At 32.9% G+C, this 72089-nt stretch overlaps 1 protein-coding gene across 1 annotated transcript; it reads left to right on the top strand.

The window, feature by feature from the left end:
- Positions 1–16431: 16431 nt before the first annotated feature.
- On the top strand, positions 16432–66011 carry LOC108908459 (5-hydroxytryptamine receptor 2C-like). Its single transcript, XM_018712499.1, has 6 exons — positions 16432–16555; positions 22982–23206; positions 23265–23547; positions 25306–25509; positions 51065–51361; positions 65804–66011. Exons 1-6 carry the CDS (start codon positions 16432–16434, stop codon positions 66009–66011), a joined length of 1341 nt encoding a protein of 446 aa, XP_018568015.1.
- Positions 66012–72089: the final 6078 nt, after the last annotated feature.

Genomic DNA, 72089 nt, shown 5'->3' with positions numbered 1-72089 from the left:
CTCACCCTGTATGTAGGAGGGCTAATTAGTGTATCAAAGTTAGGCCAGGAAAATAAGCTGGAAAATGACCATTTCGCGACTTTTTGTTTCGGCAAGCTGAATTTATCACTATAGATGCTAAATATTATGTACATATTAGTTTCCACAGTCATAAAAATGGGGGGAAGATTGTTTACAAGGTGGTTAATTGTATAATTTTTACGTAAATTCACGTTTTTCGTTTATAATTTTTTTCCGTTCATTTCCACGAGAAAACAGTAAAGTACTTTTCTTTTCGTCTTCAAAAGACCTATAAAACTAGTCCTCGAACGTCAAAAAATATTGATTAGATCAAAAGTTATAAATAGAAGAAGTTTATTTATGACTTTTGGATTAAACATTTATAAACTGAGTTACCATGAAAAAATCAGTGCGATTGTGGAAGATCCTCGGGATCATCCAGACTAATAATCAGTTAATTTGTTTATAATTCCATAACTTGTAAACTATTCAACTTACCGATTCCAGATTTCGTGTGAGTTATTAGACAGTGATAAGGAATGAGAGAATGCGATGCCAAAACATTCTGGTAATAATAACGCAGTTTATAAATGTTTAATTCAAAAGTCATAAATACACCTCTTCTGTTTATAACTTTTGATCTAATCAATATTTTTTTACGCTTGAGAGCTAGTTTTGTAGGTCTTTTGAAGACGAAAAAAAACAAATACTTTTCTGTTTTCTCGTGAAATGAATGGATAAAAGTTATAAGCGAAAATCGTGAATTTACGTAAAAATTATACAATTAACCACTCTGTAAACAATCTTCCCCCCATTTTTATGACTGGAAACTAATATGTTATAGTACATAATATTTAGCATCTATAGTGATAAATTCAGCCTGCCGAAACAAAAAGTCGCGTCCAACTCTTTGTTTGGCCTATATACTACTATAGATAGGTCGATTTAGTATTTATAACATTACTACAGTTCTAGTCCACATCTCCGTAGCTCTGAAGAAGAAAACAAAGTTTAAAGAATCGTCAGCTTTAGTGTAGGTATAATAATATCTTCTATTAAATGCGGTACTAATATTTTACACTAATGTAGTAGTACGATTTATATCTCTGGAAATCTACGGGGCATTATTTTTATTAGGAATATAAAAATGCCCCTTTAATTGACAGAGGTCGTAGTAAATATATATTTTACGGCGCCTTAATATTAAATTGCCGTCGTAAATTTCTCTGACGACCCTAATGGACAATGAGGGCCAGCACCGTTACGATTTTAATTGGTATATCTTGGTGATTAACGGTTTTAAGTTTATTGCAATGTTTTCGAAGAAGATTATATTTTCTTTACTGGCTATTAGAACTTTTATTGTTTCTGTAAGGTGTAATCAGCATTCGAGCAGTATTGTAAAATGTAAACCTACGTTAAGGGTTCTCCAGCAACCTGTATGTGTCTTTATTAATTATAAGTATCCTTCTCTGAAGTGTAGCCTGCCGCCGCCTGCTTGAATAAAATATTTTAAGGACTCGTATCCTCCAGGTGCGCCAGCTGAGAAGTAGAAGGTTTCAGTTAAAACTTGAAACAATGAGATATAGAGACCTATTTGGTACTAAAATTATGTTTACTGTAATGTGCTGGAAATAGACAGGAATAATATACAAGGCGATCTTCTATAGCCTTGCTATAAACTTTGGAATGCAAAGTGGATATTTTATTTGATAGAAAAAAGTATTATACTAAGCAAGTGCAGAAAATCCAGAGACGTATTCTATGGCTAACTTCCTGTATGTTTTGTTGCAGCTAATTTTTTACCAGAAACCTTTAAAATCTAACAAAACAGTTTTAAGAATGCAAAAATATAAATGTGTATTAATTTTTCCTGGAAAAGTTATTCCATTTGACAGCATGTACAACGTGAAGCTTATGGCGAGAGGATATTTTTAAATCAAAGCGAGCGGAAAGTAAGCATAGAATGTGAAAGAAATCAATTACTAGGCTGGCGTATATTTATAGAATTCATTCATTCAGAGCAATCATTGATAAGTTCTCTTTGAAGTGGGGGACAGACTAGAAATATCTATTAGGAAAACTCGTTATCGTCTTTTCAAAAGTGGAAATAACTCTAGTCACAATAAAGCTCAAATGGATTATACAAACGTCAGGAAATCATTACTAGAACTAATTTTCTTGTTATAATAAATTTACTAGTCAATTGTCACGTTTAGTCACAGGACTAACAGTACCAAGAATATGACAGTGAAATAAATGACAGATCTCTGAACTGCCCGTATTAGAATTAACTTTATTAAGATGATCTTTCACCTAACCTTTATTAAAAAAATAAATAACAAATCTTTAATTTTTCTTAGGTATTATAGCACTGGGAAATAGACCGCTCTCAACAAATTTTCATTATCTGTAAAATAGGTTAGAGTATGGCCCTAGATCTGATCCTTGGGACATTAACTAACCTATTAAGAAAAATTATGAAACTTTTCAGATCAAACGGAGATTGCAGCCAAGCTGCTGCAATGCTTGGGGGTTTATGCTTGCCAAAAACGAAATTTGTTGTCTTGACCGCAACCACCTAAACTTTAATTGTTCGTTAAAAAAAAAACAAAAACAAAACGGCTAATAAAAACTTCCAATAATAATTTCATATGGCATAGAAATTTCACTCTATGATTCACAGCCAACTATGGGCGTAAACCTTTTTAGTCCACGAAACGAATTTATTTAGTTGCACAATAAAAAATTGGTATTAAATTTTGCACAGAAAGTGAGTGATATATACTGAATGGTTTTTAAATACGTTTCTATGATACAGACGATGATTCTTCAGTCAATTCCAAGAAAAAAGTTCGTATAAACTTAAAGCAACCTGATTTCCAGGTGTTAAATTTTAAAAAATAAATTTGATGTCCTATAAAAAACTTTATTTCTGACTTATCAAATAATAATTTTTTATATCGCCTTTTAATGGCCACAATATTAAATGAAATACCTATTTTTATGCCAGCAGCTGATAGAGTATGAAAATGAAGTCAGAAATCTTTTTGGTATATCCTTATTAAATCCTAAATATTTTTCTGAATAAATATATTTTCTTTAATGTATGAAAATTTTAAAGATATTGAAAAAAAGTCATTGTAAGAAATACAATGAGACAAACAAAAGTATAGAAAAATTTTTGATAAAGCATGTCTTGCCGCATCCTAATCGTAAATAACAATGTCTTCTAATATTTTCCAATTTTAAAAATCTATTCGCATTCAAATTGCCGTCAAAAAAGAAAGGACAATTATTCTATTATTTAGCATTCCAGCTGACCAATGACGACAATTTTGGAACGAAACTACCCCATTTTTAGTAAATGTGGTCTCGTCACTAAATAAAATTTCACTTAAAAATTTAGGATTATTTAAATATTCTCCCTGTTTCATTGAAAACTTTATTAATACACTGTACTCTGCTTCAACTTACTCGTCTGTCTGGGTGTCTAGTATTAAATCTTCATCAGTATTTCATGCCAAACGCACATTATAGTTCAGTCACTGAAAGCAAAAATAAAGTAAAAGCTCCCAATTTTTTCGGATAGCATGGATTTTCCTGAAAATTTTCATACAAGCTCATCTGACCCCCCCGCATTTTAAAAGTTATATTGTCTAGATGTGTGCTTTTTTCTATTTGGGGGTGAAAACTACCCTTGTACGAAAAAATGCGAAAATCGCTGATTTACGTATTTTAAAGATTCAACTCATGTTCAAATATGTTGGATAAAGTTCCTTTCATGTTTTTTAATATAATTTATGAAATTTAATTACTTTTCAACCCTTAAAAATCCTTAAAAACTAACCTTCCATGGCCAAAAAAATTGAAAAAACAAGTTTTTTACAGTTTAAAATATTCTTTTGGTGCATTCACAATGTATTGCATTTCTTTTGTTATTCATTAGAAAGCTTACGACTCATTACAAAGTTGCAACCCTTAAAACCCATTCCTTATAATAAAATAAACAAAAAAATATTATTGAAAGCTTGAGATGTTTTAATGGTATGCATATGTTGAATTATAAACTTTTTATTAGTTTTCAAATGATCTATGATATATTGCAACTTATCAGCCACTCAAAAAACCCTATGGAAGAACTACCCCTCATAAAAAACCTTACCCCTTATAAAAAAATTTCCTAATAATTATATGTGAGTATAATAATATAATAATTTTTAATTTTATTGAATTTATTTTTCATATTTTTTTATTAAATTTATATTAAATAAAAAAAAATTATATACATTATAAATGGATACGTGTGTGTATGTATATTATTAAAATACTTACTCAAATTAGTTCACAAGTGCTCCAAAATACACAAAGATGATGGTAATTTACCCGCACCGAAAATTTTACCAAAAAAATGCGATTAATTTTTTTACCATAACTTGTAACTTTAGTTATAAATTTCCTCAAAAACCCATTTTGTAGGGAATTTACAGCACTTTGAATTCTGTGATTTGCAGTATTTTTGAGCTCTTCGTTTTTTAGATTTGTAAGCTGAAAGGGCTCAGGAACGGCAGTCTTGGGGCTTAGTTTTGAGCTTCTAACGGTCATAAGTCAGTCAAATTTTGTCTTACAAAAATTTAAAAAAAGCGAATTGTTCAGTAAGAAAAAACCTACAATTTCTTATTCTATTATTTTTTTATAACTTTGTTAGTTTTTGAAATATTTTGAAAAAAGGCGATTTTTTAAAAAAATTAAAAATTTTATTCAAAAGTAAAAGAAATGATTTTTTTTTTAAATTTAGGCTTCTAAAATCGTTCAAATTCCCAGAATCTACTGTTAATACATAAATAAAGTAAATTGCAGAAGGAATAAGTTTAATTTTTTTTCCGTCAAATCATTGATTTTAATACCGATTTTTTTTCTCAAAAATCAAAGCAATCATTTTATTTTGATTGTAACTTCATTAGTTTCATGCTACCGACTTCTACCACTACTCAATTTAAAGGCCTTTTCAAGAACTTTAATAGGTGTTATATAAGTTTTCCTCGAAAAACCTTAAATTTTTCCTCTACAGGACGTTGAACGTTTCGATCTAGCTATCTTCGAAATTGACTTCAACTTGTAGCAGTCATAACTCGGGTTCTATACCATCTACAAAAATAAAAAAGCAATCTTGTTGCAATTTAATTACCTTCATTTTTGCTCATTATCATTTTTTTGATAAAACTTGTAGTTTTTGAGATATTCGCGAAAAATGGCTCAAAAACATTCATTTTTTGGACTAAAAACGAACATGTTTAGGCGTAAATAACTCAAAAAGTATAATAATTTGGCTACAAAATACTTATTATTTAAAATTTTTTGTTAAAATTTGGTATTGGCTCGTTTTAGAGAGTCGTGAATTCAGTGGCGTAGATATATTTTTTATCAAAAAATCCCTAATATAAAATATTAGAATTCTACTCCTAAAAACGGTCGTAGTACCTACGCCTTGGATTTTGTGGGATCACGCTCATTTTCCTTCACAAATCACACTTCATCAAGATTTACATCGTAAAAAAAATCCTGTTAAAATCGTACAATAAACAAAGATTTTACAGGGTGACATAAAAAACAAATGAGTCACACTGTAAATCGTATATCCACGGTGATTTTTGGCTTTTTGGCTTTCAAATATCACAAGAAATGAAAATTTTTCTATGCGCAAAAAAAACGTGGACTTAACTTTTGCAGCACAATATGTTAAAAAAATTCGAAAAATATCATATTTTTCTTCCTATTTAATTATGTATCTTTTCAAGAGTTGATTTTAGGCGAAAAGGGAAGAGGAAAAAAATGTTTGTAAATAAATTTTACAAAATATGACTAGTTACAAATCGAATGAATCATGATTATTATTGTAAAAATCGAAAGAATCGCCAAATATGGGGTTAAAAAACATTACTCTTTAGGGAATCGTTCTGAGGTTTTTAAATTGGGTTGGGACTTTCATACTTGGCTCAAGAAAACACACCAAATTTCACCAAAATCGGTTAGATAGATTTTGCATAATAATTTTGCAATCCAGATTTTGGAAAAAAATTTGCAAATTTTCAAAATTTTGCACAGCAAAATCCAAGGCCCTTAGATACTTGAAAATTCAATCGCTTATAGAAGGGCTCTCAAGCTTTCAAACGTTTTTTGAACAATTCGAATCCGTCAATTAGGAGAGTATAGAAAAATTTTAATTTCTAGTGATATTTGAAAGCCAAAAAGCCAAAAATCTCCGTGGATATACGATTCACCAAACCAAAACAGAAGTCGACTAATCTAATACTATTACTGGTGCATTGTACCGATGTGTGAAAATACATCAGTAAAAACTCCAGAAAAAAATGTATTTTAAAATAAATTTATGTAGATATCTATAAATCACATTTTCATACCTGTTTGCTTTTATTCCCCTTATTTCTGCCGAATAAAATAAAATGCTTTTCGAAAAAACTCCGCAATCATCATGGAATTCGGTAAATTGTCTGATTGGGCTTTAGCATAACCTTGTTCGGTCATGTTACAAATATTCTTAAGAATTTTTAAAAAACTAAAAACTAATTATGATTATTTAAAATAACAAATTTAGATTCAAAATATTATTTAGGTAGTAAATAATATTATGCTACCCGCGGAAAGCTCACTTGAACTAAACGTCGAAAAATTTAAATATTATACCTACACAGACATAATTAGTTTGCATATTTAGGTATACCTACATAATAGAATGGAAACCAGTTAGTAAATATAACAGCACATCAGTATCGTTATCGTATCGTATGTAAACTAAAAATAATAAATGTTTTTAAGAAGTAATAGGACCGACATCGTTTTCTAATGTGAAGCGGCCAGTTTACTTACCGACGACGCTCATCTCCAAATTTCAACGTACGATTTAGTCAATTTTCGGGTAGAATTTTTCACAAAAGATTTTATAATTAATAATTTTAAATAAGGTTTTAAAGGGGCTTAAAAAGTTCCCGTACGAAGTTCTCTACGCAGTTGCGTGGCGTGACAAACGACGGGCGCATGAAAACTTGCAATTTGCGCCGACAAGGGCACATTTTTCGCCTGTCGATGGGTGATGTATTCGCCCCTCTCATCTGTCGGGGCGCATTTTTGTTTTTATAGGCCCGACCAGACATCGCGCCCGACATAATTTATTGTCGCCCCCGCCCGGCGTTTCGCACCATCTTAAACGCCACAGTCCTCGTACGCCAGGCCCGCTTAAAAGTTCCGCCGAGATTGACACCTCGACGATGCCCTGATGGCGTCTATAAACGAAAATCCGAGATAAGAAGCTGTACGTTAAGATGTAGGGTACTTACGACAGATAGGGATGGTTCTTTGATCAACGGATTTAGCTTACGTGTGTAGAATGGCCCGACAGAAACATCGATGCGTCGTAAGATTATATTGGTGCATTGAATTTGACAAGGATGGGTAGATCACTATCTCACATACATTTTTTTTTTCAAAACGCACGCTATTATACAGGATGTCCCGGGATAGAAGGCTAATTCGGTGACCACAGACTCCTGGTAGTTCAATTAAATAAGCCTATAAATCGAAATTTTGGTCAACTTGCCTGAATTTTTGATATGAGTTAGTTTGAGAAATGTTATAACAATAAGTGACAGTCATTTTTTGTTGAACCCCCCGGTCAAGGGCGAAAGAAGATAAAACAAGGGAGTTTTTCGAGATAACGGGGTAAGGGGTAAAGGCTAGAAAAAAAAATCTTATAAAAGTTGTAAACTAGGTATACAATTCTACATAAAAATGGCCGTTTGACTTTTTCTTGTACTAGTAAAATTAACAAAGTTAGGGAGGCTAGAAGTTAAGGGAAGATACCAGAAATTTAAAAAAATCATAACAAGCAGGAAAATGAATGAATTTTTTAACTTTTCTTTTCAGAGAAATAGATATATTTTTTAATTTTTAATAAGAAAGTTATTACAATTTCAAAGTTGTTGTTTACCCCCCTAAACAGAGATTTTAACGAAAACCCCGAAACAAGTCAATTTAATTTTGTCAATTTGTTTATATAAATCATATATTATTATTAATATTATTACTTAACCACGCACAAGGCAATGCCTTCTGTGGACTAGTATTTGTTTGCCTTGTTTCATGTATATATTGGTATATTGATGTGTTTCTTATTTCCTATGTATTATTGTTAAGAATTTGTACTTATTGTTGTATGTTGTGAGTTATTGTGGCAAATAAATTATTATTAAAAAACAAACGTAAAAAATATTTCGAAGGTAACTTTTCATTAGTTTAAATAATCAATCGAATGGCATAGAAAAATATTGTTTAAGTGTTAAATCATTAAAATTAACGATAAAAAATTTGAAATTTTTATAAATTTCTTATTAAAAATTAAAAGATATATCTATTTCTCAGAAAAGCAAGGGTACATTTTTTAGAGTAGATTGAAAAAAAAATTACAAAATTCATTCATTTTTCTTCCCTTAACTTCTAGCGTCCCTAACTCTGTTAATTTTAATAGTATAAGAAAAAGTCAAGAGGCCATGTAGAATTACATGCTGTACAACTTTTATAAGAAACATTTTCTTCTAGTCCTAACCTCTTTTGAGTTATCTTGAAAAACCTCTTTGTTTTATCTTTTTTCACCCTTGGCCGGGGGTTGAACGAAAAATTACTGTTACTTTTTGTTATAATATACCACAAACTAACTTATATCAAAAATTCAGGAAAGTTGACCAAAATTTCGATTTAAAGGCTTATTTAATTGGTCTATGAGATCAAAATAAAATTACTTACAATTAGACAAATTAATCTATACATAAAATTCTTGCTTTAAAATATACAGGGCGGTAAAATATAATTTTCAAAATCGTTCTTTCTTAATATGTTTGATGATTTTCACGAAATTAACCTCAAATTAATCAGAGGTTACAGTCCGCACTATATTTGTTGAGATAGAATTCCAAAAAGACCCCTGCGACACATTTTTTTAATTAATCGCATTCGAATGCCGAGGTTGAAATACGAATTTTGTAAATCTGATCTCGTATTCGTAATCAGCGACCTCGGAAGTCTCCGTAAACCAAATTTGGAGCGAATGTGTTATTTTATGGTTATATTTTTGGTTGGCCATCCTGGATCCGCCATCTTGAATTTTGCAAAATTGACCTCGGATCCGTGATCAGCGACCCCGAAAACCCCCGTATACTAAAGAGTGACTGGAAAAAAGCAATTTTTCCGCATATTTTTGAGACTTTAACAGAGGCAACAAGGAAAATCCTAAAAATATTCTAAAAATATCACTTCCAGATTTTCGAAAATTTTCGAAGACCACCCTTATTTAGGGGTTGAAAAGACAAAAAAGTGAACAAATTAAGAATCATCAACAGTTGTAAAACCCCAAATATTTATGTTGTTATCAAAATAATATTATTAACGTGAAAATATCTAATTTCGTATTTGATACGGTCTTGTCCGGATTGAAAATCAACCCATAATAATCCTAAAGGGGTGAAATCATCCCCTAAACGCCTAAAAATGCAAAANTTAACATATTGTGCCGCCAAAAGTTAAGCCCACGTTTTTTTTATGCGCATAGAAAAATTTTCATTTCTAGTGATATTTGAAAGCCAAAAAGCCAAAAATCTCCGTGGATATATGTTGTTATCAAAATAATATTATGAACGTGAAAATATCTAATTTCGTATTTGATACAGTATTGTCCGGATTGAAAATCAACCCATAATATCCCTAAAGGGGTGAAATCATCCCCTAAACGCCTAAAAATGCAAAAAATATATTCAAAAGTTACAATTTCTTTATGTGGTTGAACTTAGAGGTGGTTTTACCCTTATTTATGTGTATTTTTCTTCGGATTTAGTGATTCTGGGTTATTAACGGTTCACTTATCACGTATAAAAGAAAAAGAAAAAAATTGTCTTTTAATATATTTTTTGCATTTTTAGACGATGATTTCACCCCTTTAGGGATATTAAGGGTTGATCTTCAATCCGGACAATACCAAATCAAATACGAAATTAGATATGTTCACGTTCATAGTATTATTTTGATAACAACATATAAATATTTAGAGTTTTACAACTGCTGATGATTCTTAATTTGATCACTGTTTTTGTCTTTTCAACCCCTAAATAAGGGTGATTTTCGAAAATATTTGAAAAACTGAAGGTTATGCTCATTTTCATTTTTCATGACGAGTTTTTGGATATTTTTAGAATATTTTTAGGATTTTTCCTGTCGCCTCTGTCAAAGTCTCAAAAACAGGCGGATTTTGCGGTCACTCTTTGGCGCGAGTCTGTTATTTTTTGAAAATTTGGTCGGCCATCTTTTATCCGCCATCTTGAATTATGCAAAATTGACCTTGGATCCGTTATCAGCGACCCCGAAAACCCCCGTATACCAAATTTGGCGCGAGTCTTGTTATTTTTTGAAAATTCGTGATTGACCCGTTTTTTTTGAGGTTAAAAAAAGAACCATAAATTCTAACCGCGAAATCTCGTTTGGCTGCATCTTAACCATATAAATGACCATTTGAATATAGAAAAAAAAATGTTTGGTATTTTTCCTAGCACCTTTTCGTGAATTTTTGCTATTTTTGACCTGTTTTTTGAGGTTAGGAAATTCCTGTGATGTGATAGCTTAATTCTGAGACCGGATTCGTGATCAGGAGGCAAAAATACTACAGATAACATATGTCGCATGAAAAATACTGACTTTTTTTTGTGTGGCTCTGTTATTATTAAGACAATTCTTCCCAAATGAAATGTTTCAAGGCACGCCCCTGCCTCGGCAAATTGTTACAGTAATTCCGATAAACAGAACTTTATTGGCTTATTCTTTTCTTCGAATTCTGTCTCAACAAGTATTGTACTTAAGTTTTTTCTTTCGTTTAACCAGCTCAAATACTAAGTGCCGACTTATTTAATTTTTTGGCCATACAACTTAGTATTACATGGTTACAAAACGAATTTTCTTTGTTATTTATTATATTCATTTGAATGGAAGTTGGTTTTTTACCCATATTACTCGATAATTAGATTTTATCGCGTCTAAACAGCATTTTTCATCAGTGGAAATTACTTGTAGCATAATTAAAAATCACTTAGAAAGTGACAAAGTACGGGCAGAATTATATCCTCTCGAGATTTTTAATTAAAATTTGAAACAACCTTTAATAATTACGTAATGCTAATGAGCAAAATAATATAAAAGGTGTTCTTTCAGACAGAAATTCTCAATCAAATTTTAGAAGCCCTTAATATTATCTTGCAAAATAGTTTTAATTAGAATGCATCTTAAGTTTCCTTTTACATGAAATGTAGCTACTTTGGAAAGATTTTGAAGACATTTATTTGACACAAAATTGCTTTAAGAAAGACAGTTAAATTATAAGAAACCGTAGACATGTACAAAGAAGTCTTATAACCAATCTATTTATTTTTTTTTGCAGTAATCCTTTCTTTGACTTATTTTTTAACATCTGACATTCTTCAATTATTCGCCGACGAAGTTCCTCAAGTGAGTTCCGTCGCGTTGCGTACATTTCCGACTTTAAGCGTCCCCATAGAAAAAAGTCTAAGGGCGTTAGATCTGGCGATCTGGGAGGCATCTCCAATGTACATCTGCGTCCTATCCAGTGATTTGGAAAGTTCTGATTGAGAAAATCACGCACAGGTACGGCATAATGTGGTGGAACACAATCCTGCTGAAACTACACATCCTCTTCAGGCAAAGCGTTGTTATTTTCCAATAATTCCACAATTCGGGTAGATGTTCGTTTCCAGTAGATTCAGATACATGTTTGTTTATGCCCCTGCCTAAGGGGTAGCTTCCAAGACACCTGTTTTATGCCATCGTGTCCCCCCTTGAAAAGAAAATCGACTGCCTCACTTTTTTTCTGTTTCTTTTTAATTCCCGATGTTTTCCAGGTGGGAAGTTTTAATTTAAACACCCTGTATAAATGCGTAATTTTTTTATACAAATTTCTTTCCGTGAGTTCCTTCAGATTTACGCTTGTACTTGTTGAGACATTTTCTCGCTTTAAAGCGGCAATTCTCCTTCCACGCAGCAAGTCCCGATACCGAATAAAAATTCCCTTCACGTTGGCTGGCGAGGCTATGAAGGATTGAAGAAACGATCGCCCCGTAGCCAGCGACGCATTATTGGCCAGAATTGGGTTCCCGATAAAGACCCACTTTAGCCCAAAGGAATGGGATTTGCAGCCGCGATAGAATAGCGAATTAATCTAAATGTAAATTAAAATTTTTTAATTAATTACCCGCCCAGTGAAGGCTTGTTAATTTGGAAATTCAATTATTGGGGCGGGCTCCTCGGGAGGCGGGTGCTTTCTTTAAGGAGGTCATCGAGGTCGATATGTTGGCGTATTTTGAATAAGTTGATGGATAGTCGGGGGTACGGAGGTTTGTTTTATTTCCTTTGGATTTAATTGCCGAAATTAACGCAATTGGCGGGGATGTAGTCGCGTGTTTCAACGTTTAATGCGGGAAATTACAGTGGTAAAAATTTTATGTAAAATTATACACTGGATCATTGGTTATTTTGACGCCACAAGTAAAGTTACATTAGGCATATAATTTTACGGTTTTTGTGTAATTGACCCAAAATGCAAAATTACATTATCGATATACAGAGTGTCCCATTAATATTGCGAAAAAAGGGGGAGTTTCCTTCACCAAAAATAAGAAAGCCTAAATAAACCAATGTAATAAAAATAGTGCCCAAGCAGAACGTCTGTATGCAAATCGGTTTCCAATCAGGGATGTTCCACAGCGACGAAAATTTAAAAGACTTGAAGACAGTCTTAGAATGTATGGTGCTTTTAAAAAGCCTAAAAATTCTTCGTAACGAATTTTTAATGGCCCTGTAGAATTAAAAGATTTGCTAGTACTGAGGAAAATCCACAAGCTTCTACTCGAGAAATCGCAAGTAATATTAATTCTTCAAAAGACACGGTACACAAAAACTTAAAAAAAAACACAAATTTAAATCATACATACCACATAAAGTGCAAGTGTTAGAAGATCGTGTCCGAAGGGGACATTTTGCCATTTATTTAAATATGATACAAGACGCAGGATTTTGGAGAAAAATTACATGGTACTTTTAGTAATAATAATGGTATTTTTAACCGAAATATCCATCGATATTGGAGTCAAGAAAATCCCAGAATAACTGTTGAAACCAATTACCAATGGAGATTCAATGTCAATGTTTGGTGCGGTAGGTAATCGATTAATTGGACCATTTTTCATCGATGGAACTCTAACTCAAGACAAATATCATAGACTTTTGTCAGAAAATCTTGCAAACTTTTTGGTTAACTTACCGCTTGCAGAAGTGTATAGGATTTATTTTCAACAAGAAGAAACACTAATTGGTTAAATGCTAATTTTGATGAAAGGTAGATTGGCATGACTGGTCCTCTTCGATGGCCCGCCCGTTCTCCTGACCTCAACCCCGCAGATTTTTGGTTTTGGGGATATCTTAAAGATCAAATATTTTTGACACATCCGGAAAATGTAGATATTTTAAGAGCGAGGATTATAAACGTTTGCCGTAAAATACCTCCAAACTTAATATCAAATGTTAGGTACGAGGTAGCCAGAAGATGTCAATTATGTATTCAACAAGATGGAAAACAGTTCGAACAAATTTTATAAGGTTTTTTATTGTTACATTTTTGTTTTGTTGTTGATCTGGTATCTATTTGTTTTGCTTTGTTGTTGTTACTTTAGACATGGCATTTCTCTAATAAATTTTATAAAAAATATTTTTTCCATATAATATTTAATAAATATCAAGTTGTAATATATCGTTGACTGCAGAAAAAAATACTTTATCGAACAGGCCAAAAAAAATTATAACTTGACATTTACGAAAAAACAATTGAAAATCGCCTAACGTTCTGATGATGTCAAAAAAATTAAAATCAGTGCTCGATTGTAGTAACGAGCGTTCAAATAAAAACGTGGTCGAAGTTGGCTCTGACACATTGGACGTAGGAAGTAGCTTATAGCGACCAACTTAACCTCATTTCTCAACGAGCTGTATAGCAGCTGTCAGTTTCAATAACGACTATATAACTTTATTTTAAAGAATAATCGTGATAACAATAACAAACAATTAAAGGAGCTGCGGAAAGTGTCCCCCTCCTTGTTATAACAATAAATTAAAGCAGCTGCTGAAAGTGTCCCCCTCCTTGTTCCAAGCACTTTTCACACCTGTTCCTCAAAGAATTAAAGACATTTTCTAAGATGCTCGGGTATTGTTAATTTCACGAATCTTGTCTATAAGTCGAGCGTGCAGATGGTTTAAATCAGGAATAGGCAGTTCAAAAATAGTGTTTTTAAGGTAAGGCCACAAAAAGAAATCACACGGCGTAATATCACATGACCTCGGTGGAAATTCATGTTCAGCATTGAGACTTATTAGTCGATTTTGGAAAACTTCCCTCAACATATTCATTGTCTCGCCTGCCGTATGTGCCCTTGCGCCATCTTGTTGAAAGTAAAAGTTTGTAATTTCGTTTTCTTCCAGCTGGTTAACAAAAGGAGCGATAATTTCTTCTCTATACCTTTGCGCAGTAAGAGTACCATTAAAAAAAATAGGTCCATAAATCCTTCTTCGATTGAGAGCATACCAAACTCCAATTTTTTGAGCGTGTAGAGGGCCCTCGACAAAAAAGTTATCTGGTTTTTCAGAAGACCACATTCTCATATTCTATGAGTTTACGTAACCACTTAAATGAAACCAGGCTTCATCAGAAAAAAAGGTGATATTATGAAGTTCACCGTAGTTGTTTAAAAACCATTCACAAAATACAGCCCGTCGCGGAAAATCAACTTCATGAAGTTCTTACTGACAAGTTAAACGATAGGAGAACAAACGCAAATCTTTTTTTAACACTGTGTGGCAGGTACCGACTGATACTCCCACCATTTGTGATAAAACACGTACAGAAGTTCTTGGCGCATTTTCCATTATTTGTTGGACATTTTCTTTTAATTCTTCAGTCCGCTTTTTAGGTCGGCCGCTTCCTTCTTTTCTTGTTACACTGCCCGTTTCACGAAAAACATTAACACAACGCTGAACTGCACTTTGAAAAATTTTGTACTCAACAACGCCGGGAAATTGATTTTGAAATTCTTTGAAACATTCCTCAATAGAATACTTCCATATTCCATCAATCTTGCGTCCATTTCTAAAGTAGGACTCTATGATAAACACTTTTTGTTCTTGAGAAAACACCATTTTAAACGCTTTTTAAAACGAAAATATTCAAATTGATAGCGGCGAATGACGTTTAAGTTCATTTGCTATACGCTACGCCCTACGTCCAAATTTTCAGAACCAACTTGACCACGTTTTTATTTGAACGCTCGTTATTTGTCAAGCCATTAACAAGAGTCTTTTGTTTTTTTAAATAGAACAATTATTAATAGTGTTACAGTTTGGGGCGTTTTTTATAAGACAGTCTGTAGGTTTATAGGAACTTTCTTTCTTATATTTGGTCAAGGAAACTCCCCTTGAATATTTTCACAATATTAATGGGACACCCTGTATACTCTTTATTGTCCATTGACACGAACGAGTGTCTCAGTCTAACTGCGTGTAATAGATCGGGAGTTCAAACTCACAGACGGCATTTTTTTAATAACAGTTTTACAAAAAATATTGTATGATACATTTGTTAAAACTGATTTTATAATAATAAAACAATAAATAACATGTCACTTTTAACACTTGTATCATAAATAACTATTTTGAACTTTGGTGATTAAGAAAATATATGTTTTTTTTTCGTGAAAATTATCAAATACTGGGTAATTAATTCATTATTGTACAAGTAAAATTTGCTGCTGTTGTCCATGTTGTCCCCATTTTTTTAAATTCCCACGCATCCAGGACACTGAAACGAATAAACCCCATTATATCCCCAACGACCCCATTAAAATCCCCGAAGCCATCCATCCACATCGCGCCATTTCCCTACCAATTCCGAGGTCTGCGGGCTAACAAGACGACCTGACGCGTACATATTGCTTTATTTACGTTTTCCCATTTTTTCGCGCCTTTGTTTTTCGGCTACATCCATCCACGTTTGCTTAATAGCCGCCCGCATTGTTCCCCTAATGAAATCATTATCGTTTTAGATTCGGGCGACGGCCGGAGGGCCTTAATTAACAGTACCTGCCTTTCGAACGGGCCCCATTGTACGGCGCGCGGGGCTTTGTTGGCGACGCCTGCTTCGGCGGGGTTCGAGAGATGGGGCGAGTGCTCTCCTGACGGTTGTGTTTGTGTTTTGTTTCGGAACGCGGCCGCTTCGCTTTTGTTTAAACATCGGCACGCATCGATTGATCGGGGTTAATGATGCGGGAGATTAACCCAGATCGGGCTGTGACAGATTTGGCCGTCTCCCTGCACAGGGTGATCGGTAGTTCAAGGCCAACTGTGAAGGATTTGAACCCACTCAAATTAGCAGCAAGGCAACTACGTATTAATTACTACAACGCTATCGATTAAAAATTTTTGTGACTGAAATACTGTATTTTACTTTCGCTTTAATTTTGCAATGTAGGTATGTATGTTCAATTTTGCAATTTTGTTAAAAGATGCGCAGAACTCCAATAAAAAATATTATTAAAATCGTAAAATCTAATAAACTAATACAAAAAAATTAAAGGGTCAAATGAATTGCCCGAAATTTTTCCGTGATTTTTGACAGACTGTATTTAGGTAAAAAATGGTCGTATAGGGAATTTAAAAAAAGCATTTTGAAGCTCTAGGATTCTCGTTTTTAGATCTTTCGGTAGACATTTTTTAGGAGCTACGGTTATCATGCAACTGTAAGCAATAGCGCGACAAAAAAATTTAACAAATTTTTTTTTTGGAAATTTTTTTTTTAGCTTAACATGGACCAAATATAGTCTGTTTAGAAATGAAAGAGAGTTATAAAAGCTTATTATGTATGCAAATCGTAAATAAATGTAGTACTGGTGCTTATATTCAATATTTTTATATTATGTATTATCGGTATAGGATGAGGTGTACTTTTAAAAAAACTTTGTGCGATCGGACTGTACTAAATTGTAGCAGGTAGCTAAAATTTAATCCCCGACAATCCGTCTTTGTCTATGCCGCTTCAATTTCTCGGTCCATTTCTCTTATAAGTAAACAATATAAAAACAGCATTTCAAAACATGAGGCTACTTTAAGCATCATAACCGGGTTAAGAGGGTTTTTAGTAATTCAAATAAAATTATTCAATATTATTATCAAAATATTTATTTAAATTTAATGAATAGACTTTTATTCCACACAAAAATATATGTATTTTGAAAATTCAAATTATGGTGAGTAAATGTAGTGTTGTATAAATGTACAATAAAGAAAATAAAAAAGTAGGTATATTAAAATTCATCCTCTGAATATTCTGATGAATTATCTTCGTCTCCTAGATTGATAACGATAGGTTCCACAGTAACGTCAATTAAATTATCGAGTTCCCACATTTTCTCCTCTTCTTTTTGTACATGATGTATACATCTTTGCCAGTTATCTGCAGTTACTCGTTCCAAGGAATTTTTTAACAAAATTTTCACGTCACTTAATTTAAACGTCGTATTATTTCGCGCTACATCTCCTTTTACCTGCGCCCAGACTAATTCGATTGGGTTAAGTTCACAGTGATAAGGTGGTAACCGTAGTACCGTTATTTGGCGATTTGTTGCCATTTCATCGATAACATATTTTTTCTGATCTTTATTAAGATTGACAAGTGTCAAAAGTTCCTTTTTCACCATATTTGTTTCAAAAGAAATGTTTTTTCCGGATAACCATTGAATTATATCGGCTTTCCTCCAAGCAGTCGTAGGCGTCCGCTCGGTCTGCCGTGAATGGTAACTGGCATTATCCATGACAATTACAGACCCCGGAGGAATAAGATCCAACATCTGTGTAAAATACTCTTCGAAAACATCTGCGTTCATGTCTTCGTGATAGTCACCTGTATTTTTAGATTCAAATAAAAGTAAACCGCCATCTACAAAACCACTGGCACTACCTATATGTGTCACTATTAATCTTCGCCCTTTACCTGAAGGTGCCTTGAACCCTGTTGAAAGTCCATCCAAAAATGCTTGTCGAAAACTTTTTACATTTTTATCTTGCCATACTTTTGTTACAGTATATCCCTCGTTGACCCAAGTTTCGTCTAGATAATAAATATTCCTCCCTTCGTCACGGAATTTTCTAATTGATCTTAAGTAGGATCTTCGCCAACAAATAATTTCATCTTTATCGATAAGAACTGACTTCCTGTTCTGCTTTTCCCAGCAAAAATTCAACTCTCGTAAGACGGCCCATAATTTGCTTCTACTGATTTTTGGCAAATCGTTGTCCTCTGAAAGTTCACTTAAAATTTTGTTTAGCGTTGGTATTTCTTTTTTAAAATAAAATGAGTGTACTTTTCTGCGAATGACATTTTTGAAGAAATCATCTATAACGACTTTTGACCTCCCTGTAGATGATTTTGGGGGATTTACAGTATCTTGTTCATTTTTTGTTTCCTTTAAAAGTCTGTAGATAGTCGATTTTCCAATCCCTGTAATTTTTGTTAGCATTAGTGTTACCCGATAATTACCTGAAACGAAATATTACCACGCCCATGGCCGGTTCTTATCTCGGGGTTTTATTACTCTCTTTCATTTCCAAACAGACTATAGCTTGTTTATTCAGCTTCAATTTCCTTTTTTTTTAAAGTTCGATAGTTCCCTTTTTCATCGAAATATCGGACTTTTAATGGAAAAGGATCCTTTTGTCTTCAATCATCGATATCTTGGCGACAAATGGTTGTACAGAGAATTGAAGGGAATTGAAAACTGAAATAAATCTCCTATAATATGCTGCCGCAACTTTTCGGATTTTTTTTTTTTCTTTTTTTCCCGGATTTCCGGGAAAAAAGGGTAATTTATGTTTTTTTAGAGAATTGACGGCTAAATTAGAAATATTCACGAAGTGACTAATTTTAAGCATGACTTTTACAGTTCGATATACCCAGGAGAACCCTGTGAAGTTTCATCTCGATCTAGCGAATCGTTTCTATGCTTTAAACAGTCAAACTTTTGAAAAAATTAAAGGGTCGCGTTTTTGATCTTAAACACTTCATAATCATGTTTTTTTGAGATTTTCTCACATTTTTACCGCAGATAACGTTTAAATTGATATTTTTTTTTTTCAGGGAAGAAAAAGGGTAGATTTGAAAAAAACTGTTTTTCAGCGATTACAGACTGGACAAAAATTAATTAGAAATTTGTCTCTAAAAACGGTATGAATCGAGGTCGAAATCAGATTTGGGTCATCGACTTTAATTTTAATTTAATTATTGAGTTGATGAACAGAAGCATAAGACGAAAAAGCCGAATCGTGCTGGAAGCAATTGCATTTTGTTTTCTTCACTGTCCGGAAGGTTTTCCAAAAAAAAAAACACGAAAAAAAACTTCAAACATTTTTTTTTCTTCATTTTAATTGTTTTTTTTTTTGGGATTTTGGGAAACCTTCAAACCATTGTTGTTTTGGATTTTAAAAAAAAAGGAATTGAAGCTGAATAAACAAGCATCTGGTCCACGCAATGGCTTTGCTGAAAAAAATATTTGCAAGTCTATGGACTTCTAAAAAATTTCGACAGAAAGATCTAAAAACTAGAATCATAGACCTTCAAAATGCTTTTTTTAATTCTCGATACGACCATTTTTCACCTAAATATAGTCTGTCAAAAATCACGGAAACATTTCGAAAATTCTTTTGATCCTTTAATTTTTTGCATTAGTTTAGTTTTACTTTTTTTTATCAGTTTCCAATATAGCTTGTAAACACTACCTTTTTAAAATAGTTTTGTCCGAGAATTGCAGTCTTTTAAGGGTTTCACAGGTTTTTTAGTGACTAAAATCAAATATCAATCACTAGTGACTAAACTGTTTTAGTATCTAGTGAATTGAATTAATTATAATTTAAATAAAGCAAGCATTAAACAATTAATTAGTAATCATATTAAAATGAAATTTAATTCCACTGTCAAAATTAATGTTTTTTGAAAGTACTGGTAAAAATTTTAAACAAAACGTGTACACTGAGTGTTTCCCAAAATGTGGTGATTTATTATGAGGAAGTTGATTCTAAAACATTTCTTCCTCTTGATAGTTTTCAAAAAACGTCGTTTTCAACAAAATCAATTATACGTATTGTAGCTATTATTTAAAATAATTCAGGAAAAAATCATTTAATTTTAGTAATTATTTTCTCAGTGTTTTGAAAATGGTCAAAAAATTTTCATTCAGCGAACAGGTTGATATGTAATTAGTATTAGGTTTCTGTGAAGGAAACTATAGAAGTGTTGAAGAATATCGGCAAAGATTCCAAAATCGTGTAATCTCCCATAGAAAAACTTTTTCCAATGTTGAGAGAAGGGCTCGAGAAACAGGCAAGTTTTTCAGTAGCACTCGAGAACGTGCTATTGCAATCAGGGCACAAGACGAAGAACTTAGTTTGAATACAATTGAAGATGACCCACATATTAATACTAGAAATCTATCTCGACAAACTGATATATCGCAAACTTCTGTGCATCGAGTAATCAAAAGTAATCTACTACACCCAATCATATCCAAAAAGTGCAAGAATTGTTACCGAATGATATGATTAAAGAGTGAATTTCTGTCAGTTTATTTTAAATCAAGGCATTAATTTTCAAAAGAAAATTCTCTTTACTGGTGATGCTTATTTCACCCTCAAAGGTATTACAAATATACACAACTATAATGAGTATTCCGATATAAATCCTCATTCAGTAAACTTCTCGACATTTCCAGCGCGAGTTTAAAATAAATCTTTGGATCGGTATTATTGATTGGTATTTAATTGCTCCAGTTATTTTACACAATCGACTAAATGGCGAAACTTATTTAGAATTTCTCCAAAGCACTCTCACGGATCTGCTTGACGAGGTGCCGCTACAACTCAGATTGGAACATTGGTTTATGGATGATGGAGTAATTTTAGTAATGTTATTAGAGACTTTTTAAATCACCAATATCCAAATAAATGGATGGGAAGAGGAAGATCACCAGACCTCAACAAATGTGACTTCTTCCTTTGGGGAACGATTAAAGAATTTGTGTATTCCTCGCCATTTGCTTTTCGAGCATAATTGTGGAATCGCATTACGGATAAATGTACATTCATTAGATACAATCAGCAATTATTGGATAGAGTAGACTTAAATTTTCGTCGAGGAATAAATTTATGCCTGAGAGCAAACGGTGATCATTTTGAACAATTTCTATAGTGCAAATTATTTCTGTTGTTTAAGTTGTTTGTTTTTCTATAAAATTATTCTTATTACAACTTTTTTTCCTGATCGTCAAGTTTGAGTCAACTTTTAAATTTTCGATGATTTTAAATGACAGCTATAATACGTTTTATTAGTTATTCGTATTTTTGTTGAAAACGACAAAGTTTTTTGAAAATAATAATTTTTTAAGCCCTGCTCTGTGTCGGTTCTTATGCGAAACACCCTGTATATTACGTAGTCTTGTAAATACTTACACAGTTATAAGACGTATTTTCTGTTGATAGATATAAATTAATTGNGTGCCGCTACAACTCAGATTGGAACATTGGTTTATGGATGATGGAGTAATTTTAGTAATGTTATTAGAGACTTTTTAAATCACCAATATCCAAATAAATGGATGGGAAGAGGAAGATCACCAGACCTCAACAAATGTGACTTCTTCCTTTGGGGAACGATAAAAGAATTTGTGTATTCCTCGCCATTTGCTTTTCGAGCAGAATTGTGGAATCGCATTACGGATAAATGTACATTCATTAGAAACAATCAGCAATTATTGGATAGAGTAGACTTAAATTTTCGTCGAAGAATAAATTTATGCCTGAGAGCAAACGGTGATCATTTTGAATAATTTCTATAGTGCAAATTATTTCTATTGTTTAAGTTGTTTGTTTTTCTATAAAATTATTCTTATTCCAACTTTTCTCTGATCGTCAAGTTTGAGACAACTTTTGAATTTTCGATGATTTTAAATGACAGCTATAATACGTTTTATTAGTTATTCGTGTTTTTGTTGAAAACGACAAAGTTTTTTGAAAATAATAATTTTTTAAGCCCTGCTCTGTGTCGGTTCTTATGCGAATCACCCTGTATATTACGTAGTCTTGTAAATACTTACACAGTTATAAGACGTATTTTCTATTGATAGATATAAATTAATTGTACAATTTAATATTATAAAATTGGAAGCAACAAAAGTAATAAAAATATGTACATATTACATCTTATATTAATTTTTTAAATATTTGTCACATACCACAATATACTAAGTTTTTATAAAGTATTTTCCATGTACATTTTATAGTAGTCAACTACTTTTCAAGATCTACCCAGAAACGATAGTTCATTTTCGTCTCTTCTACTTTTTGTGATATAAAATCTGAAGCACACCTAAAATCACCATCAGATAATGCTAGGTATCCATTTGTTTATGATTTAATTAAACTTCATTGCGTCAAGTTACATTTTCATTTGCGTTGTCTCCAGTGCAGGTTATTATGACATATGAAGTTCCACAGCCAACGTGTTCATACGAGCATGAGTTATGTAGCCCCTAACTATATTTTAGCACAATATTGATAATGTTATGGGTATACTCTAGCGAGGTAATTAATTCTGCCAAGGCAACCTTGACATATCTATAACGATTTAAAGCTTAGGAGAACAGCATCTGTAATTTGATATTGGTTGAGTTGTCATGTAAATATTTGTGCTCCTTCCATTGAACATTGAACTTACGTGTATATATTTTATTCCAAGACATAATGTACTGAAAAGTATCTCTTGTTTCAGGAAACTGGCCCTTTGGAGTAATCTGGTGTAATGTATACGTCACGTGTGACGTTCTAGCTTGCTCAGCTTCTATAATGCACATGTGCTTCATCAGCTTGGGTCGGTACCTGGGGATCAGGAACCCGCTGAAGACGAGGCACAGCACCACCACGAGAACGGTAGTTCTCAGGATAGCCCTAGTCTGGCTGTTGTCCATGCTAGTATCCAGCTCAATCACAGTATTAGGTATCCTCCATTAGTTTAACCACCACCTCTTCTTGCCTAATGTAGTTTTTTCCCGCAGGTATAATAAACCACGAAAATATAATGCCCAAACCGGGGTCGTGCGTCATAAACAACAGGGCATTCTTCGTTTTTGGTTCCCTCATAGCCTTCTACATGCCAATGGTGATCATGGTTGTCACCTATGCCCTCACAGTCCAGTTGCTTAGGAAAAAGGCCAGATTCGCAGCTGAACATCCGGAAAATGACCAGTTCCGTAGGTTAGGGGGGAGGTTTGCTCAAAAGCAGGAGAGGACACCTGCCATATCCGCCAGTATGTGGAGGACCGTAGGAAGTGGAGAAAGGTTAGCATATCGATTAGTAAATGGTATTTTAACAGTTTATAATATCTAAAAAATTAGTTATAGTTGCAAAACTTTTGTAACATTACTAAAATAGAGATTAAAAACACGAACAGTGAATAATAATGTAATTTCTATCACAGAACCTTTAAAATTGCATCCAACATTTTCTTCGACTTGGACGAGAGATGGGCGCGAGTGACACTTCATTTCTTTAGAACTAAATTAACATAATTCTTGTTGTTTTACCAGTTCACATGATTTACGGATTTTAAATAAAGGACACAAATCTTCGCGAGGATAATACGATATATTTTCTATATATAATAATTATATCGTACATAGTTTACACACAATACATTTTTGAATGATTACACATCTTTACCCGAATTTGACGCGCAATATCTCCGATGTCCGAGGTCTGTAGGTTCGCAGTGTGTACAACTGCTAGTCAATTATTAGCGCTGTTGCCACATCTACATAGTCTTTATGCGTTCATTAAATATAATTTAAAACCACTTAAATATGATATTTTTATGTTGTTAATTAGTCAGTATGTACGCTATGTGCATATGAGTAGATTTCTTTGCTATATAGATAATGCTTATCGCAAATAATTTCAATAGAATTTAATTTTTTCAAATTGGCAGCGGGCTTTAGTCTCATAAGAAAATCATAGGACACCCCTTGCGCTCCTCACTTCCCTCGGACCCCGATATACCTCCTTAAGTCACGACAAAAACGGTATTGCCTTGAACATTTGAAAATGCTTTGTATCTATTTTGCGTAACATCGAACCTGGTGCAGTGATTGTCATAGATCATGCGCCTCACCATAGTCGATGAATAGTAAAATTGCAACATCCGCATGGAGAAAAGGAGTAATTATGGAATGGTTGAGTGTAAGTTAGATTGGATATAAAGTCGCAATGTTAAAAGTACAAATATTAGCAATTGCACAGAAAGAAAAAGCCAAATACAAGAAATACGTGGTACATTTATTCGATTGCCATCAAATCAGTGTTGATTTTTGCTAGCCAGTTCATTAATTGTGGCAGTCCCAAACAAGTTTTAAACACACTTCATTTTAGTTTAAGACCCTCTCCTCTGGTAATTCTCCATCAGAGACACATTTTTATTGAAAATTTCCTGGTCATAGTACTGTAAGTTTTCATTCTATAGCTTCTTTACTATCTGGGCCTCAATCCTACTGTTAGAACTCCTGTCTGCTTTGGGTCCATTCTTAACCACACCAGGACAGCACAATCACTTTCCCTCAGAATAAAAATATTCTTTCCGACCCATAAATACAGCTCTAATAACGTTAATAGTCCTTGAATGGATTTTGAATCCTTCCGGTTGACGTTTGAAGTGCCTAAACGAAAGATATGATCCGGATCTTAACCGCGTGATTTACCGAACTCGTGGGAGACGTGGAGAAAAACTTTATTCGCCGATTTATAGGTGACAGGCCACACAATAAAAGTACAAGAGCGGGCGAATGTACGAGTTTTTCCCCGCTCGAGTTTATGTTGTACTTTCCCAAGTTAAACATAAATAATTTTATCGCGATTCCGCTGTTTTCTTTTTGTAGAGTGGCTTTATGAAAAGATATTTATACGCGGGAAAAATAAGGCTCTGTCACGCCAAGACGTCGTTACGACGTACATACGTCAGCATTTAGTCGATAATTGGTATATTTAATTATGTCTTCTGAGTAAAAAGGTTTTCCGTTAGAATTTACCAAAATTACTGTTTTTAGGTCGACTAGTAGTATGAGGATAAGCGCTTCCCACACCCAATTGCCGTACGTCAACGGGGGAAGCGGAGCCAACCAAGTAACAGGAGGTAGAAGAGACCAAAGCACTCAAACTCCCGAAAACATAGCCAGGGAGACTAGGAACTGCAAGCTGCGGTCGTTGAAGCTACAGCTGAATCACACAACGTCCAATTTGACTAATTTCAGGTAAGTCTGCAGGCCGGTAAGGTCAATATGTACAAAGTCCGTTGAACATGCTGGCTATATCTTTCTGGATTATAAATTTTCTTACTGAAGTCTAATAAAATAAGGCTAATAAAATGTAATCTAGCGCAGAAATGATAAATTTCTTTGTGCAATTTCGATATTTTCCGTGCAGGTGGGCTAAAATGTCAGGGCATTATATATAATGAAAAACTTAACCGAGTTTTATTTTCTTGTTTTTCATACTCTCTTCGGTGATCAGATTAGGGATTAAGACCCCCCAACTTTTATCGGAAGTACTTCCGTATTCTTAAGCCGAAAGCTTTTTATACCTACCCCCGGATACAACCCCATTTTCTGTCATTAAAAATAGACCAGGGTCTGTTTCTCGAGTATATAACATCGTTATGTATTCGTATATTCTTAATTCTTAACCTGATGTCTTATAGACGTCGGTAGTTCCACTGTAAAAATATCACACGGTGTAAGTTAAAAAAAAAATGTAATTTCTTATTTTTAGAGCTGAGTAGTGTTAATGTTTTTACAGAAAATTTCTATGAAATTTTAAACAGTATTTTCAATTTCAACGAACATGAAAAAATGTTTTAATAAAAAATATTATCGTTTGTGTTTTACATATAAAACTAATCTGCTCATATATCTGATATACAGGGGTTAGAATTTTGACTGCCTTAATTTTAACAGACGGTAGAATACATACAATTTAAAAGTACAATGCCGTTGAGTTTGCTCAAATATCTTTTTTTTTTCGTTGAGATATAATATGTTGAAATTTTTAAGTTTATCAGTTTCTTAATATGCGAAAATCTACTCAGGATCCCTTAGACGTCAAACAGTTGATTGCAGTTCAGAAACTTCATACTCAGAAACCTTCAATACATACGAACTCAAACTCACAAACTCCAAATCCACAAACCCACAAACCCCAAACCCACAATCCCTAAACCCACAAACCCCAATCCCACAAAACCCGAACCTACAAACTCCAAGCTTACAAACCCCAAGCCCACCAACTCCAAACCCACAAACCGTATGGATATGAAGTTTCTGAATTGCAATCGACTGCTTGATGTCTAGAAGTAGATTTTCGCATATTAAGAAACTGAGAAACTTAAAAATTTCAACATGTGATCTCGACGAAAAAAAAAGATATTTGAGCAAACTCAACGGCATTCGAAGGAGGGAGCCTTGTACTTTTAGATTCAATGCATTAGTTTTTTGAAAAAAAAATATAGATGACATTACTATATAACCTCAAATATGACGAAAAACAGTTTCAAAAATCTCAAAAACCTGACGTGATAGGGCAGTTCTGCTGCCAGATTCGGATTCAGCGCACCTAAATCCTTCGGAAATATATATTCAAATTTCTGCTTCCAAAAAAAAGTTAAATTTTGTTGGTCTGTGTAATTGTTTACATTTTTTCCGTAGGACAAGTCTTCCGCGTGCACACGTGGTGTGCATCAGCTGTGTAGCGCTGTTGTCACGTTGTGATGAAACTCCCCAATATTAATACTCGCTGTATTTTGAAAATTGTTAATCTTACGCCCTTATAATATACAACTTTTGTTGTTCATTTATGATTACTCTATATCATGTTGCAGTTATGGCAGTAATACTTCTTACACGCTGTATAGAAATCGTTAAATAATGCAATTATTCAAAAACGTATCCTGTATCCTTGCTGTTCTGTTGTCACCTTTGACAAAGACTAATCAGTAAAAAACAGCTACTACAAAAAGATCTCTTTTTGTCATTTGAAAATGTCCAGCTACTTCATGAAACAATGCCAATCAAAATGTAAAGAAAGTATTTGAATAATAATACCTTTCCTTATTTAATGCTTGATTTGACAATAATTCTGGGATAAACTACATCCCTTCAAGGGTGCCGGGCTACCCACACTGTGAATCATCACACTCCGGCCCATGTGGCAAAATTAAAGTCCTAACGAAAATTTAATTGCAACTCGGATTTTCAATGACTATCTAATAGGTCCAGGATTTAAATGGTTTAACTAGATTCACTAATTAATCGCTTCCGACGATTCTGCAGAAGTAATTATTACGAGTTACATCCAGATTTTCTCGAACAAATTTAAATTTATGGAAGGACGAGCCCCAACTGTTTTAATTGCCTTATCATTGTTCCGGACACGGAGAAATTCGAATCTAGCGCGATAAATGGAAGAACTGTGCCAATTAGTGCATGAAATTTAAAAATAATTATGGGAATATCGAGGGACCTTATTACTTGAACCGAAAAAACTAACAGAAATGTAGAATGGTGCATCCAACTGCTTTTACTTTATTTCAAAGCTGTTAAGCTGATTCAAATAGATTCAAAAAAGATTTTCCTAAAAATCCTGTCAAATGAAACTAAACAGTGCTCTTTGATATCAAAAATCTAGGCATGCAAAATAAATCTAATTAGTAAAGTTAAAATTAAAAATGATATACAGGAGATATACAGGAGTTGGGGCAATCGCACCAAACTCCAGAATGGATTCTACAGGTCAAAATAATAAAAAACTCAAATGTTTTGCGATTTTCATTTGTTTTCAAGCTCTGACTTAGCATAATCTTCAGGTTCTAAGTGTTGGACTCTCTGTATATGGTACGGCCTGTAAGCCTTGCTCATAGAGGGTTTAGAAGGTCTAAAATAATCCAAAATATCACTTTTTTGCCTACCAGAAAAAACGATAATTTTTATTATAATGTGAAAGTAACCAACTTGTACGGAATAAAATAATCTTTAAAATGGCTATTTTTAAAATCCGATACGATAATTTATTGCTCGGGAAATTGCAAAAAACTGTCAAAATTCTATTATTACTGAATAAACAATAAGTTTTGCAAAAATCAACTTACGACTTTGATATTGCATAAATAGTTGGCTTTTATAGTCCTTAATATGAGATTAAAATTTCAGTTTAAACAAATTATTCAATTATTTAAATGTTAATTTATTAATAAGAAAAAAATTGAACCTATGTCTATAACTTTTTCCGTCAAAATAAATACATATGTTGATACTTTAGAATTTTTTTTTTTGGTAAAAGTTTAAACAAAATACGTTAATTGCAATATTAATTTATTAAAAAATGATATTTAATCATTCCTATAATGTTCCATTACAAAAAATTACAAAAGATGTTGATATTTTGCAAAAAAATTTTTTGTTAATGTTTAAACAAATTACTAGATTAATTTAAATTTTTATTTATTAACAAAATGCATATTTGTGATGTACGCAAAATCGGTCAACAAGTTCCAATGATATAACTTGCAACAACAATTTGAAATTGCTATTTCAAATTTTGAGCTCGTGGATTTGTAGGTTTCCCTCCACTGACTTAACAGTCATCTTGTATCGAAGTCATTATTTGGAGCATTCTCAGAGATGCTGTTACAAAGCTATCGTTCTCAAAAATTTCACATATAAACTTTAGCTCTTTATCTTTGAAATGGCACTTATTAGAAATCTTAATTGTTATAAACAAAGTAGCTGTGATTTAAAAAAAAGTGTCTAACTTTGCCCCAAATTAAGTTAGAGCAACTTTTTTTTTAATTTTTGTAAAAATACCAGCTTTACGAATATGGAAAAATAATCTCTCTAAATATAATAGCAACAAATTTACTTTATTTGTTTATAAGACAAAAATGAGATTGTTTTTGTGATACGTGTTTGCAGTGGTAAAAAATAATTTTTTTGCAAAAAAATAATTTCTTCCAATAAAAGAAGTCTTTCTCTTTCATATGACACTCGCAGAATTAAAATATCTTGGTAATTTTGCATGTCAAGTTATTGCAAAAATAATGCCTTTGGGATAAACATTTAGAATTTTGCAAAAACTATTGGATGAATCGGTCTGAAATTTTAATCACATATTAAGGACTATAAAAGCCAACTATTTATGCAATATCAAAGTCGTAGGTTGACTTTTGCCAAACTTATTGTTTATTTAGTAATAATCGAATTTTGACAGTTTTTTGCAATTTCCCGGGCAACAAATTATCGCATCGGATTTTAAAAACCGCCATTTTGAAGGTTTTTTATTCCCTACAAGTTGGCTATTTTCACATTATAATAAAAATTATCGTTTTTTTTTCTGGTAGGCCAAAAAGTTATATTTTGGGTTATTTTAGTCCTTTTATTGTTAATTATTAAAAAACCTCACCTGATGGTGTGCGAGTTTTGCACATATTATACTAAAATTCACCCAAATTTTATGAAAACTTTCCTTGGCTACTCAACGGGTACCACCAGGTCATTTATTTTCCTTAACAAACAGCATATTTGCATACTCTAAGTTTGAGTAAGTTGGAGTCTTGATACAGGACCTACTCTGCCTATACATTTTACTTACAATGTGATAATTGTACTGACAGTTATTTATTTGTGAGTTACTAACAACTACTGACCACGAAACAAGTCCATCTTTGCTAGATCTATCTGAATCAACTAAAATTTTGTGTAAATTTTTGTGCACTAAGATAGTTTCACAATAACAATTTCACAAGAACAGTTTTTCGTCTAAAATTGATCAGCGATTTGAAAAATGTCATGAAATTTCAAAAGAATTCATAGGCGTAGAAATTCTGTTTAAAAAAGTTGTAGTTAATAGTTTTCAAAGAACATTATATCGTCACAAGACACCAAATTCGGTTTTGTTGTTACTTGCTGTAAAAACAAGTAAATTCGACACCTTCTATAAACTGTTAGAGTAGTTACGCTTAAAAAGGGAACACTCATTACATCTTCAAAAATCAATTTAACTACGTTTTAAACCTTTTCGTGGCTTACCTTGTACTTCCTTCTTCAGCCCGAGTTAAAAATGGGGCGAGGATAAAATTACGAGGTCCTCGGGGGCACCCAGAGGTCCTAAATAATTACAGCTTGAGCTAATAAAGGTGCGGAAAGGAATTTCTGAGCGAATTGCGGCGACTTGTTGATCTTATTTCGAGAAACAGAAACTAAATATTTCAATTACTCTAAGAAGATGACGCCAGACTTCTTGGTTAATGGGGAACCGCTACCTTCATATAAATGGCCTCCGTGTGTATTCCGTCAGAAAATTAATTTTCGGTGCGGCAGTTTCCCGAAATTGAAGGATAAGTTTCGTTTAAGTTGTAATGAAGGGAAGGTGTAATCATCTGACATGAATAGGGGGCTCGTCAGATACAGTACAGACTTTCAATGAACATATACGAACATTTTTTGATATAACGCAACGAAGCAAAGTAGGGGTAGTTTCCGCAGGGTACAGTTGATTATTTGAATAGCTTTAGGGACCTTAATAATTGACTAGTAAGTGAAAACAGTCGAAATGCTCTTTACAGTCCATTCAGACCGCGGCATATCCTTTCCGAAAACATAAATAAATCATTGCACCGATGAAAGGGGCCGTTATTCCGGCCTGCGATTGCCCGAAAACAACACGCTGACGAAAAAGAATCAACAACAGGTTAGCATTTTTAATTAAAATTCAAATTTACTCGGCAGCGCAGTCCTGCGAGATCCTGCGAGGGCAAAACAAAAGAAATGGAAATGACACGGACAGGACGGGCTTACACAATGCACTGTTATTCAAATGAATGAGTACGACGTTAAAGCGTTATGTATTATTGTTATTCAAATCGTCGCCTGTCAGTTCCATCACGGCTAACTTCTTAGCGGGAAAAAGTTGCTCGCCATTGCCGCTTTGTTTTGCTGAGGGGCGATGATAATTTTTTAATTACATGACGGGCGGGGACGGAACTAAAAAGGATTAAATGTTTGTCGTACACAGGACTCGAGATTAGTGTAGCAGAAAGTGAAAAACGAAACGTTGTGGTCCTTAATACAACTAGAAAGAAGTAATTAAGGCGAAAAAATAAAAAGATGGGGGTCTATACTCTGTTTGGAAATGAAAGAGAGTAATAAAACCCCGAGATAAGAACCGGCCATGGGCGTGGTAATATTTCGTTTCAGGTAATTATCGGGTAACACTAATGCTAACAAAAATGACAGGGATTGGAAAATCGACTATCTACAGACTTTTAAAGGAAACAAAAAATGAACAAGATACTGTAAATCCCCCAAAATCATCTACAGGGAGGTCAAAAGTCGTTATAGATGATTTCTTCAAAAATGTCATTCGCAGAAAAGTACACTCATTTTATTTTAAAAAAGAAATACCAACGCTAAACAAAATTTTAAGTGAACTTTCAGAGGACAACGATTTGCCAAAAATCAGTAGAAGCAAATTATGGGCCGTCTTACGAGAGTTGAATTTTTGCTGGGAAAAGCAGAACAGGAAGTCAGTTCTTATCGATAAAGATGAAATTATTTGTTGGCGAAGATCCTACTTAAGATCAATTAGAAAATTCCGTGACGAAGGGAGGAATATTTATTATCTAGACGAAACTTGGGTCAACGAGGGATATACTGTAACAAAAGTATGGCAAGATAAAAATGTAAAAAGTTTTCGACAAGCATTTTTGGATGGACTTTCAACAGGGTTCAAGGCACCTTCAGGTAAAGGGCGAAGATTAATAGTGACACATATAGGTAGTGCCAGTGGTTTTGTAGATGGCGGTTTACTTTTATTTGAATCTAAAAATACAGGTGACTATCACGAAGACATGAACGCAGATGTTTTCGAAGAGTATTTTACACAGATGTTGGATCTTATTCCTCCGGGGTCTGTAATTGTCATGGATAATGCCAGTTACCATTCACGGCAGACCGAGCGGACGCCTACGACTGCTTGGAGGAAAGCCGATATAATTCAATGGTTATCCGGAAAAAACATTTCTTTTGAAACAAATATGGTGAAAAAGGAACTTTTGACACTTGTCAATCTTAATAAAGATCAGAAAAAATATGTTATCGATGAAATGGCAACAAATCGCCAAATAACGGTACTACGGTTACCACCTTATCACTGTGAACTTAACCCAATCGAATTAGTCTGGGCGCAGGTAAAAGGAGATGTAGCGCGAAATAATACGACGTTTAAATTAAGTGACGTGAAAATTTTGTTAAAAAATTCCTTGGAACGAGTAACTGCAGATAACTGGCAAAGATGTATACATCATGTACAAAAAGAAGAGGAGAAAATGTGGGAACTCGATAATTTAATTGACGTTACTGTGGAACCTATCGTTATCAATCTAGGAGACGAAGATAATTCATCAGAATATTCAGAGGATGAATTTTAATATACCTACTTTTTTATTTTCTTTATTGTACATTTATACAACACTACATTTACTCACCATAATTTGAATTTTCAAAATACATATATTTTTGTGTGGAATAAAAGTCTATTCATTAAATTTAAATAAATATTTTGATAATAATATTGAATAATTTTATTTGAATTACTAAAAACCCTCTTAACCCGGTTATGATGCTTAAAGTAGCCTCATGTTTTGAAATGCTGTTTTTATATTGTTTACTTATAAGAGAAATGGACCGAGAAATTGAAGCGGCATAGACAAAGACGGATTGTCGGGGATTAAATTTTAGCTACCTGCTACAATTTAGTACAGTCCGATCGCACAAAGTTTTGTTAAAAGTAGACCTCATCTATACGGAAAATACATAATATAAAAATATTGAATATAAGCACCAGTACTTCATTAATTTACGACTTGCATACATAATGAGCTTTTATTACTCTCTTTCATTTCTAAACAGACTATAATGTACATTTTTTCTTTTATGCAGAATAAATTGCTAATATAACGTTGATAAAAAAGTAGGTGTTACCTTTACTTCGCTGAATTTGTCTTTAGAAGCGCTATATATTTATACTATATATAAAATATAGCGTCCTATTAAAAAAAAATGTCGGTAATGTTATAGGTCTGTCAAACATGGTTTAAAAAATAGAAAATATTGCAGGAAAGTGACAACATTTATTTATTTAAATTTCAACTGGAAAAAAAATGAATTTTGTTCCATCATTTTAGGACACAGTGTATATTAAAACCACAAATTTTATTAATTAATAACAAACAGTAGTCGCAAAAACAGTTGAATTTGTTGATATAAAATAGGTGTTATAAAATTTTATTTATTTCTTTCCTTTTATTACACCTTGCCGCCGTGCTGGTCGCCGACTGCAGGCTTTGCCTTATGCAAGGTTAGGTTTTACAGTGGCGTGCAAGTATATTTTTAAATCATTTTTATACTGCCATTTTTTATTTTTTTACAAAATTGTATTTGTAAGAGTCCCCTGTACACATTCAAAAAAATGTTTTGGATAAATTTTGCATCACCCTGTATATTACCACGAGCCGCTACTGGTCGAACCACCACCGCGGTAAAAGCAACAGTATTTGGCACATTACCCAGAAAATGTACTGCATACAAGAGAGTTGGAAAACTTCAAAACTAGGCGCGTGATATGCCATGAACTTCATTTTAAGTTGCATGGAGCGAATGTCTTTTACTTTATTTTACGCCAAACCTTTTACTATCCTCTCTCTACGGTTGCTAGTGATTTACAGCAGATCTTTCAATCGGTATGTCTACGTTTTACAACAAAAAAGAGACTGTTTCATTTCACCCCCACGAAAGCTGCACAATTGTTTCCAAAAACGCAGTAATTGTTCAAATTGGGCTGGAAGAGTATTTACCCCCATTAACCCTATTAATAAAGTGAGATAAATGATTTAGTTCCGAAAACCCCAGCCATCATAGAAGACCCGAGTTGGCTCTGCAACAAAAACGAGCTCGCAGACTTCCCAGCCTAGCCGCCTTTTGTTGTTGCCAAAAATACGGATTTCTATTCTCTATTCTCGATTGTGGGCTATTTACAGTGACGCTGGAAGAAACAAGCGCCTTATCTAGGGTTTCAGCATTGTACTAATGGCGTATTGTAGTAGTAGCGTTCGACGCAGCACGCTTGACTTTTAAATGTTTGCCAATATCGGATTTCTGGTGCTCGCCTGTTAGAAATGTCTCCAATGGAAGTCAAGTAGTTTATTTATAAGAAACAGGAGTACAGTTTGAAGGATAAAATCAAATATCAAAACGTTCAATGTTTTAAATCTGTACAGAAACAAACACATGTGTTTGTGAAAAAAAGACGATTGACGTTCCAAGCCTTACATACTCTTTTGGTGTAATAAAATGGACCAAAGCAGAGTTAGAAAATTTTAAAATATTAACCCGAACACAATTAAGGAAAGGTTAAGTTCTCTCATTTTTTCTCAAAAATTTCATTATGTAAAGTAATTAGTAAACAGCAAGGAACATATAGCAAAAGAAAGTTAAAATATCATAGGTTTATTTAATAGTAATGTAAGTAAGTTTATGAGTAAGTAAAATAGATATAAAGAAAAAATATTAATGTTCAAAGTAAATTTTATATATCAATAGGATTGTAATGTCAGCGAAATGTCAAAAATAAAGTTAGATTCACAAGTCATAAAATATTACATATGAAATTCTAATAAAAATATAGAATTAAGGAATATTTTGAAATTTGAAATATAAGTTAAAATTTTTGTAAATAAACTGGAATGTGATTGTAAAATTGTAAATTATAAAAGGGAAGTGAAGTGAAGTGGAAAAGAAAACGGAATTTAAAAGAACAGGCATATGTGAAAAGACCTTAACAAGGGATAAAAAAATCAAGGGAGTAGGATAAATAAAAATATGTTTGAAATTAATACAAATTCTTCATACCTAATAAATAGTAGATAACTTTAACTTCACTATATTAACAATAATAAAAAGTGGCCATATTAAAATTTAGATAAATATTTAAGTATAAAAGTAGGCAAAGTAACACATTAGGAACGAAATTTTAAGATCAGTTAAATCGCCTTAAGTATAGGCAACCAACAGTACACACCAACGAGTCAATTTGAATACCATTTTATGAAAAGTTCCAAAGGTGTTACAAAATTGCTAATAATTCCAAATATTCCAAAATTGTGCCTGAACATTTCACGATAATAATTTATTGTTGACAAAAAAAATAAATTAATGAATTAATTAAATTCTGAATAATATCTTTGTTTAGTGTGGCGTATTGTTTGGGTTTCTACAAAGGTTTAACCTCACGAGAACTCACTACTGGGAAGAGTCTAAAGCTAGCCAGGGTATAATTGACAACAATTAAATCACAGCATACCAACACAACAGCAAGATCATAGTATATTAATTATAAACAAATCACACGCACATACGAATCATAACAATATACAATACAGGGTGTCCAAAAATGGGTAACGCGAGACTACAGTAGCCCGGTGATGTAAGGATTGAAAATACTACAACTTCAATAATTTATTTCTCATATATTTCTTTAATGATAAGTTGTGAATCACCCTATATTTAAAATTGAGTTTAATGATATTGTAAAAAGCATAATCCACGTTAAACACAGAAATAAGTATGTTAAAGTGACCATACGTCTCCCTTCCAGGCCTACCGGGACCGCGCAACTAAATTATTTAAGAACGCTAAACTGAGATAAACTTCAGCCGGCTTTCAATGCATAATGCAGACGGTTACCCCTAGCGAAGGCATAACCGTCGGTTGCGCTGTCACAGAGGATATATATCGCTGCCAACCATGAAAACAGAGGGAAGGAAGAAGTTTAGATTTTGTCGCGAGCTACGAATTGTTTTCGCTGTCGCGATGCACGTTTCGGTGGCATATCTAGACACGGTGGAATTTATTGGCCTCGGAAGTTGATTTATTTGGAAATACGGGGACGGGCCAGATAATATCTGAACTTTAGCCTACGAGACGGCTCTTCATGTAACGTAGCTTCGCGGTTGGGGGAGCTCCATCTAATGGTTCCAAAATAAACTGAAACGCCTGGTGGTGTGTGGAATTATACTTCTCCTAAACACTATTTCAAAAAAAAGTAATTGTATTCAATGCACATGGTCATTCACAAACCATTCTACGTTTTTATCATTTTTACCTTTCTGTTTAGAAAAAAATTGTGAATAGTACATTTTCTTGCGATATTAAAGAAGTATATAAAAGACCATTATGGATTGTTACGTTTTTTAGATATACACCTAACACATAACTTTTGTTTTTTATATAGAAGACGCTGTCTGGCAATAAAACTAAAGGTCGACGAGCATTTTTTAAAAATTTTTTATAGCATTTATTCGTTAGATATTCCCGAGAAGCGCTGTATACAGGGTGTCTCATAATTAGCTGTCAACCCTGAACAGGCCGATTCTATGATCAAAACTAAGTAAAAAAGTTCATATGAACATGGGTCCGGAAATGCTTCCTAAGGGCACAGGGACCCATTGAAGAGGGAGGAATGGAAATCATTTTTTTGCAATATCTCTCAATCGCGTTGTGATAAATGAATGAAATTTGGTATACACAGCTAAATTTTGATGAGCAATTTGATGGACTAATCCATTTATTTCCACAAGGTCCATTGGGGTGGGTACGGGGGGGCCCTTGGTACTTTGCGTGTGTAACTTTTTCATCTTTGACTTTTTAACAAATTGGACAGCAAATTCCGTTTTCCCGAACTGTTTTACGTTAAAAAGGTACTCTTGTTTCAAATCGTTATCTTTAACGGTTTCTGAGAAAATCGCTCTTGAATTGATCCCACTTTGGTCAATTTCATAGTAATTTAAACAAAAAATAATAATAATAATTTTCCTTTCCTCTCTTTTCCATTTAAAGGATTAATTTTTATTTGATTTAATTTTTTATTATTATTTTTTTATTAAAATTAGATTAAATTTAAACAAAAATTTTTTTTTAATAATTATCCAGATTTTATAAAATGTTACTAAATATAATAACTGTACAATCACTATAAATATGCATTCATAATAATTAATAAAATGTAATATTCATCAAATATTTATATTTATTTGTTCATAAAATATGCATTTATAACTTAAAATCGCCTTTCCCTAGGGAGGTAAACTACCTCACTTACCTCCCATTGCCCATAGCAACTTCCACTTTTCGGTAAAATCCACTTACCTCCTTAAAAACAAGTATTAATAGTAGATTTACTATTGTGGGAGCAGATAAAAAGTATTGAATGACGAATTTCGACAACAGTAACTGCAAACTGCAAGTTTTCTTCATCAATATCGCATGAAAGCCGACAAAATGCCAACAAAGGGCGTCGTGACGGATGGAGGGGCCTACAATTCATCTGGGTCATGAATCAAAACGCAGCCGACAATTATCCGTCCGTCTAGTAGCTCGACTCCAAACACCGCCGTCGAGCACACGAACAATTAGGACAATTAAAATTGATGTCCTTTCTGGAAAGGGCCCAACAACGAAAACTGCGGCAACTATTGAATGGCCCCAGAATCGGGGTTGCCAACTATTCCTGTTGGTTCTTGGCTAATTTTCCCGACAGAAACCGCCAAAATTTGCCACAATTAAATGTCTGCTAAAAGAAAACATTAAATTACTCTTATATAAAAAATAAGTACCTATATAGAACATTTTTAATACGCGACTAATGGTTTACTTGAATTTTTCGTATTTCCATCACAGTTAACAACGCAATACGTATGTGACATTTCACTATATTACATAATTTCACTGATTTAGTACAAATATTTAAAAAAATCAATCAAAAAACCAAGCAGATGCCGGTAAACTAACGCCAGAACGCCATAAGGTTATCTGACGGCGCGATACAGATTTACCGCCCAACTTGGCAACCCTGTCCGGAATCCCTCTGGCGTAAATTAATTGTTACATCACGTGAGCTGTGTTTAATTGAGGCAGTGTCAGGCGTGCGTCTGCAAATGGGCGCCCCTTCGAAATAAATACTCGACCCCGCGCGTTCCGTGCGATATACTGGCGCTTTGGGTGACAGATTGCGAGCTGCCCACTCAAAGGGAAAATATTGCATACCCTTTTCAGTGGAAATAAATTCATTGGTGTCGGTCGCGCGGAGGACGAAATATAAAATGCCGTGTTTTCTGATCCATTTAAATCCAAAAGCGGCGGCTGCTGGAACTATCCCTGAATTTTATTCGGTGCCGAAACTGGCTGTCAACGGACGTGTCATGGCTGCCCTAGTTTTCAAAACACGAAATTAAAATTTTAATGAGGCAAACAGCGTTCTAGTATGAAAAACTCTTTAGTATTTGTTTTCCTTTCTTTTCACTGGTAGATGAAAATATACAGGGTGTCCCATGCGTCGATCGATATCTAGGAAAGTACTGATCCGAAAAATTTGAAAATTTGGCAACACGGCAATGACCCTGGGGCGAACACAACTAAAATATCTAGAACCACAGACCACCTAGACTGGCCGTATCTAATTCCAATGCACGGGTACTAGTGAATGCAAAATCCGGGGAAGTGGAGTGTGGAAGGCAATCTGACCGCGCGCATCTTTAAGCAGATCCGGATTAAGAAATATTTTTATTACATATTAAACATTATATTGCATCTTATGACAAATATTCAATTTTAAGTTTGTAATTCAGAAAATAGTATATTTTAGTGCCATATTAAATAAAACTACAAAATAATTTAAATATATTTATTACCCTCTAAATAAAATTAATTTATTTAATATTTGCCTTTTCGTAGATTTTACCGAATTAAATAATTTGACTTCATGATTTATTCGTACATCGATATACTTTTCACATTCAACCCTTACAAGTTCTATTAAATGATTACAATTGTTAGGCAAATTATCAAATTGATGTTCATGCAAATTTTCAAATATGTTCGCATTCAGAAAGTTTTAATATTTACATGATAAACAATTTTATTTTTCTGTAGCCTAGGTGTTCTGCTTTCATCATTATTAAAATTTTTTATAAATTTTTCTGTTTCTTGGCATATTACTACGACATCTCGAGATGGATACGTCAAACAAACACGATCTTTAATAAAAATTGACTGTACGAATTGTGTATTTGACATTAAACTATTTACGCTGTCTTCACATTTTATTGGCTTTATTAGAGAACTTGTTATTACGAAACCGCCAATATATACCATAATGTACTTGCTAGTGTCCAGACCTGTTTTTTAATAGCCTTCACTCATCTTCGTTTTATGTCAACATTCCTTGGAAATCTGTAAAAATTTAAATATTAGGTTTGAAAAATCGAAGCGTACTTAATTATTTTTTTTTGTCACAAAACTCTCTGATTTTTCTAATCGCATTTTGCCAACTCTCCTTTTCCCGGGTGCTGAACATGAATCTGAAATTAGTTTTGTTTACGATTTTTTCAATTGAAAAAAATATTTAATCAATTTTCAGCTATATCTCGAAATGACGGGAATTGGTAAAATTTCATAAAAATTTGAGACTCGCATAAAGTAAATAATTACTAAAAATATTTTACAGTAATTCATTCATTATTTTATAATAACAATATCACTTTAATCACTACACTATATGGGCGAACAAAATTATAAGCTAACCCTGGAAACTTGTGACGTCAACCGAAAAATGGCGTACATATTTACCTTTTATATATTCCTTTTTTTACTTGCCTAAAGAAGGAATCTTTTCGCCTCTCTTCACCAACTCGATCACTTCTATTTATACAATGTTTTACAATACACTTGCCCATAATAAAACGTCTAATTATCGAAATCACAGCGATGCGTAGGTACACGTCAAATGCTAGGACACGACTGAGCGCTGTGCTCCAAATCCGGCTCCGAAGTGTTTTCACCAAAGTCGCTTTATAAGCCAGTCTAGGTGGTCTGTGTCTAGAACTCTCTAGCACTTCCGGTTACACCGGATACCAACATCGTTATTTTAAATGGGACACCCTGTATATTATTGCATTTTCGGATTCTACGTGAAATTTGAGTGTCACTTTATTAAATACTTCCTATACCTGGAATGGGAAGAAGGAATGATAGAATTTGAGATATTAATTTTTAAAGAAAAAAATTGACAGATGCAAGAGTCCGTGAAGATGCCAGTAACTCTTTTCAGGAGCGTGGCATCAAGTGGATTTTTGGTACCTGTAAAGGGAGTAGGTTACACTAAATTATGGTATACCAACAAATTAAAACATTTAATACTAGGTGTTTCATTTTTGCTGTTACATTTTAATAACTTTAAGCTATAGCTTTGTTAACTTAAATGGAACACCCTGTATTTTTTACTTTCTCGTATGCGGATTGAAATTTGCTTTCAAGACAGGGTTGCCGTTACTACTTTTAGAGATATTTGCAATTTTCTATTTTTTGCAGTTTTTCTCGTATCAGACCTGTTATCAAATTGGCCATGACCAGAGACTCTCCAAAAACAATTGAAATAACTTGACATTTGTCAAGTTAGTTGTCAAATTATTGTTGTGTCTGAAAATTTAAATAAAAATTCCTGGGGGTCGTTTAAATTGGGAATGGGGAATATTTTAATTTGTTTGTTATTGAGGTTTGTTTCACTATTTGTTTATGTTTTGAGGTAACTAAAAGATTTTATCCACGACTATTGTATAATGTACCCATTATACGTCTGTTTGCTCGACCTTAATAATACCCATTAATCACGGCAGTGATTAATGAGTCATTAATCACTACTGTCAGATGCTTCCTTAATTTAGCTATAATATTATATTGTTCTGCTACAAACAATCCGTTTTTAAAATTTTATCGTGTAAACCACTAAATATTTTCAATTCAGTGCTGTATATATAAAAAAAAAATAAAAAAATGAATTTTCCTAGACCGGATTCGAACCCGGGACCCGCGGTTGGAAGGGAAAGAGCATCTACACTGAGCCATCAGCGACTTCATTTGTGCGAGTCATATATCTGTTTCTTAACATACCATGTTTTTCGAAACATTTCAAAAAAAGCTTCAACAAAAATATTTAGTAGTCGTGGATAAAGTATAGTATTCTACTCCCGTATAATGGGTATTATTCACTCGGTGATTTAGGCCACTCGCCTGCGGCTCGTGGCCGTAAACTTCACCTCGTGAATAATACCCATTATTATACGCTCGTTGAATAATATACTATTAATAAATTTTAAAGGCAGCTCGACCCTGTCAATCGATGTAAGAAATAATCACAGTCCGTCAAGAGACGGTCGCCGCATAAGTCAATCAGCCAATAAAAAACAAATACGTCACCAATTTCCTCAGTTTATCTTCGTTCAATCGTCATCTCTTTCTGACTCATTGCATATCCTATAAGAAAATAAGAGGCAAATGTAAAATTGTCACTTTTCTTGTACCACGCTCCTTTTAACATAAAATAATAAATTTAATCAGTTATGATTATGATTTAACGGGTAATTTGAGTCTAAAATGTTAGAATATTCTCTTGCCTCCAAAATAAAAATTGTGTACAATTTATATGATCTTATTCTATCTGCTTTTGTCTTTAGTTAAATTTCAAATAACTTACCAAAGTATTTTAAATCTTTATAATAGGCTTATTTTTGTACATACCAACTACAGTTATATTTATCCTTTTACAGTTGATGTTCTGAATTAAAAATTTCTTAATAAGTTTTTACAAGTAAACTATACAGTAGTTTTTAGTCTTGAAAGAGTTTTTTTTTTCGGTGTTCGGAGTTAAATGGAAAAATAAAATGAAAGGAAGAGGAGGAAAAGTTATTCCCACAGAACTTTTGACATAACATTTAATTTTAAGAAAAATTGTCAAGTTTACAAAAATTTTAAAACCACATTTCGATAGAAAATTTCCAGTCGCTTTTCTAACAATCACATCAATTTGTTATACAACAATAATAATAAATTTAGTCCTTTTTGAAGTGAGTACAATCAGTTAAATTAGAAATTTAACATTTAACCTGTTTTATTTAAGTCTTTTTCTGATGGTAAACTTAATAGCTCTGCTTGAGGATCACGTTCAGAGTTTGTCTTCAAAATAAAATTTTTAAATTGTCTTGTTTAGCACTATAAAAATTATTATTGCAAATTGCAACACTACACCTCACTCCTGACATTTTTACGTGGTAAATTAATAGTTTATATTAAACACTACACTATCAACTTATTAAAAACTATTATCAATAACTAACTAATTACTACAAAATACCCAAACAACTATGAAAGATTTACTTAAATGCTTGCAAAAATGCAAAATTACTAGTTAAGTCGAATGTAAACAAACATAGATCCTAAAGGTTAGAAATTTTGTGACGTAGTATGAGATAAGCCACGGACCGTGAAAAATAATGACGTCTTATGGATAATGTCGAAATTACTCACCCTTCAGCTTTTCAGTGTTCCATTTCGCTATATATTTCTTCTGTTCTGAAAATGTTTTGTTTATGTTCTGAAAAATGAAAATATGTATTGAATTATTGTATCCGGAGTTTGTTGAACATAGTTAACTGGGAGGTCTCAATCGGCCTTTTTGATGTCGGTACTAAACCGCTGTACCTCCCTCATCTAGGCAGATCTGCACGCAACCATCAGGTGTTCTGTTTAAATTAGTTGAAAATAGTTTGCTGTAATATCCGCATCACTAACGCGGCTGTTTTGGGTTTAGAAACTGCTATAAAATGTTTTAACAATGTGAGATATCGATATATGTATGTACAAAGGGGATCCCGGTGTTTGTCCCTACAGTGGCAATTGATAAATAGTTTATATCAAAGGTAAGATCTGCGAGAGTGACATTCAAAGTATTTGAAAATATAGACCGATTTTCAAAAACAGTTTTCGTTGTCAGTACAACGCACCTTGTAAACACAGCCAACCTAGCCTTGAACGGTTTCAGCGGTTCCAAAAATGTTTCTTCATATTATTATGATAAGTATTAAAAAACAATGATTCTGTTTGCAAAAAATGTTTCTGTTTCTAAACACCAGGTATTTATTTATTCACTATTTAACTAATCTCATAACCTGCCATCATTTTATCAACTTACATTTCCATGCCAACTTGATTGTTTAATTTAGTAATGTTGACCTTTTTAGTTTTAATTGCATTATGTGATGATTGGAAACCATGGCGTATAATTGATTAAATTTGATATACATATTTACGGCAAATTTAAAATATTTCATTATAAACTGTTTATTATTCCATAATTTATTCATGCATGGAATTTGCACTTGGATTATGGTCGCTCTCAAAAATAAACAATATGCGACAGCTCGTTCAATAATATGTTTACTGTTATATATTTCTAATCATTCCAAATATAATTTTCGTTATGATACAATACGTTCGAAACAACCTACACGGAAAAAATTGCGTATATAAAATTGCTGCTGTACCAAATATATTTTATTTAACACAATTTTTATAGGGCACCTTACAGACTTTGACAACTTTGACGTTACAAAATAACAACACATTTTTTATTGTTTCTCTAAATTTCCTTAAATTTTTAAACACAATATAGAACGATATCTAAGCTTCTAAGGACATAAACGGAAGAAATAAAACATCATGAAATAAATAAATAAATAAATAAATAAACATTTAAATATAGTACTAGGGAGAGTTTGACCTTTATAACAGTATTTTTCGCATTTTGGCTGATAATACTATTTTACTAAATTCAAAATCGTTTACTAAAGTGGCACCTTACCACATTGAAATATCACTTTGCTATCCAATAGTAATGTCACTCTTAATAAACAACAGTTTGACAGAAAATTGTTTCTTTACGTATCAGAAACATTGTTATACATACACTAAACAAACAATTAAAGGATCAAAAGAATTTTCGAAATTTTTCCGTGATTTTTGACAGACTGTATTTAGGTGAAAAGTGGTCGTATCGGGAATTAAAAAAGCATTTTGAAGATCTAAGATTCTAGTTTTTAGAGCTTTCAGTCAAAATTTTTTAGAAGCTACGGTTATCATGCAATTCTAATGGTGCGAAAAAAAAAATTTGCAAATTTTCCACAGACTTGGAAAAATTTTTTATCAGCTAAGCCATTGCATGAACCAGATAACTTGTTTATTCAGCTTCAATTTCCTTTCTTTTTAATTTCGATTGGACCATTTTTCATCGAAATATTGGACTTTTAATGGAAAAGGATCCTTTTTTCTTCAGTCATCAATATTTCGGCGACAAATGGTCGTACAGAGAATTGAAGGGCAGTTTCGAAAACTGGAATAAAGTTCCTATAACATGCTGCCGCAACTTTTCGAAAAAAAATGTTTTTTCATCTTTTACACGAATTTAGAAAACACGAAAAAAATGGTAATTTATGGTTTTTTTAGAAAATTGACGGCTAATATAGAAATATTCACGAAATGACAAATGTTAAGCAAGATTTTTACAGTTCGATATACCCAGAAGAACCCTGTGAAGTTTCATCTCGATCTAGCGAGCCGTTTCTTTGTTTCGAATAGTCAAATTTTTGAAAAAAATTAAAGGATCACGTTTTTTGAGCTAACCGTAATTAAAATGGGAAAAAATTTTTGAGGTTTTCTCACATTTTTATTGCAAATAACGTTTAAATTGATGAAAAAAAAAACCATGAAAAATGGTCGTACCGAAATTTAAAAAAAAGGAAATTGAATCTGAATAAACAACCTATCTGGTTCATGCAATGGCTTAGCTGAAACAAAGTTTTACGTTCGTGGAAAAAAAAGAAAAATCTAGTAAAAATATAAGGGTTTTTTTGGCGAGCCAAACCACATCAAACCCGGATAGCTCGAGTTTGATTGTGTTAAGAGTTTGAGTTAACATTTGACAGAACTCGCAAAAATTCTTTTGGTTTGGAATTCTAATCAATAATAAAATCGTAACCTATAATCTATGATAGTGCTCGTAGCTCAAGTTGTTTAATTATTTCTTATATACTATAGTTGTTATCCCTAATCTGAAATGCACATCCATGAAATAACGTTAATGTTTAGATGGTTATTAAATCAAAATGGGTTTACCTTGTTCACAAATATTATCTATTCCAACGCAAATGTATCGTCTAAAAGGAAGTTAATAAAGATCTATACAGTACAATATAGAAAATGCATATCTACGATTAGTTATTTGGATCTTCGATTACTATTTTTTTATAATCAATTTTAAATATTACTTTGTATTTTTTGCAGTGATCCATTACGAAATTTTTTTTATTTACAACATACCTATCCAAACCTCTAAAAAAACGAAGTAGTGACTAGGTACGATGGTATGAAACAGAAAATAAATAAACAAAGATAGAAATATTAACTTAAGATCCATACCAACCCACAAGTCCGGTTTGATGGTTAGGCAAACTCTGCCAAACCGGGTTAACTACATTTCTTGCCAAGACGTCAAACCGCAACAAACTATAGTTAACCGGGTTAGCGGTTTTCTCGCCAAAAAACTCTTATAGTAACGTTTCCATAGTCAAAACTTTTGATTTATTGCGTCGTATTTGTCATTTTGACGTTTTAAAAAGGCAAGTAGCTTTTTATATGGTGATATATCCATATTTACTAGATTAAGAGATTTTGCTTAAAATAACTAAAGACATTGTGTGAAAAACACTAAAATATGTATAAAAAATAGCTTACCTTCTCAAAAAAAATACGTCAGCAATAGCATTACACTTTCATCAATTTTTAGTACGTTTTTTGACATCCTCTACTTACAAAACATTTCATATACCTACCTTCCCGCATTTTTCCTAAGATTTTAAAGGAAGTAAGCTCGAAGATGCGTCTCGAGCGCATTTAAAATGTCTTCAGAACGATTGTTTTCAGTAGCAAGACTTACTTATACAATTAATATTTAACTTATTGTTAGAATCAATTCGACCCACAAATAGTCCAATCAATAGGTAACATTTCAATAATTAATTAATGACTGTTTATAAAATAAAGTAAGTACAATGTTTTATGGTAATTATATCTTTTTATTATAAATGTATTACAAAATATTTATTTAACTATCGTACAGAAAATTACGTGGTATAAAAATATTCGTCGATTACATTTTTTATATTCTCACCTTATGCAGATATATCACTCTTATGTTTCAATTCTTCTTCTCTTCAATTCAGAAAGTGAAAGTTTTATGATGGCGATATTTTTTCTTATAAATAATTATTAAAATGTTAACAAGAGATAAGAGAATTTTAGACCACAGGAAAATTACGTTTTCCAAAGGTAATTATGCTTTTAAGGCCGTCGTAAACGTCATATTTTGGTTTATATCGTCGAGCTACCCCAGATTAAGTACAAAAGGATTTTTGTACGCGGTCCAGAAGTCGAGACAATGAAGATTTTGAAAGTAAGAGCGCTTTTGAACGCGCGAATTCAGTTTTCTGAGCGGCCGAGTAGCGTTACATTACGTTAAGTGGCTAAAATGAACCACAGTATTTTTTTTATTGAAAATATAAGTCTTCAACTTCAATCTCTGTAAGAATGGACGTTAGAGCACTTAAATAGCGGCCTGTGGAATTTTTTGAAAAAAAAAATTATCGGCTCCAGAAGGTCGTAGAGCAACGTTTTTTTTTAAATTCGCGTAAAAATGCCAGCAATCGATTCCTGTAATCGACATTATCGAGAAATGAAAATCGAAAAAGATATTCAAGAAAAACTCGACCAAAAAATTTTTACTTTTTTCAAAGTTATGTTTTTTGTACACTTGAAATGAATAAAATCGTTATCACTTTTTTTAGCATGAAAGTACAACTTTTAAGGAAAAAAATGAGGCCTGATTCGTTTCTCTACGAATATTCGTCGAACAAGAAGGGCCGATTTTCGAAAAATCGAAATAACTCGAAAAATTTTTAATATTTTTTAATTTAAAAAAGGCACATTTTTGCTTGCCGAGGGCTACATTTACAGCAAGTAGCTAGTTTCAAAATCTTAATTTGCAAGAGATACAGCGCAAAACAAAAAAAAGTATGATTTTTGACGGTTTTTTCGATATATCTCGAAAAGTAATATAGCAATCATATATTTAAAAATACGAATCGATAGGTTTTTTTTAATAGCTACCACTTTCTTATTTAACTTTTTTCGATTGGAGTTCAAGCTTTTTTTTATTAGCGATAAACCGTTTTTTGATTTAACTTCTAACTTTTTAATGCTTTTATATCAATCATTATTTGCGAATAATTACCTACTAACACAAAATGAGAAAAAATAAGATCTCGTAAATCAAAAAACATTTCTCGTAAGAAAGGCAGTTTTATTAAACTTTCCTTTTCTAAACATGTTTAATACACTATTAATCAACAACAACAAATGTAATAAGTTGGAAAATATTTTTATAATAATTCTTCAAAATATAATCATCAAATTATTATCATTAGTCATTTTTCTATTTAAACTATAGGCAAAGTGCTACAGTTGTGTAAATTTTTAGTACCTATAATCTTCTCGGTGTACTTCGTACATAACCTCTAAATTCAAGTAGGTTAAAACATTGTAATAAAGACATTACACGGAGTGCAATTTCATTTGGGCCCTCCAAATTTAGGAATGGGTGTGATTTATTCCGGCTTCCGCCGACGTTTATGTTCCAAATGGAGCCACTTATGGGAATTGCGCCTCGTTGCCGGAGCTTCATCATCGCTATACCGGTATCAGTTCGGGAAATGCGGACGGCCGTTATTGGCCGCCTTTATGGCGAAAGTTGATGATTAAACTGTGGTCAGGAACGTCTTGTTAGGGGGGATAATCTCGGGCAGATTTGTCGGAATCCGGATTATGCTCTTTTGATGACGGCCCGGACACAGCACGTGCGACGTAAAATGTACGAGGCGTTAACAAAATTGTCCAGCAAGGGTATTCTTAATTTAGAGACTACTCTTTGACTTAACGTTTTTTACAGAATACGTGTAACACTTACAGAACAATTTATGGCTTGTTAAATAATGACAGCCCAGTGTCATAACACCTGGTTATTTTCAAGTATGACGGATAATCATGAAAAAATTAAGACCGATCTGAACGTTTTTTTATGTATTTCACGTATTTTTTATTTTAAGTGTGACAAATTAATTCTCGGATCAAGCTAAATTCGATAAAAGCGACAGTTTCAAGATTTTTTTTTTAAATATAGGATTCTCACACTTCTGCAACACAGAGTGTATCTTGACGCTATGACGCTTGGTTATTATACCTTCGCCTAAAGTTGCTTCATTTGCCAGTTACATGGTGTTTTACGTCTTTCCAAAGCACCACAAATACGCTAATATTAGTCAAACTTGGACTGGTGACATAATTAGATAAATTGAAAAATTCCATCCCAAATCCAAGAATTTCGCCGCCACTGAATATTTTAGAAATTCTGTTGATTTCATTTGATTGACAATTAAAGGGCTTAGTGTGAAATAATGACAAGCCACAAATGCAAAATTGTTGAAATTTTAGTTTGAAGTTTGTATAAAATTACACATTTTATACAAACGAAGAAAAAGTCACACTAATGCTCATCCTACACATAAAGTTATGATAGCTACGTGATAATAAATATTAGGACCACATAGGTACCATGGTGAATACGTACGATATCGATATTTGAAAAATATCTATCATATTCATCAAAATAGTGTACGTATTATATGCATTCACTATTTTTTATTCATAGCGAATATAGCTGTGTGACCCTACTTTTAAATTTCGCGGAATACGTACAATATTGATATTGTGAAAATATCTTGTCACATGTCTTATCAAAATAATGAACATATATGCACTTACTATTTTTTTAAATCATAGCGAACATATAGACCAAGGTCGATAATTTTTGAAACCAAAAAAATTATAGTAGGATGAAACCAATTGGAAAAGAAAGACAATATAACATAAATGAAAGGAAAAATAATTTACGGGCGATCTGAGGTCGGGAAGGGGTGAGTTTTTAAGGGTAAAAACGGTTTCCCTTGATTTCCGAAAAATCTACAAGTCTTATGGAAAAAAGTTAAATGGCAAAGTTGTAGGTAGTAAAAAGACTTTTTTCACATAACCTCAAAATTTATGTGAAAAATTCAAATAACCAAGTTTTTGGTTTTTTGTTTTTAATTTACATAAACAAAATTTTTTCTCACGAAATTTGGTGAAAACTTACCTATTTATGTCCCAAACACGCTGTAATTTTTTTGATTTGAAATATTTATTTTTTCACCTTATTTTTACTTAATATCGAAAAAGCACCCTAATTTTCAATCGAAAATTCTCACGTCAAAATATCTGCTTTTTTAAAAACGTCGGTGGGCTTTTTCTTCGTTGAAATCTCTACTTTCTGATGGTGTAAAAAAATATATACATTACTATGGTAAGTTTTCTCAGGAAATGCAAAGAAACGAACTAGAATCCGAAAATTTTTTTCTAATCATTATGTACAATTTTGAGCTATTTATTAAAATTTACACTTTAATTACTCGAAAAACGTAAGATTCCATGTTACATTGATAAACAAAAAAATTACAAGTCGAAATATACTATTATAATTAACAACCAAATAAGTTAATAAAGTTAATATTTAATAAGACATCTACAATATTTTGAGAAAGTTGTAGAATCTTCTTTCGTTTCTTTGCATTTCCTGAGAAAACTTACCATAGTAATGTATATTTTTTTTACACCATCAGAAAGTAGAGATTTCAACGAAGAAAAAGCCCACCGACGTTTTTAAAAAAGCAGATATTTTGACGTGAGAATTTTCGATTGAAAATTAGGGTGCTTTTTCGATATTAAGTAAAAATAAGGTGAAAAAATAAATATTTCAAATCAAAAAAATTACAGCGTGTTTGGGACATAAATAGGTAAGTTTTCACCAAATTTCGTGAAAAAAAAATTTTTTTGTAAAAGATAAAAATAAAAAACCAAAAACTTGGTTATTTGAATTTTTCACATAAATTTTGAGGTTATGTGAAAAAAGTGTAAATACAAAAGTTGTAGATCTTTTTATTACCTACAACTTTGCCATTTAACTTTTTTCCATAAGACTTGTAGTTTTTCCGGAAATCAAGATAAACCGTTGTTTACCCTTAAAAACTCACCCCCTTCCCCTTCCCGACCTCAGATCGGACGTAAATTATTTTTCCTTTCATTCCTGTTATATTCTCTTCCTTTTCCAATGGGTTTCATCCTACTATAATTTTTTTTCACTTTTTACCAGTTTTGAAGGCTTAAGCACTGGTCTAATAGTTGTCCTTAGTTTTAAATTTCGCTGAATACGATATTGATACAAAAATGTCTTGTCCTATCAGTTTTCAAATAATGTAACGCTTAAACTATTTTTAAAATTCATACCGAACATAGCTATTATAGCCCTCCGTGTGACCCTAGCTTTAAATGAAATGGTCACACAGAACATCGCTCATAATTAAGTGAATTTTATAATACCTAGGGAGGAATATTAACAGCTTTTACAATTTGTGGGTTACTTGTAGTCTTGTAGGTAAAATTATTTAGATATTTTAAGTCAATAATAAGTAAGAAGTAGGTGAAACATGAAATATTTTTCATAAAACCTATCCTATCTACCATTATAAACATTAAGCGAGTATTATACACGCATTTAAAACGATAATAGCTATTTTTTATACACTTAGCAAACATAATGAACACAGCGCAACGTGTGACCTTAGCATTACTCTCCAATGCCTCCGCAGTCCTATATTAACTACCATTTTTTTTCCAGACTGCTGGCGGGTCGCGTGAAGCGAAAAACCATGGCGGCCAACTCCGTGGCCACCGAGCAGAAGGCTTCCAAAGTCCTCGGCTTGGTGTTCTTCACCTTCGTTCTGTGCTGGTCGCCCTTCTTCATCCTCAACATCCTCTTCGCTGCCTGCCCGGACTGCCACGTGCCCCAGCACGTCGTGGTGGTGTGCCTGTGGCTGGGCTACGTCAGCTCCACCATCAACCCCATCATCTACACAGTGTTCAACAAGACCTTCAGGGCGGCCTTCATCAGGCTGCTGCTGTGCCGCTGCCAGAGGTACGTCTCTATCACCCCGTTTTCCAGCGCCAGGTTCTCGTCCATGTCCATTTAGGCACGACAGGAGGTGTCGGTACACGAAATCGTAAGTCTGAGGTGTGGTGGGTGTGTGTGTGATCGTCCCAGCCATCTGTCGGTGAATATCGTTAGCTCTAACGACGTCGCGTGTTCTCTTTCTAACAGCTTCTAAGTGGTAGATGTTTTGTCCTTGTCGTAGCCGTAGCGCTCTGTGTGGTCGTAACATTGACTGTTTTCATGTGTGTATAAGTGTGTATAGTATACAGGGTGTGGCGTGTATAATCTATAAAAATTAAACTACAGCTTCCTGACGATATATGTAATAGAAAACTCTTATAAGAAAAAGTTCTATCTTCGCGTTTTTCAATTATTCAACGAAAATGAAGGTCGACCCTATGTTATTTATTAAAAACTTTGGAAATGTTTTATGCTACCCGAAATGCAACCTTATAATTTAAGTCGGTATAATCTATAGACCAGTGCTTAATTCAAAAATGGTAAAAAGTGAAAAAAAATTATAGTAGGATGAAACCCATTGGAAAAGGAAGAGAATATAACAGAAATGAAAGGAAAAATAATTTACGGGCGATCTGAGGTCGGGAAGGGGTAGGGGGTGAGTTTTTAAGGGTAAAAAACGGTTTCCCTTGATTTCCAGAAAAACTACAAGTCTTATGGAAAAAAATTAAATGGCAAAGTTGTAGGTAATAAAAAGATCTACAACTTTTGTATTTACACTTTTTTCACATAACCTCAAAATTTATGTGAAAAATTCAAATAACCAAGTTTTTGGTTTTTTATTTTTATCTTTTACAAAAAAATTTTTTTTTCACGAAATTTGGTGAAAACTTACCTATTTATGTCCCAAACACGCTGTAATTTTTTTGATTTGAAATATTTATTTTTTCACCTTATTTTTACTTAATATCGAAAAAGCACCCTAATTTTCAATCGAAAATTCTCACGTCAAAATATCTGCTTTTTTAAAAACGTCGGTGGGCTTTTTCTTCGTTGAAATCTCTACTTTCTGATGGTGTAAAAAAATATATACATTACTATGGTAAGTTTTCTCAGGAAATGCAAAGAAACGAACTAGAATCCGAAAATTTTTTTCTAATCATTATGTACAATTTTGAGCTATTTATTAAAATTTACACTTTAATTACTCGAAAAACGTAAGATTCCATGTTACATTGATAAACAAAAAAATTACAAGTCGAAATATACTATTATAATTAACAACCAAATAAGTTAATAAAGTTAATATTTAATAAGACATCTACAATATTTTGAGAAAGTTGTAGAATCTTCTTTCGTTTCTTTGCATTTCCTGAGAAAACTTACCATAGTAATGTATATTTTTTTTTCACCATCAGAAAGTAGAGATTTCAACGAAGAAAAAGCCCACCGACGTTTTTAAAAAAGCAGATATTTTGACGTGAGAATTTTCGATTGAAAATTAGGGTGCTTTTTCGATATTAAGTAAAAATAAGGTGAAAAAATAAATATTTCAAATCAAAAAAATTACAGCGTGTTTGGGACATAAATAGGTAAGTTTTCACCAAATTTCGTGAAAAAAAAATTTTTTTTTAAAAGATAAAAATTAAAAACCAAAAACTTGGTTATTTGAATTTTTCACATAAATTTTGAGGTTATGTGAAAAAAGTGTAAATACAAAAGTTGTAGATCTTTTTATTACCTACAACTTTGCCATTTAACTTTTTTCCATAAGACTTGTAGTTTTTCCGGAAATCAAGGGGAACCGTTTTTTACCCTTAAAAACTCACCCCCTTCCCCTTCCCGACCTCAGATTGCCCGTAAATTATTTTTCCTTTCATTTCTGTTATATTCTCTTTCTTTTCCAAAGGGATTCATCCTACTATAATTTTTTTTGGTTTCAAAAATTACCGACCCTGGTCTACTAAATACTAATAATACTAATAGAAGGTTAGGTTATATTGTCAAAAAAATTGTGCAGTTAACTGATTTTGTATTTGTATTGAATTCATTATTCACTTAATTATTAAATATTAAGCATCGTCCATCGACCCATCAGTGTTAAAAAGTGAAAGATTCCAGACAAAAGTTTTATTTTGTAATTCTACGATAGTGATAGTGTAATTTTTATAAAGAAGTAAAAAATAAGAATAGCGTGCCGATACATTAAAAACGAGATTCTTATTTCTTACTTTGCTTAATTTTTTAGTTTGTGCACAAACTAGTTTTACAATGAACCGAGAAAACAATGCATTTAATATTTTCGAACGTGTAGATATGGTGTTAGTGTATGGTGCAGCCGGAGAAAATGCGCTCACAGCGACTAAGTTGTACCGGGAACGATGGCCACAAGATCACCCCCCATGTGCAAGTACAGTCCTAAAGTGCGTTCAACGGCTGCGGGATACGGGAAGTGTTATTCCTCGAGAAGAAGGACCTGGTCAGCAAGTGAATCTTAATGTTGAAGATGCAGTGTTGGAAAATCTTGACGAAGACCCCACAATTAGTACTCGAGGACTCGCACAGCAAGTAGGAACTTCATCTCGTACCGTACACCGTATCTTAAGGCGCCAGCTGTTGCTCTCCTATCATCTGCAACCAGTTCAACAGATTTTACCCCCGTATTGTGATCGACGAATACAATTTTGCAGATGGTTTTAACGGCACTGTGTCAATCCTGCTTATGATTGTGTAACAGATGAGGCGACATTTACCCGTGATGAAGTGAATTTTCATAATATGCACATATGGGCCGATGAAAATCCTCACGCGATTAGAGAAACTCATTTTCAACATCGGTTCTCGGTAAATGTTTGGACTGGCATAATAGGCGATGTACTTGTGGGTCCCTATTTCTTTGAAGGACAACTAAATGGATCAACATAAGCTGACTTTTTGGAGAACTGGTTGCCTGAATTATTGGACGATGACGCACTACAAGTTCGGGCGCGCATGTTTTATCCAAGATGGGGCTCCTCCACACAGTACTCGAAAAGTAGTGAAACTTTTGAATGAAATGTTTCCTCAGCGATGGATTGGACGCTTTGGTCCTGTGTCGTGGTCACCTCGGTCACCCGATCTAACTCCAATGGACTTTTTTCTTTGAAGTAACTTCAATTAATTGGTTTACAATAGTCCACTTACTACGGTGGAAGAATTGCGAAACCATATACTTGAAGGTGCTGACACACACAATTAGATTTAAATTTACTAAAAAAAAAACGCAAAAATAGAACTTTTTGGTATAAGACTTTTCTATTACATATGTCGTTAGGAAGCTAACTAACTAACTTCCCAACTTAGTTTTTGTAAAAACAAATGAGAATCAACACGCTTTCCGTAATTCATGCCCGTCTAAGATCGAATATTTCGCTTGTGAGTAATGAATTATGTGTAACGATCCAAAGGTCGTCTTTGCTAGAGCACAGCAGAATGTGCCACCCGCTGTTACAATGTAACAAACATATTTACCTACTAAAGAGCTAATTGGATTTGTTTCTCATAAAACTGAGAGCCCCTGCAACATAAAACCACTATAAATGCGGCGACGGCGGCTGGCTTCCTATTCGGTTTGCATCGGTCCAAGAAACAACGATAAATAATTTATAATCTACCTAATGTCTTCATAAATAACGACGTTTAATTTTTGAGAAAGACGTCGCTTTGATTTAAGTCCTTATCTCAGAGGATGGAAGTATGTTCAAGATACATTGTTTCCTCGTTTTCTTTGTTACAACGATGTCCCCTCGGATGTTCCCAAAAATCTTTCAAAATACAATCGCACAATTTTTAATCTAATTCGAATCCCGTTCAGCTCCAAATCGTTAATCGGATGTGAATATTAATATCTAAGACCCCTTTAAGTGCAGTCCCTTTAGCTGCGCAGCTTTTTATATCCAGGAAGAGATGATCAGTGATTTAATTAGGCACCTAATGAAATTTCGCGAAGGGAAAAGTGGAATATCGATTAAATGCAAATGGAATATTTGACGAACACCAGGATTTTCTGTTCTACGCCTCGATAAAAGGGACTTATCCCTTGGAGACTGGGGCAACCCTAATAGCCAAAGAAAAGGAGGACAAACCGATTATACTTTAATGCCGAGTCGCATAATTCCTCATATCGTGTTAAAATTTCTGCTGATTGACGTAAACAACTACGTGAAACGAAAAATACTGTAGATTATGCTCTTACACACAACCTGATATAATTTAAAGCAAATTAAACATCACATAAGTGGTAGTAATGTTTGCAGAAGTTACTTTCACTTTTGTAGTAGCAAAATGTTTGTTGTATTTCCACAAATACAAACAACACTATTGTGGTACTTCAAACATTGATATATTTTGATGAATTTTCAAGATATTTGTTCTTGGAAGCAGTCCGAAAATTTGATTGTTATTTAAAACACCTGGACAGTCAAAATATTATGGAGAACCTTATTATTACTTCAGCATGAGATAGAGTAATCATAAATGAACAAAAAAGTTGTATATTACAGGGGCGTAAGATTAACAGTTTTGAAAATACAGCGAGTATTAATATTGGGGGTTTCATCACAACGTGACAACAGCGCATAACCTAACGCTACAGCTGATGCACACCACGTGTGCACGCGACAAACTTGTCCTACGGAAAAAATGTAAACAACTATTAATGTGAAACATTTTGTAATTTTCAGGACAATACCACTGAATTGCATATTGCTTAGTACCTCGTGTTAACTGCCGCGCCTTTGTCACATTGCTCGATATGAATTTTATCGAATGTTAAATTTATTACAACGCTAATTATTTTTTAGAATTAAGCATAAAGAAGTTAAAAAAAGTTGTATTTTAAAAGTAGCCGACTCAACAAAGAAAACACAAAAATTTTGGAAAAAAATATATTATATTTTTCAACATAATCTCCTTTCAGCTCTATACACTTTTCCCAGCGATGTTCAATAAGTTCGATACCCTTTTTATAATAAGAATTGTCTTGCTCCTCAAAATAGCCATTGACTGCCGACATCACTTCTTCATCGTTGGAAAATCTTTGACCACTGAGGCATTTTTTCAAGTTTGGGAACAGAAAATAATCCGAGGAGGCTAAATCTGGCGAATAGGGTGCATGATGAAGCAATTAAAACTTTAATTCATTAATTTTGGTCATTGCAATAACGGATGTGTGAGCTGGTGCATTGCCTTGATGAAATAGCACTTTCTTCTTAGCCAAATGCGGCCATTTTCGCTTGATTTCTTCGCTCAAACGTTGCAATAAGTTCGCATAATACTCGCCGTTGATAGTTTTTCCTTTTTCAAGATGATCAATGAAAATTATCCCAGGCGCATCCCAAAAAACCGATGCCATGACCTCGCCTGCAGATGGAACGGTCTTCGCCTTCTTTGAAGCCGGTTCTCCCTTTTCAGTCCATTGTTTTTATTGTTCTTTTGTTTTGGGTGTGAAGTGATGGACCCATGTTTCATTCATGGTTATGAAACGGCGCGAAAATTCTGCTTGCTTTGTTGTTGTGAAACTTCGCTAAACATTCAATTGAAACATCTTCACAACACTGTTTTTGCTCGAGTGTGAGCAAACACGGCACCCATCTTGCACACAGCTTTCTCATGTCCAAATTATTAGATAATATGCGATGTACCGCACTTTTTGAAATGCCTACTATGTCTGCTAGCTCGCGCACTTTCAGTCGACGATCATCTAGTACCGCTTTGTGGATTTTCTTCACCATTTCTGGAGTCATCACCTCATTTGGTCGACCACTGCGATGCTCGCCTTGGCAGTTCGCGCGGCCTCGTTTCAACTCTGCTACCCAATATTTTACTGTTGTAAACGAAGGAGCAGGCTCGCCCAGAGTAGAATCTAGTTCAGCTTTTATATTGGTTGGGCTGAGGCCTTTCTAATAAAACTATTGTATCACATAACGATGACCAATTTTTTCCATTTTCACAAATTCACTGAAAACGTTCACTATTGATGGCTGTCAAACAAATACTAAAAAACATGGCGTCTTCAAACTTGAAACATATGCCTTATAGATTGTGTACTTTTTAAGACAGTGATATTTTTCAAGCAACTACCGCCATCTCTAGGTCAGGCCGGATACTTTTGGGACCACCCTCTATGGACGCAGTTATGTCAATATTCCTTAATTAAACTAGCATCATACATCAAATTGGAGATTTTGAGGGATTTTTTTCTCGGAAATGGTTAAGTCTAGGACCCATGTCACATAAGATTTTTGTTTGTTTTAATGTATTCTATCGTCTGTTAAAATTAAGGCAGTCAAACTTCTTTCTAACACCCTGTTAAAACACGACTTGAGAAACAGATCTTTTAGAAAGAATATGAATGTTGAAACACTCAGGTAATAAATCCTGGGAAAACCCTGAGGGAGATATGTATGTACCATCTGATTTCATAAACCTACACTGTGCTGTTTCCAAAGTTGTAATTTGATTAGCATATGTTGGGCTCCAGACTACTGATGCATACATATTCTTATTTAAAACGAATAAGAGTACCTAATGTATAGCAATCGTAGTGTACAATTATCGACAGTCTTTGGAATTTCTTATGGTGATTTCTTGAATGCAGAAAAGATAAGAGTCGGGTCAAATGTAATTCCAAGGTATGTATTTTATCTAATCAGGTCTATGCAAAGTTATATTATCTATTTAATTTATAATCAAATAGGACATTTTTTTAAATAACTTCCAGTGTATTCTGTAACCTACAACAATCGGTGATGGTGTTTTATTTCGCACAATAGCTTAAGGTCATCTGCATACATTAATTGATGTACTTGTAAGTCAGCTATGATGTCGTTTATAAACAAAACAAAGAGTAAGGCTCCGAGTGTAGAACCTTGAGGAAACTTGTGAGACTTAAAACCACAAACCTTATCAAGTAAGAACCAAATGTATACAAGTTTCATTGCTTAGATAAAATAACAAAAAAATACGTCAATTTAATAGTGTTTTCAAGTTTTTCGATGTTCTTCGGATACTAGGGTATCTTCAACTTATTTCCGAGTATTTTTAGGTGTTTTTAGTCACACAACTATTATATTTCTTTCTTTGTATCCACTTCATTGACTGGAGTGGCTCCTTCATTATTTTCTGGACTCAAGAAAAAAAAAACAGATAACCTACATTATTTAATGACTACGAGCAATGATTTTACGTTATGTCGCCAAATACCCGGGCACTAATTAGCAAATTAGTAATGAATGGCGGCAAGATAAGGGACATATTAGTCGCATTAGCTGTAACGGCTCGCCTTTGCCACACTTACGGCATTATTAATATAGGTCTGGGCGATAATTACGGCCAGGTTGTTTATCTCCCATGTGCCGTTCGGGGGTCGAATTTGTTTTGTAGCAGTTGGTGTATAAATTAGGTCTCCCACGCCGTCTTGCCTTCGGGAGGGATGATTTCGGGATCTTAATAGTAGTCGATAGTAATCATGTAAATAACACGTGCGCCTATCAAAATATGAGAACGGTTTTTTCGGACCGGGTCCTCCTCGTGCTGATCGCTTTGTTGTGGCTGGGGGGATGTGGAGCGGAAGGGATTGGTATTTTGTGGTGTTTATTTTGGGAGGACAAGGGGTTTGTTGATGCGAACTGAGGTACCGAATAGCTTCGAACATATTAATAATTTTCTAATTTACTCAGGAACGTTTTAATTTAAAATGCCACAAACGTTTTCTTGTAAAACGTCATTAAAAATTATATTTTTAATTCATTGACAATTGAACTAAAAATTGACTTTTATAAAGTTACTTGTTAAAATAGTTATTTACGTCACAAAGGAGGTAAGTATTATTTACTAGTCGAGGAAGATTTTGCGCCCGAGCGGAGCGAGGGCTGGCAATAGAGTTCGAGACTGGTAACTTATACTTAACTGTCAACGATTTTCTCGTTCAGGCACCCGATAACACATATTTGCTAATGAAGGTAGTAACGGTGTCAGCCATTGCAGGAGCATGCCGTTCTGATGAGTTATGCAAACTTACTTTGGACGTCAATTTAAAAAATTTCGATGACATTATTGTAGTTACAATTCAGATTCTAAAAATGGTACTTATGTCATGTACGTTTACGATTACTTCTCGTCTAAGTTCTGTTTCTCACCTAGAAATTCTCAAAAAATATATCAAGATTAGATTGGAAATTAATACTGAAATTTCACGCTTTTTTATGCGCTATCAAGCAGGTAGATGTTACAACCAACCAGTCGGCAAGAATACCCGTTCTATGATTCCTAATAAGATTGCACTGTTTTTGAAACTAGAACATCCTAAAACATATACACGCCATTCATTCCGAAGAACATCGGCAGCGTTACTGGCTAAAAACAGGAGTTGATGTATTAGCAATCAGAGACATGGTGGGTGGTTTAATCGTTGGTTTAGGCAAAAAGAAATAATATTTCCCAAAAAATTTCGGTTTAAAACAACAAGATCATCGTTTAAACAATGATTATAATGTAAAAATTACCAAAAATGGAGTTTTGTAGCTGTATTAAAAAGCGCTCTCCAACAGGAGTTTTTGCTTTTGTTTATACTTATAGGTTTTCAAAAACCTGCTAAATTAAAATCCATTAACAATTTGTTTGAATAATTGAAAAAACCAGCGAAATTTGATTTTGCTATAAATAGAAGAAAAGAGCATAAATCATCTCTAAACTGCAGCAAAAGTTGTATTTTGTTACGCTTAAGAAACCCTGAAAATTTGTAAAAAAATTTTTATTTGTTTACGAGTTTTTGTATTTGTTTATTAGAAATAACATTTTTTCAATTGCAAAAACGCGGTTGTTAGTGTTATAATAAAGGGCCTTATGAGGGCTCATTTGTTTCGTCTTGACTTATATTTTCAAGATATGCAATTGGAAATTGTAATTTCATAGGTTAACCTCGAAACGGCGTATAAACAAATAGTGTAATTTGTTTATAAGGTTTTTCGTTAATAACTTTGCGAATAATGAATATTTTTTAAAGAGGCTTTGATATTCGTAATCCTGGTAATTTTTCCCGAATTAAAAAAAAAATAGTTCTAGAACCATTTTTAGCCGAGACAGCGTTTTTTTTTTAATTCATAACTTATTTATTTATAAACATTAAGAAGAATTTCGGGAATAAATAAACTTCATAATAACGGTTAAAGATATCGAAAAAATGCATTTTATAGTAATTTTTAACCCTTTAAAAAACGTCCTTGAATACATTTTTACACCTGGAATATGGTGGGGGAAATAAGACAGAAACGTTCCAGACTTCAAATCTTAACTGCTCGAACATTTTGCGATATTTCCGGTAATTGTGGACCAATTTTAACGTTTTTTTTTAATCTGGGGTAGTGCATGAAAATAATAACAACTGCTCGGTCCATTTTGCAATAATTAATTATTAATTTGTTATAAACTATCAATTTTGTAAAAAAAATAATTTTTTTTCGCATTTTTTCGAGAAATAATTATTCATAATGATACCAATAAACAATTTTCTTAAAAAACAATATTTTTATGTAAAAAGATTCAGGAAATGACATATTTTTGTGTATAAAGTTTATTTTAATGAGAATCGAGTTTTTGGATGTAATATGCATAATAGTATTATTTTTTAAAATATAATATGTAATTTAATGTTAAATTTCTTCATTTTACACTATTCAATAAGTCGTTTATATGTTATATCATACTGTTTCCGCCATTTCTAGGGCAACAGATCTAAAGTTACCCTATTTACGGCTTCTTCAACGTACAATTGAATAATAAAATTACTTTCGATTCCCGTATTTTCTTCTAAATCCATTTTTTTAGCCACAGAATTTACAATATTTAAGGACAGCTTCAATTATAGTTACTAAGAAACACTAAACAACGTACAACTGTTTTACTTTACTACCGTTTATCCAGTATCCGATTGGCTGGACTTGATGGCTCAGTACCACCGCGCCCGACACGGAGGCGATAGATCTGGAGTTCAAGTCCACAGACGGCATTTTCTTTAATAACAGTTTTGCAAAAAATATTGTATGATATATTTGTTAAAAGTGATTTTATTTTGTTCGTTGTTTTAACACTTGTATAATAATTTAACGATGTCATAAAATCAAAATCATGTGTAATATCAATTTTTTTCTGTGCACCATTGCCTTTTTCTGGAGGTGATTTTCTAAAAACAAATTTAGTCCAGTTGGTAGAGGTGACGTATAAAACCTTACCAAAGCTGCAAAAATGAAGATAATTGAATTTTGCAAATTACTTTTGGTTTCTGCATATTTACACTATGTGTATATCAAATTTCAAGTGTCAGCAAAACTTCCAACAAATTTGGCAAAGTTTCGAGTTTCAGATGCCGATGAATGTATAACAACTTATAGACCAAAAAGTTTTGCTCTCCTGATTTTCGGCTTTAGCACCATTATTGTATATATATAGAACTATAGTTTTATCACTTTTTGTTTATAATTGAGATTTTTACAGCAACTTTAAAAAATTGACGTTTTATACCGTTTTTTTTTTTTAATCTCACGGCTTTGCTATTGCAAATTTCGTAATCGGACCACCGCCATTTTGTAGCTATTTTTATTACGAAGAAAATCATGTCCTAAGCATTTTTTCGTACAAAGTCATCCCGCTGAGTTATTTAAAGAAAACCACTAAAAAAATTTTTTGTCACGATTAAATTGTTAATAACTTTTTTCCTGATAAAATACTTTGTCATCAAATTACCCTGTTATTGTACTCATAATTTAAAGTATTCCTGTGTAGTTATTTCCGAGTTATCAAGGAAATGTCACCAACAGTAACTTTTCGGCCTCTGTCGACTGGACTAATTTAGGACATGCCTTTTTCAAAAAACAATGTATTGCATCCCTGCTTCCCAAAGATATTTAACAAAATAATCTTTTTGATGTTAGGTTTTCTGTAGTGTATGGTTGCATTATTACATCTGAATAGATAAAAAAAGGTGTTTGTTATTGATTTTTTTTTTAATCCGGATATTGTGTTATTTGATGTCGAAACCACTGGCAACATTCCAGACGGGGCTGAGAATAATTGTTATTTAATGCCTAAACATGAGAAGGGTGTAATAATTGTTCCCGTAGTACACGCCACACTATTGTTAGTTTTATACGCTGGCTAAGTACTACTGCAACACACAACGCACGTGCACAAGATGCACAGGGTTGGCTTATATATAGGTTAATTTTCTTAATCAATTTTCTCGACAACAGAAGCACTTAGACTATCAGTTGTTTAATGAAAGTTGCTAATTTTCGTGCCTTCAAGGAACTTATTTCAGAAACACCCTGTATAAAACTAAATCTTACACAAAAAAGGTACTCTTGAAATCGCTAGAATTGCATCGTTTTCAAGGAAAGCAGTTGTTTCTGTCAAAGTTATCTACCTTATATTGCTAAATATGCTTTTTATAGGTAAATTACATTTTTTTTTTCAAAATTAAGTGGATATAGCCACTCCCTTGGCAATTCGAAAAATTCTCATTTAGTTAAAAAATGTCCAGTTGTCCGCATAGCTTGGTGCATATTTAATAAAAATTATCTAATACATAACCCACCACCACCCTTTTCATTCATGAAAATCCGCTAATTTGAGATATCTTAAAAATAGATACAAAAGAGTTAATGGGTTCCCAACCGACCGCACACAATTGATTAAGCTGGTGGCGGTAAAAAATAATTACTCATAAGCCCGGCTGCAGACGCGTGGTGAAAAGGTAAGGACAATTTATCATAAACACGTGGAATCGTTTTCAAGTTTTATTAAAAAAAAAAACTCCCACTGACGAACGAGGCAAAACTTTTAAAAGGTTTTTTCTCACGTAATTACGCGGTTTAGTTGGGCCAAGGTCCGTGGAAGTGATCATTCTGGGGAACGGGGACGGTAAAACAGATTAACTGAGTCTTGGGGCAAGGTTAATACGCGCTGTGCTAATTGAATTTCACCGAAAGCGGCGATATCAGCAATTTTTATAAGTTGCATTTATTTTATGGTAATTTTATACGAAATACTTACTACTTATTCCATTTCTCTTTATATTTGAGTAGAGATATTTATAATAAATTCCTTTTTCATCAATTATTCCAAAATTTTGACATACCAGTCAAAAATCATTAGAAAATGTTCGTTTCTGTCTTATTGAAAACACGATTTTTAAAAACGAATATTATACAGTACTCGCCTAAAGTATGGAATAAATTCTGTAAAAACGAAACAAATTCTTTTTGGGAAAAATCATCGAACGGGTCGATTTTTAATTTAAAAAATACATATTTTAGCATAAAAAGCGATTTTCAACCGTCATTTGTTTTCGAGTAATGACGTCATCAACATTTTTTTTAAATAGCAACCCCCTATTTTTTTTCCTTGATTCTGAAAAATCGTTTCATTGTCGATCCGACAGTATTAAAATGTTGCCATCTTACATAGGAAAGTTTTCGAGTAAATGACGATTGAATCGATGGAGTCTTGGCACAATGTTTTTTCAGAAAACTGTGCTGATAAATCTTTTGAAAATTTTATAAGCACATTTTTATTTTATTTTAATGTATGTTTTCCTGTAAAAAAGGTAAAACTTGATAAAAATAGGGATCGTGTCGGGAAGGATGAGTGGATAACACCTGATATTACTTACATTGATATGTTTTATCAGAATTTATTAATTAGAACTAAAAAACAGCACTTTGATAGCAATATAAACACTGCTCCTAATAAAACAAAAAAGATGTGGGACATTATTAGTCAAAAAACTGGTAAGTCTAGGGATGTCCGGGATATTATTATAAAGGAACACAATACAAACTTTGATTACACTTTAACCGCTAATAACTTTAACTCCTATTTTAGCTCCGTCGGACCAAGCTTAATAAATAAATTTGGAGATCGCATTGATTATGATTATTTAAAATCAAACGTGCAATTGTCTAGCAAATACAATTCATTAAGTTTTCTACCTTAAGTGGTTAACGGTTAAGTGTTTGAATTGCCACCCACCGACTTTTTGACACGCAAGTCTGTGTAGAAATTCTTCTTGCACGTTATGAATTATTTCTGGGGTAACTGCGTGTATTTCATCTATAACGCAATTTTGGAGTTCTTCTAAATTTTGTGGTCTATTAACTTTGTTACACTTTGGACTTTAAGTAGCCCCATAAGAAATAGTCTAGGGCTCTAAGATCTGGGGATCTCGCGGACCATTCTATCGGTCCTCGTCCACCTCCTAGGAAAACAATTGTCCAGAAAATCTCGAACAGGGTGCGCATAGTGCGGAGGTGCACCGTCTTGCTGAAACCATATGGTGTCATCAGGAATATCAGGGTTATTATCGTTAGGAAAACTTACTGCAAGCGCTGGAACAAGGTCATTTTGTAAAAACTCTAAATATATTTTTCCTGTAAGGGTTCCTTCAAAGAAGAAAGGCCCTACTATTCTGTTGTCAACCATTCCAGCCCACACATTTAATTTCTGATCACTCGATGCACACAAGTTTGCGATATACCAATTTGTCGAAATAGAATTCTAGTACTAATATGTGGGTCATCTTCAATTGTATTCAAAATAAGTTCTTCGTCTTGTCCCCTGATTACAATAGCACGTTCTCAAATGCTACTAAAAAACTTGCCTGTTTCTCTAGCCCGTCTCTCAACACTAGAAAATGTTTCTCTATGGGGGATTACACGATTTGGAAATCTTCTTAGTTCTTAGACATTGTTTAACACTTCTGCAGTTTATTTCATAGAAACCTAACACTAATAGCATGTCAATTTGTTCGCGAAATGAAAACTTCTGACCATTTTCAAAACACTTAGCAAACAATTACTAAAATTAAATTACTTTTTTCCTGATCGTCGAGATTGACGTTTAAATTCATAGCCAACTTTTGAATTTTCGATGATTTTAAATAACAGCTACAACAAGTATTATTAGTTATTCGTGCAGTGATGTGTATTTTGTATGATTGCTCTTGTCAGTGTGCGATTTTTGGTTAGGCAAAAGTATTTCCATAAAAAATAATCCTTGTCAGATTCTTTCGGCGTAAGAGTTCATTTCATTACTTTTTTAAATTTCATAATACCCAATAAATATTGTTTAATACTCTTTATATTAACATATCTGATATTTTGCTTTTATAACTATTTTTCGAAAACTGTCGTAATATATTCACATTTTAATTATGTTTCCTAAGTGGCAAAAAGACACTTTATTTAACTGAAATAACAGTAATTTACCCCCTTTTCACCAATTTTAACATTATCTCGAACCAGTTTCCGAAAAAATATTGCTTGATCCACAGTTGCGAAATCGCTTTTGCATTTTCAAATGTTCTTTTTATACAAAAGTGGTATTCCACAACTTTCTATAAAAAATAACTATTTCTGTAACTCCGTATTTTTCCAGGTTGTCTCGGCCGGTGCGATACAGGTCGGTCAATGAGAGCAGGGGGGCGACGAGCCTCTGCACCCCTTCGGCGCTGCCCCTGGCCATCAGCCTGCAGGGGACGCCCCTGCTGACGCCGGCGTCCACAGAGAGCTCGTACGTCATCAGGACGCCGTCGTCGAACTTCATCAGGGAACGGGAGGACTCTTACGACGATCACGATTGCTAGGAGATGTGTTGTAATAACCTGATATGTAAATTGTGATTCTAACTTTAAGTGGCGCCATCTACAATTATAGATTGGAGCGGGATACGGTAGGTACCCGCCGCCGGAAGCGGGGATGCGGAAATTAGAGTCGACTTGTGACTACCGCTTATGGAAAGGTAGGTCGGTAACAACTAACAGAGTTAGTGTTCTCCTTTAGGACAGGTGGTACAGACAGCAGTTCAGAAACGGTTGGATTGATTCAAAGGTGCATGGAAGCTGCTATTTTTTTGTACAGAAGTATTCATATAACATTCTGCTTTATTAAATTTGCTAAACTGTCTAGGAAAAATGGTAACGCCGAAAGTTTTGGGTATTTTTCTTGCGATCTCAAAGAAATATGAAAAAACAGTTCATTGTAGTATTTCAAAGGTATAAATCAAATTTTTATTTTGTATATTTGCCTTTTTGGATTGATCTCTTCTTTCTGATTACAATTATATAGGGTGTTTCATAATTAGTTGGTAAAAAATTAACCTAAACTTCTCACTGAACCAAAATAATAATTGGTCAAAAAAACATTTGTTCCAAAATGCCTCTTTAAAGAGGTGTAAAGTGTTGAAATTCATAAAATACAAACTAGTACTTTCTCAATATTCAGAAACGGCTTAACAGATTGTTTTAAAATTTGCTGTTGTAAATGAAACTGTCGATTGTTACTCTCTTGCAAGGAACCAATAGAATACTACTATACTGAACCTTAAAAAACTGTTGCGACACTGACTGATGTGGTGATTACACATCTTTAACTTTTAGTATTCTGCTTGAGAGCAACATTTACTACACCAAATTTAAAAACAAACTGTTAAGTTGTTTTGGAAATATTGAGAAACACATACTATTTTTTTTTATGAATTTCAACACCTTTTAAAGGAGTCATTTTAGAACTAAAGTGTAAATTTAATTATGAGTCATTCTGTATACAGGGTGATTAATTAATAATGTTAAACATTTCAACGAAAGATTGCCCATGTCAAAGTTTAACAATTAATCTGAATATGTCTTATTCGAACATTGTTGATTTTTATTCTACAGGATGCTAAAGTCAAAAAAATATATTTTTTAATATTTTGAGTGCCTTTATTAGTCCAATTAAATAAGCCTTTAAATCGAAATTTTGGTCAACTTGCCTGAATTTTTGATATGAGTTAGTTTGAGGTATATTATAACAATAAGTAACAGTAATATTTTGTTCAACCCCCGGCCAAGGGTGAAAAAAGATAAAACAAAGGAGTTTTTCAAGATAACTCAAAAGGGGTAAGGGCTAGAAAAATATGTATATATATTTCTTATAAAAGTTGTAAAGCATACAATTCTACATAAAAATGGCGTCTTGACTTTTTCTTGTACTATTAAAATTAACAGAGTTAGGAAGGCTAGAAGTTAAGGGAAGATTTCAGAAATTTAAAAAAATCATAACAAACAGAAAAACGAATGAATTTTGTAATTTTTTTTTCAATCTACTCTAAAAAATGTAAAGAGACAAGTATTTTTTTTATCGGCGGAAAAACATATTTACGGGGTGAAATGCACCCTCAAAATTCGCCTCCCAAAACAGTTTTTTGAACAACAAATTGGAAATTGTTATAACTTTCTTATTAAAAATTAAAAAATATATCTATTTCTCTGAAAAGAAAGGTTAAATTTTTTAGAGTAGATCGAAAAAAAAATTACAAAATTCATTCATTTTTCTGCTTATGATTTTTTTTTTAATTTCTGAAATCTTCCCTTAACTTCTAGCCTCCCTAACTCTGTTAATTTTAATAATACAAGAAAAAGTCAAGAGGCCATTTTTATGTAGAATTGTATGCTTTACAACTTTTATACGACTTTTTTTTCTAGCCCTTACCCGTTTTGAGTTACCTTGAAAAACCCCTTTGTTTTATCTTTTTGGCCGGGGGGTTGAAAAAAAATTACTATCTCTTATTGTTATAACATTCCTCAAACTAACTCATATAAAAAATCAGGTACCTAAGTTGACCAAAATTTCGATTTAAAGGTTTATTGGACTATATACGGCGCGCGGCGTATCTTGGAAATTTGCACACCCATGTTTTTAAGGTGTCAATTACGAATATAGGAACTCTGTTATTTTATTCTAAATAGAATTTTTGATATAACCTTTTGACACGTAGAAGATTTTCATCTCCCGTGACGTTTCAAACCTCAATCTATCAGTAATGTGGTAACAGTGACAGCGATGTAGGATGCTTTTTGGACATAGAGCTAAATATTTTCTATATAATTTAAAATTCAGTAGTTCCAAGTTCAGTAATTAATTTGAGACTTACACTTTTAACATTCTAAGACCTACAAGAGAAGTGTTCTTTGATACTGCTCATTTTTCTCTACTTCCAGTTAATCCACCCGGTTATCCAGATTCAATGCAATCAATTTTGGAATCTTGCAATTGCTTAAGTTCAAAGTCTGTTGCTATGTGTTAATTCTGATGGTTAATTACTAATAAATCGATTGGAATTTGTACAGGTAATTTTCTTCTGTATAATAATGAAATTTTGAACCATAATTTAAATTATTTCAATTACAAATAATTTAAATTGGAATTTAATTACTTTTTTCATTATGACAATATATAGACCTCTAAGTTTAGAGGTTTTATGATATTTTCACGCCATCTATTACTTAATAGTAAGAATTCTTCGTAGTGGATTGAATGTAACTATACAGGGTGATTCAGAACTTATCCAAAAAAAAAAAATATTTGAATGCACAAGACTTTTACAGATATAAATTTGTAAAAAAAAATCAAAAAGAGTTCGAAAATGATTTAAAAATACACTTCTGTACTGTAAAAATTTTTTTGTTTAAATTTAATCTAATTTTAATAAAAAAATAATAATCAAAAATTAAATTAAATAAAAATTAATCCTTTAAATGGAAAAGAGAGGAAAGGAAAATTATTATTATTATTTTTCGTTTAAATTACTATGAAATTGACCAAAGTGGGATTAATTCAAGAGCGATTTTCTCAGAAACCGTTAAAGATAACGATTTGAAACAAGAGTACCTTTTTAACGTAAAACAGTTCGGGAAAACGGAATTTGCTGTCCAATTTGTTAAAAAGTCAAAGATGAAAAAGTTACACACGCAAAGTACCAAGGGCCCCCCGTACCCACCCCAATGGACCTTGTGGAAATAAATGGATTAGTCCATCAAATTGCTCATCAAAATTTAGCTGTGTATACCAAATTTCATTCATTTGTCACAACGCTATTGAGAGATATTGCAAAAAAATTATTTCCATTCCTCCCTCTTCAATGGGTCCCTGTGCCCTTAGGAAGCATTTTTGGACCCATGTTCATATGAACTTTTTGACTTAGTTTTGATCATAGAATCGGCCTGTTCAGGGTTGGCAGCTAATTATGAGACACCCTGTATAGTAATAGACTTAGTAAAATCGTAATAGTTTTCACAACCCTTAACCATCTGTTTTATATTAAATCTAACCTAAAAGACATACAGATTCCACTTTTTTTTTTAATGCAAATATAAATGTTTCTCAACAAGCAGCTCGAAATTATGTATAAGAAACTTATACAAAACAAATATTGTTTTAGTAGAATGTTATTTATTAAATGTTTTACAAAGATTGCCCTGAAACCATTGCGTGGGTACGTTTTCCGCTGTTAATTTATTAAACAAATCTTTAAATTCTCTGTTAAGAGAAAATGACGTATTATAAAAGGTGTTTTGTAATACCTCCCCCATTGTTCTAGACAAAAAAGCAAACAAGTTTTTGTATAAACACCTGTTACCCATCTCAGTAGCATTAACTTCCTACAATGTTTTTCCCCTTAGGTCTTTATTAGATCGTTCATTGTTTGCTTTATTTTTCAGAATCCCCATTGCAAACAACTATTTATTTTAAATAAGATATCATTTGTCTAGAAATTTTGGTCTTTATTCTTTTTTCTAGGCAGAAATACAAAGAAGGTAAAAAACGAGTTGACTTTATATGAATATTCCTGTACAAAATATACTCTTTATCTGGAACAACATAAGACTAGACATTTGTTAGCTCAAAATAAGTTAATGTAGGCAGAGTGGCTCGAAGCTTATACAAAAAAAAAATAGGTTTGTGTACAACAATGTATACACCAAAGAAAAATTAAAAAATATGACACTGTATACCAATTTTTGATGGACCGACATTTGTACGCCACTGGGATATTAGTCGGTTGGATTTAAGCAGGAATTTATATTTACCCAGCAAAATGTCAGTAGGGTACAATACATTTGTTAAATAATACCAGCTTCTGTTGTAATCCATCTCAAATCGTTGTAAAGTTTGATGCATGAAAAATATTAAGTTGTAGTAAGTAAATAGTAAGTTGGTCTAAATTGACTTATTTTGCATTGCATTGTATTTTCCAGATACCTACCCACTTTATACTATTCAAAAACTTATCAGTATTCTCTTAATTTTTATTATTACGACTACTTTGGAATTACTACTTCAAATCAGAGTAAGGTGGGAGTTCAAGATATCGATAATTGTAGATGGCTGCGGTAATATTAAACTGATAATTTATTATTTTAATACTTTTATATCTGGATATACAGGGTGTTATTTAAGTACTTGCCCAAACACCCCTGTATCTTGAAAACGAAATATTACCAGACCGACCTATGTTTATATAAACTTCAAAGAGTCACCCCATGAAGTCTGGCCGCGTACTTAAATAACACCCTGTATATTCAGCATTATTTATCTGAACAAATGTTTTGTAACAAAACATATTTTACATCGCTTATAACTATTTATTGCACAATTAAATTCATCTAAATTAAAATTTGTTACTTGAAAAATGGTGATTATAAACAATTTATTTATTACTGACAAACAGGGTGTTGAAATTTTATCGATATTATTTTGTTTTGTAATTAAAACCACACAAAAACATCTTGTACAATTAAGAATAATTATAGAAACTGGTTTGATGAAATTTTAGAGCATCAACTAAATTTTCTTTCACCACCATTTAACTGAAACCGATTAGATTCGCTAACAAATGCTAGATATCTCCATTGTAACATATAAATAAAATAATAACTAGAGTACCACTTAGAATATAGAGCATACGAGTATTTTTGTATATCAATGTTTCATATGTTTTATCTAATTTTACTGTTTTATAAAACTGTACATACATAGGAGTCTTCTAAGTCAAATTTAATGTTATTTTGTTACGTAGTACTTAATATAAATATAACAACTACTGTTGAATGTTAGATTTGTAGACTTAACCAAAGATTTTGATTTGTTGAACGTTGGCGGTCATGGGTATACGACATTTAAAATAAATTCTAAATTATTGACGTTTGTTTCATATTAACTAAATTTGTTCGATTGTTGTAGATATTACCAAATGTTTGGACATTTTCAATACAGTATCACAATAAAATCATTGTCTTGTGTCATTTTGTAATACATACATTCAATTAACTTATTAAAAGGCTCAGCTATATCCAAATCTATGGACCGCCATTGTTACCTAGTTAAAGTACAGGTAAGATAAAAATAACCGTAGATGTATGAAATGTTTAAAACTTAATCTAGACAAATGACAATCTAAATCTACTTGAATAGGAAAGAAACATGCTCGTCACCTTTTATTTTAAATACATTTTGTGGCAATTGTAAAAAAGGTGTATGCTCAGTCACTTTGAAAAAAGTAATGCTCTCCCAAGCTGCAATATTTTTTTATACAAATATACAAGGTGCCGATTTAATCAAACTTGCTTAAACGAAAAATGTTCTTTTTTTCATGTTTTCTCTTTAACTCAGAATCCAGTTAACCGATTTGAGCAAAATTTGCTGTTCTTAGTTTGTCTTCATGAAGTATGCAGTGATCATGTTAATAAATATTTTCTGCAATTTCTTCATAACCGAGCATAATTTCAACTTTTCACATATATATTTTTTTTAGAATAAAATATTTTTGATAGTTGCATGTAAAAATTTAAACTTACAAAAAAGTTATATATTCACAATAGTCCACTTACTCAGGGTTTTTACCT

Source organism: Anoplophora glabripennis, unplaced genomic scaffold (genome assembly GCF_000390285.2).
Source record: "Anoplophora glabripennis isolate ALB-LARVAE unplaced genomic scaffold, Agla_2.0 scaffold368, whole genome shotgun sequence".
NCBI lineage: Eukaryota > Metazoa > Arthropoda > Insecta > Coleoptera > Cerambycidae > Anoplophora > Anoplophora glabripennis.
This window is presented reverse-complemented; position numbering and strand designations above follow the sequence as displayed.

Bases quoted from the DNA above. Each gene is read 5' to 3' on its own strand.
- LOC108908459 (XM_018712499.1), top strand. From the start codon at position 16,432: ATGCGGGAGATTAACCCAGATCGGGCTGTGACAGATTTGGCCGTCTCC. The intron at 16,556-22,981 runs GTATTAATTACT...CTCTTGTTTCAG, and splicing joins ATTAGCAGCAAGGCAACTAC to GAAACTGGCCCTTTGGAGTA. The intron at 51,362-65,803 runs GTACGTCTCTAT...GTATTTTTCCAG, and splicing joins CTGCTGTGCCGCTGCCAGAG to GTTGTCTCGGCCGGTGCGAT.